At 36.0% G+C, this 72089-nt stretch overlaps 1 protein-coding gene across 3 annotated transcripts; it reads left to right on the top strand.

Annotated features, from left to right (window-relative positions):
• Window positions 1-42638: 42638 nt before the first annotated feature.
• LOC107822627 (MADS-box protein 04g005320-like) lies at window positions 42639-59810 on the top strand. 3 transcript variants are annotated; one of them, XM_075247798.1, is made up of 8 exons: window positions 42640-43041; window positions 53012-53090; window positions 53250-53311; window positions 54118-54217; window positions 57938-57979; window positions 58086-58127; window positions 58868-58971; window positions 59492-59810. In XM_075247798.1, exons 1-8 carry the CDS (start codon window positions 42857-42859, stop codon window positions 59583-59585), a joined length of 708 nt encoding a protein of 235 aa, XP_075103899.1. In that variant the 5' UTR covers window positions 42640-42856; the 3' UTR covers window positions 59586-59810. The 3 variants fall into 3 exon arrangements, with proteins under 3 accessions (XP_075103901.1, XP_075103902.1, XP_075103899.1); XM_075247800.1 differs by lacking the exon at window positions 57938-57979 and having other exon boundaries at window positions 42639-43041; XM_075247801.1 differs by lacking the exons at window positions 57938-57979; window positions 58086-58127 and having other exon boundaries at window positions 42639-43041.
• Window positions 59811-72089: the final 12279 nt, after the last annotated feature.

Genomic DNA, 72089 nt, shown 5'->3' with positions numbered 1-72089 from the left:
TCTACGTAGGTGTGTTCCTTATAATGTGAGTGGAGAGTTTCTTATCTACCAGCGAGGTATGTGTTGAGATTTAAATTTGAATCCGGTTGAGAAAGTTGACTTGACTGTCAAGAGAATAAATGCGAGTTTAGCAGATGATTGAGGCATCTTATGGTTGGTGTTGCATGAGCTTAAGAATAATTTTTGTTGAACTGACTGCGGTATTATGGCAGTAATAGAGTATGGGTATTGTAGGTTATGGAACGTTTTGTTCTATGGCTTTGAGCCAAGTGGGGGAGCCTGCTGCGAACGACTTAATTTCATGGTTATATATATTAAATTTTAGTTTTGGTCTGAGGCATATTTGTGGATTAGTTATGACTTGCAGAGGTTGAGATCGAGGATGATTCAAGTACTAAAATTCCTAAATACGGGTTATATTGCGCTTTATGAGTATATAAAAATCATGGGATGCGTGATTTGTTATTTGGAATGATGTAGTGCGCACAGAGTATGAATTTGATCTGTGGTGTTAAGGCAGGGTTACCTATTTAAGTGTTGTTGTGCTAATGAGGCACGTGTCTTTCAGCCCCGTTTGGGTGGTGCAATTTAGATTTGTGCAAAGTGGGTGACTCTCGTGAAGGTGCTAATGGATTCAAAAATGTATAAGTGGTAATTAAAAAATCTTCGGATTCAAATATCGCTAGAATCGATTATTTATATTGGATGGTGTCGGGACTTGCGGTAATTCTGTATGACTATGGATTCTATATTTGAGTATAAGAAAAGTAATAAGAACAATTTTAAATTCACATAAGGTATTTTCAGAGTGGGCGTTTCGGTTGTGGTACTTATGGGGGTGCTTAAGAAGAATACAGTAACTTACGGGTCTTAGGGTAATGCGAGTTTATGTTAGTATGTCTTATAGTGAGCTTTGTGTAAGGATCGTAGTGTTCTGTCAAGGAGAAGTGTCAACTTGAGGGTAATTCAGAAGAAACTCAAAGAAAATATGACAACGGGGTAGTAAGCTAGAGCAGTATAGTATATGTATGTTCGGTTCTTTTGGGTAATTAGATGTGGTTTGTTATGCGGGGTTAAGATATACATGTACAAGATGGCAGTTCAGTCTTGAAGGGAAGGTCGCGAAGTTTGGGCAGAATGGTCAGTTTTTTGTTATTTAGACGAATGTTATAATTGATCGGTAATTCCGGAGAAGGGTGCGCATTTCAGAAGGGGCATTGTGTTTTGACTTACGAATGTTCATCGGTATTGCAGTACTCACATGGTTGATAAACTGCTGATATTCAAATTCTTGCTATGTGGCACGGAAAAATTATGGAAGTATTCCTCGTGGGATGATCGTGCATGAAAGATGTGTTAGTCATTCGAATGCTAGAATTGGGATCAGTTATGATGATCCATGTGTCCTATAAATTTGGAAACTGGGAGTTCTCATATGAATATTGTTTCAGGGTTGCGACTTGTTTGAGGTGAGTATTTTATTTAAACTCAGTGGAGGCACTAGTTGCTTTAATTATTTATGATAGCTACGCGCTATGAGTGTGCATATAGGTGAGGTTTGAGCCCATGTGCGGGCATCGGGGCAAGTATTCATATTCGGAAGAATGCTTAGGCTATGATATACCTAGAGTTGACTGTTAAGCATAAAGTTATTACGTTTCTTGTATTTGTACCATTGTGGAGAACTATCTGGGCTATACTTGAGGTTGTAAAGAGGCTAATTCCCTAAGAAAGCTTGGTAGTTACTATTTCTGCGTCAACTTACCGATTTGAGTTGTGATAGCAGACTTTGCACGTGCCTACACTATGGCGTGTTATTTATACCGGTCCATGAGCATGAGAATAATATTTTATTATCACATACATGTGTACTTGTTTAATTGCTCATGTATGATATGTTGGGACTAGAGGCCTGTGACCTTGTCGTGCGATTGATGTTAATGTGAGCTCTAGAAGAACTGGTTACCGTTGTTAGATTCGTGTGTCTTGGTTCTACTATGCAGTTGTGGTGGTGCTTTTTGAACTTGCAATACGGTTCTCTTCTCTAAGACATTTTCCATTTTTGGGTACCCGAATTTTGTAGTTATGGCTTGAGTTATATTCGTGTGGCGTACCTGTGGGATAGTTGTGTTTAACAATATGTGGTCATTGGACCTAGAATGGGTACTATCAGGTTGATTACGGTATATTTGGGAAGATGACATTCAAAGTCGTCTTAGAAAGTGATTATGGTTCTGATTGGGGCGAGAGAGCTCCATGACTTGTTGATTTTATAAGGGGTTATGCGATTTTGCGTGTTTCTTTAACTATCAGCAGTGTACGAAGGTTTTGGAATGAGGTTTGGCTTGATATGCGGTTTAATACTAGTGTCAGGTTAGTTTTGAGTAGTTACTATGATCGGGAATGGTGCTACGAGCATGTAAGTTGTGTAGTTTGTTATGTGATTATATCTGGGGTTATGGTTATGGCTTGATACAGCTTGTTCAGACTCATATATTGTGTAGATGTAAGATTCATGTCTTGAAAAGATCTGAATGTTGGAAATTGAATTCCAAGATTTATGAGCTAAGGTTAAATTATTGACTTTCAATTATGTTGTGTTGTCGGGCCTATATAGAATAGGGTGGCGTGGGATCACCCGGGGTACGTGAGTGGTAATATGGAATAGTGATTTGATGGCTTTGAAACAATCCTTGGCACGTTCGAGGACGAACGTATGTTTAAGTGGGGGAGAATGTAATGACCCGTAGTTCAATTAGGCTTGAAATGGCTAAAATAGAAATTTAAGCTTGAAAGTTTGACCGAGGAGTTGCCTTTTGATATCGAGGTCGGAATCCAATTCTGGAAATTTGAATAGGTCTGTTATGTCGTTTATGACTTGTGTGCAAAATGTTAGGTCAATCGAACTTGATTTGATAAGTTTCGGCATGGAATGCAGAAGTTGAAAATTCTTAGTTTCATTATTCTTGAATTGGGGTATGATTCGTGGTTTTAGCGTTGTTTGACATGATTTCAGGCCTCGATTAAGTTTGTATAATGTGCTAGGACTTGTTGATATATTTGGTTGAGGTCACGGGAGCCTCGGGTGAGTTTCGGATGATTAAAGGATCAAATTCGGACTTAAGGAATTACTGGAATTTTTCTATTGATGGTGTCTTCGCTCCTGCACGTGAAGGACCGCAGGTGCGAGCTCGCAGAAGTAAGCATGGTTGTGCAGAAGCCGAATTGGCTTGGCTAGGGTAGGGGTCATAGGTGCGCACTCAGGACCGCAGAAGCAGACTCGCACCTGCGACGAGTTGATCCCAGAAGCAGAAGTGAGAGAGGAGGGGCATCATCGCAGAAGCGGCTTGGGATCCGCAAATGCGAGGCCGCAGAAGCGGACCTCTTATCCGTAGAAGCAGCAGCTTCGACGCAAAAGTGACTTAGTGAGTCGCAGATGCGAAAACCCCTGGAAAGAATAAAATCAAAGAGGTTGCGGGATTTTTGTATTTTTGGACATTTCCAACACATGTTGAGGTAATTTTTCAGAGAGAATCCACGGAAAAACTTCAGGTAAGTCACTTGTGATCATTGTTAGTCAATAATATTAGATTATCATTGAGTATTTCGATTAGATTACGTGTTTTTTAGGTAAAATTAGAGGATTTGGGCCTAGGGATTTGAAAATGAGATTTGGGGATTTTTAGGTCGAGTTGTTGTTGGAATTTGGTAAATTTAGTATAGTTGGACTCGTGGTTGAATGAGAGTTCATATTTTGTAATTTTTGTAGATGTGGGCCCTACTAGCAATTTTTGAGTGTACATTCGGATTTTTGCGGGGAAAAAATAGTATTTTGATATGGAATTAATTCCTATAAGTTGTGTAGACTGAATCAAATTAATTGTAACTAGATTTGAGCTGTTCAGAAGTTGATACGCGCAGAATGGAATTTCGGGAGCATTGTTTAGCTTGCTCGACATTGAATTCGACTTTTTCGAGGTAAGTAACTCTTCTAATCTTGGAGTTGAGGGTATGAACCCTAACTATACGTGTTATATGTTTGGTGTTGGGGTGACGCACATGCTAGGTGATACGCGTGTGGGTGTGCACCGTGTTAACTATGACTCCATTATTTCTGTATCACTGTGTAGTTATCTGGACTTATCTGTGATCATGAAATCTCTACGTGCTAGAGTTATCGAGCTGTGATTCATGTTAGAAACCATGTCTAGGCTTCATGCTTATTCTGTTGGGACCCACTGAGGTCATTACTGTTGTTGAGTTATTTGATTACATTGCAATGTCATACTCAATCATATTCATTCATTGCATATCATATCTCAGTCTCTGTTACTATTTATTGATACATCAGATCATCATTTTGGGCTAGTTCGTGTCATTGTGAGCCCGAGATACTGGAGAGGTTGATGACTGAGTGAGGCCGGAGGCCTAATTTGTGAGATATTGATACTATAGCACATGAGTTATCCGTGCTGATTTTAGTGCTTGGGCTGAAGGAGCCCTTCTGGAGTCTGCACACACTCTACTGAGCGCGGTTGATTTATATTGAGGGATGGATCTTCTGTGGACATAGATCTTGTCCGAAGCATTTATACCTGGGGATGGATCTTCCCCATGGGCTGGATTGGCCCTACTCGGTACTGAGTGACAGATGGTAAGTTGATGTATATATTCCAAGATGGATCTTCCCTGAGTAGGATTTGCCATATATAGTACCGAGTGATTGAGCATGATGAGTAAAAAGTGTGAGACAGTGAGATTGAGTACTCTTAGAGTGTGAGTACATGAGTTCATCTCTGATATACATTGCATTGATATGTACACATGATATACATGCATAGAGATGTATTTTTCTCATGCTGTACGATATCACGTCATTCATGACTTCTCACACATGTTGACATATGGGCATAGAGATGTGTTTTACACTTGCTATATGGAAAGAAAAATGGAACATCTTATCTATGGTTGAAATGATTTTTGGGAAAAATTACAGTTTTCAAACTTACTCATATTTTTGGCAACTTCGGTAAATGACTTAGATTTTTACTGATATACTTGAAAGGAAGAACTATTTTTCAGAAATCATGATTAAGCTGAGCATTCTGTCTCTGAGTTACCTCTTTTATTCCTTGCTTTACCTTGTTATGGAGTGTTGTTGGATGTTGGTATTGGACCCGACCCTATGTTCCAGCTCGTCACTACTTTCAACCTAAGGTTAGGTTTGTTACTTATTGAGTACATGGGGTCGGTTGTACTCATACTACACTTCTGCACCTTGTATGCATATACTGGTTGCTGATGTTGCTGTGATTAATAGGAGCTAGAATTGAAGATGTACCTGCATTCCGATGGTAGCTGCCTTTTGTTTGTGGTAGCCTTAGATTCATAAAAATCTATTTATGTACATTTCGAACAGAGGATGAATTTATTTCATACCATCTTTGTAAATTTTAATCTTAGAAGCTCATGATTAAGAATGTATAAGATTTAGATATTTCTTGTTGGCAAAACGAAGCTCATGATTTGTACTACTTAATTGTCTTGTTAAATTTTATTGGAATTGGATAGTTGATAACTGGCTTACCTAGCGGGTTGGGTAAGGTGCCATCACGACTAGTTGGATTTTGGGTCGTGACAGAAATAACAATTTAACCGAAGCTTATTTTTTTCACCAAGGCAATTATTATAATCATATTCAAAACAAGTTATGCATATGGTAATTAAACTGCAGGTTAATTATAAACATAAGAATGTATACCTGAATCGGAAAAAAAATTAACTACCTCTCTTTGGAAGAAGATAAAATTCTAATGAAGCAGATAACCTCAGTTGGTTAGAACATCCTGCTGATAACGTATTATAAAATTATAGCAATATAAGCCAAGAAATATAGATAAAACTTTTCTTCTATCAAGTTGTATTCAAGTCTATCTTATTAATTTATTTTGTAGAATTAGAAATATCGTATATATAGTATACAATTTACTTGAGAGTTACAAGATATTAAATGAATGTAATAAATATATTCATGTATATCCAAAATGGTTCATGGATGAGTTGTTGGACATTCACAAATCCAATGTATTCATAACATACAATTTGTATTCTAGTCCTTTCTTTCCTTCAATTGATTTTTTATTTCTTACTTTTTACAAAGATATTTTAAGCTCCCATTTGGCCATAGATTTTGGATTCATTTGCTAAATTTTTTGTGAAAATATTATCTGCTTATGAAATATAATCATATTTTGCGGAAAACAAAATAAAAAATTCCCAAGTTCCCAAAAACTAATTTATGATAGTTTTTGGGTGAAAGTTTTTCTTTCACTAGCAAAACTTCAGCTTTTCTTCAAATAAAATTGTCACGACCCCAATTTCCTACTTTAGGATATCGTGATGACACCTAGTCTTTAAAAGTAGTTAAGCGTAACACATGCTGATTATAAATGGAATTTAACTAACTTAATTGCAATACATTAAATATTATCTGTAACAGCATAGTTGAACCAACATCAGTTACATAACCCCAAAATCGGTACTATATGTCATAAGCTTTTCTAAGAGTCACTAGAATTAACAACACATCGTTGTCCCGGAATAATAGGAAATAATGGGAATAAGATACAACAGAAGGTGACTTCTGGGCGTGCGAATATCAAGCAGGTATACCTTCAAGTCTTCAGTCACGCATACATAAGTCTCAAACCAGCTCGATCATAAATACCTAGATCTGTACAAAAATATACAGAAGCGTAGCATGAGTACACGACAGCGGTATTCGGTAAGTATGAAGCCTAGCCTCGGTAGAGTAGTAACGAGGCCAGGTCAAGACACTTACGAGACATGTAAAATTGTGCAAGATATAACTTAAAACTAACTATGGAAAGAATGTCAATGTAAGAGCAACAACAGAAGGATCACAAATTTACAGTGAAAATAATAGAAGCACGAATAGCAACAAGGAATAAACGAGTAATAAAGAAACGGGTGATAACTCAATCAATCAAATCATTTCTAATGCACAATTTACAACAAGAATTAACCGAGGTATCACTCCTCATAATCTCGAATCATAAGTCACAACTTCAAATCTTACACGTATGGCACCTCGTGCCCATATCTTTTATAAATTACTTTCGCACGGCAAAACCCACGCGCACCATGTACATTGCGTCTGTGTCATATGCTAATTAAAATTTTCAAGAGATTTATTTATATACGATAAATCATAATAACAATCTTGAAATAAAGTAGAGAATCAAACAAGAAAATGAGTTATTTTAAAAATCATTTTGGTAAAGAAAATAGCATTTGCAAATAAAATGAATCATTGGGTAAGTTACAGAATTAAATATAGAAATTGTTAAAATAAAATATAATAACAATTTTTAACTAAAGTAAAAACATAGGATAGGGTAAGGAGTTTAATTTGAGACATCAATTAAAGTAAAATGTGACAACTATTAAGAATAGTAAGGTGCCGAATGAAACGACGAGTTCCAACTTAAGAGTCGCGTAAGGTAAGCATGTTAAAAATTCCTTTACTTAAAACCGTTATGATACTAACAACCCAACAAAGTGTGAGATAATGACTCAACGTAGTAAATTCATCTTGAAAATCAATTCACCAAAATAATAATAATAGAAAAGAAAAACAAGAAATGACGGTAAAACAGTAAACTAATGAAAACAATTCAATCCTCAAAATTAGTAAATCCGAAAATATCAGTCCTCAGAATCTCATATGATACATACCGAAAGCTAACACAATATAACAATGAATACAATACACACAATCTATTGCGGCGCGCAACCCGATCCTACCGTACAAACACAACCCTCCCTTATTTCACCATATCAATATCAAGAATGACATATAAAATCCATTGCGGCACGCAACCCGATCCCACCGTATCAATATCAAATCCTCCCTTATTTTACCATATCACATAATCCTCCCTTATTCCACCCGTTACAGCGTGCAACCCTATCCCACCGTATTATCATTTATCAATATCATAATTCATCTTATTGTAACGAACCGGCCGGTCGTTTTGAGTATTATAATACCGTTTCCCTATTTACTGCTCAATTTATGCCTTACAATTGATTTATGACTTATCGGGTTAGTTGGTTCGGGTCCGGAAGAAATTCGGAGTGAAATGAGACACTTAGTCTTATAATTTAAAATTTTAAGTTAGAAAAGTTGACCGGATGTGGATTTATGTGTCAACAACCTCGGATTTGAATTTTGATAATTCCAATAGCTCCGTATAGTGATTTTGGACTTAGGAGCATGTTCAAAAAAATATTTTGGAGGTCTGCAGTGGAATTTGGCTTGAAATGCCGAAAGTTGAATTTTTGGAAAGTTTGACCGGGGAGTTGACTTTTTGATATCGGGGTCAAAATCTGATTCTGAAAATTTTAATAGGTCTGATATGTAATTTATGACTTGTGTGCAAAATTTTAGGTCAATCGAACGTGATTTGATAGGTTTCGGCGTTGTTTGTAGAAATGGAAAGTTTCAAAGTTCATTAGGCTTGAATCTATGTGTGATTCATATTTTTAGTGTTGTTGGATGTGATTTGAAGACTCGAATAAGTTCGTATGGTGTTTTAAGACTTGTTGGTATATTTGGTTGAGGTCCCGAGGGCCTCAGGTGAGTTTCAGATGGTTAACGGATCCAAAAGTAGACTAAAATAACTGCTGCACTTTCCTTCTGCTGCAAATTCCTTCTCCCAGAATTGAGCCCAGAACCGAGCCCTGAATCTTGCCCAGAATAGGGCCATGATCGAGCCCAGGATCGAAGCCACGATCGAAGGCAGGGTCAAGGACCATGATCGAGCCCAGGATCGAAGCCACGATCGAAAGCAGGATCGAGGACCATGATCGAGGGCCAGGATCGAAACCACGATCGAAGGCAGGATCGAAGGCCAGGGTCGAGGTCCATGATCGAGGTCCAGGATCGAGGCCCAGGATCGAGGAACAAGATCGAAGGACCAGAATCGAGGGTTGTCTGGGCAGAATTATAAAGCAAGGGACTTCGTCCCATTCGCCATTTTTGATAAATTGGAGCTTGAGGAGAGGCGATTTTTGATAGATTTTCAAGGAAAACTTGAAGTAAGACCCTTGTGATCATTTCTACTCCATAATATTAAATTATTATCGAATAATCCGACTAGATTACATGTTTTTGAGGTGTAAATAGGAGATTTGATCTTAGAAATTTGGAAATAAGATTTATAGATTTGAGGGTCGAATTGAGGTCAGATTTCGGTACAATTAGTATGGGTATACTCGTGGTTGAATAGGCTTTCGGATTTTGTAACTTTTGTCGGATTCAGATTTCGAATTTTTATGGAAAATTATATTTTCATATGGAATTAATTCCAATAAACTTTATTGACTAAAAAAATTATTTGTGACTAGATTCGAGGCATTCAGAGGCCGATTTATGCAGCAAAAGCATAGCAGAGTAAAGAATTTCACGTTTTGAGGTAAGTAACAGTTATGAATTTGGTCCTGAGGGTATGAAACCCAGGATTTTTGTGTCATGTGATTATTTTGGAGGTGACGCACATACTAGGTGACGGGCGTGTGGGCGTGCATCGAAAGGATTGTGACTTGGTCCGTCCTGTGAAACTGTAAAGTTGAATAACTTGTTGTTAGCTATAAGCTCTCTTTGTGTTGAAGAAATTTGACTGTTAATCATGTTAAAAATCATGCTTAGGCTATGTGATAGTACTGTTGGGACCCACCAAGGTCACGTACTTGTTGAATTATTTGCTAATTGATGTCTTGTACTCGGTCATGATTTTACTTGTGCATCATACCTTAGCCTTTCTTGATATTTGTTGATTTACTAGGTTATCTTTGTTTGGGCTAATCTTTGTGATTTCTGAGAGCCCGAGAGACTAGAGAGGTTGAGGACTGAGTTAGGCCGAGGGCCTGTCGGTGAGGTAAGGATATATGGCACGTGAGTTGTCCGTGCAGGATATTATAGCACGTGAGTTGTCTGTGCAACACGTAAGTTGTCCGTGCAGATTATGGAGCTTGGGCTGTAGGAGCCCTTCCGGAGTCTGTACACCCCCAGTGAGCGCGGGTACCCATTGAGTGTGAGTGATGCGGGCTCAGAGCCGAGTAGTTGAGCTGTTGTGACGAGTTGAGTGACTGTTGCCTGAGAGGCTGTACTTGCTTTTCATTTGTTGTTGCATTTAGTTGCTATCTGTCATTGTTGTGAAATTCTCTGAATGATTCTATATCCGGATTAAACGAACATGAACTGTATAAAATTGATTTGACTAAAACTACTGAATTTGAAAGCATGTCTATTCTTTGCTGGAATTACTATAAGTGAACTATAAATGTGTAGCTCGTCACTATCTTCAGTTCCTTAGTTATTAGTGTTACTTGCTGAGTTGGTTGTACTCATACTACACCCTGCACTTCGTGTGCAGATCTAGGTGCTTCTGGACATAGCGAGTGTTGATTCTCTCGTACAGTTGATCTTCCGGAGATTTAAGAGCCTGTTTGGATTGACTTTTAAGCTGGTCAAACCAGCTTTTAAGTCATTTTTTAGCTTATTGAGGTGTTTGGCAAACTTAAAATCTGCTTAAAGGTCAAATGCTTTTAATCCAAAAGGTCCAAAATAAGCCAAAAGTGATTTGTTTCGAAACACAATGACGGATTTACCTTAATTGACAACTAGCACATGTTAGCCCACTCATTTAATGCTTTAGTTATGTTTTATTAATATGATTTGAATCGTGTTTTTTATACAAAATTTGGTCATAATTATTTGTTCATTAGCTCATTTTTAAAATATCGATACCCTTTAAGAAACAATTCTGATTATGCCACTGTTAGAAAAAAATATTTTAACGTAAATTTTTATTATACCCTTAATATCATGATTTAGTACCAACATAAATGTCATTATTTATTCAAGATTACAAGTTCCATGAGTTTTGTTTTTCAAATTTCATATTCGGTCAAGTGATAATACATAAACTGAAATATAATGAGTATTAAGCTAGCGATTGGACATAGATTTGATTGAAACTTGAAAAAAAGGTTTTTGAAGTTATGCTGAAAAATAATTTTTGAATGTTGAAGTTGTGTTTGGACATGCATGTTTGTAACGACCCGACTGGTCGTTTTGAGCATTTGCACTTCGCTCGGAGGTTTGGGGGCATTAGTAGTTCCGTGTGATGTATTACGACTTGTGTGTATCATCGGTTTCGATTTTTGGGTAATCCGAAATTAGTTTGGAAGAATGAATTTCATTGTTGAAACTTTAAGTTAGAAGAGTTGACCAAGTTTGACTTTGTGTGTTTGACCCCAGATCAGAGTTTTGATGGTTCCGTTAGGTCCGGATGGTGATTTTGGACTTGGACGCATGCACGGATTTGCATTTGGATATTTCTAGAAGGTTTCAACACTATTTGGCGAAAATTGGAAGGTTGAAAGTTTGGAAGGTTGAGAGGTTTAACCGGGAATTGACTTTATTGATATCAGGTTTGAATTTTGATTTCGGGAGTTGGTATAGCTCTGTTGTGTCATTTGGAACTTGCATGCAAAATTTGACATCATTCCGGGTTGATTTGATACGATTCGGCGCGAGTTGTAGAAGTTGAAAGTTTATTTAGTTCGATTTGAGGCGCGATTCGTAGTTTAGATATTGTTTGATATGATTTTGAGGTCTTGAGCAGGTCCGCATTATGTTATGGATCTTGTTGGTATGTTCAGACGGAGTCTCGGGGGGCTAGGGTGTGTTTCGAATGGGCTACGGGCCATTTTCCTCATGTTTTGGATTGCTGTTTTGTCATATGGTGTCTTCCTATTAGCGTTCGCGTAGAGATTTCTGTAGAGGCCGCATTTTTGTTGCTCGCAGTCGCGAAGAAGCGACCGCGGTTGCGAAGCTTTGGGGACCTTTGTCTTCGCGTACGCATGAAGATTTATGCGATCACATATAAGGGAAACTAGAATGGGCATCCATGATTTGTTCACCGCGCTCGCGATTGCGAGACCGCGATCGCGATGTTGCTAGGTAAGTGGTCAACGCGTTAACGACCGGACTGTCGCGTTTGCAAAGCACGTTTGATAGCTGATGAGTTTTATTCTTCGCGATCGCGATGAAAATTCCGCGATCGCGATGTATTATAATTTATATCTGGGGAATACAAAAGTACTCTATTTAGAGGGTTTTTGATATTTTATCACTTTTTGAGTTAGAGAGCTCGGATTTGGGCAATTTTGGAGGGGATTTTCACGTGTTGGTCTGGGGTAAGTGTTCTTTATCCGGATTTGATTATATTTCATGATTCCATAATTATTTTCATCATTAAATTAGTGAATTGAATGAGAAAAATGGGAATTTTTGTAAAAAGAATCTTTCAAAAATGTAAAATGAGGATTTTAAGGCCGATTTGATATCGGAATTTGATGATTTTGGTATGGTTGCGAATCGTATCAAAATCGGTGTTCGGATTTTGTTAATATTTTCAGGTTCCGAGGGGTTTTTATTTATGATATGATTATGTTGACTAAATTTGAGATATCCGAAGGTTGTTTCACACGAGAAGGTCATTTTAGTGTATCAGTTTAGCTTCTTTGAGGTAAGTATCTTACCTAACTTTGTGTGAGAAAAATACCCCTTAGGATTTGGATTAATTGTGCTATTCTTATTATGTGAAAGTCGTGTACACAAGGTGACGAGTGGGTACACAACCTATATGGGGTATTTGACTGGTATAGATTATCTAGACCCTTTCCATGCCTTTAATTGGATTGTCATAACATGTGATATCTCTCATTGTTAATCTATTTTTACATGCTCTATTTGACGTTGTTAGCACTTGTTCTAGCTCTTACTTGTTATTTTGCTCTTATATGCTTTAGTTTAAATTATTGCCTTCCTTATTGTCTTGTTACCTTTCCTTGTTGAGTATTCCCATTCATTATATTATTGTTGAAATTCTTGTATACATTATGGTTGAGCCACACTATTAGAATTTTGGCAAAAACTGACAGCCGGCCAAAAATCGACCGAAGTCGGTCAGTTTTTTAAAATATTCTTTATTTTAACTTTTTTTTACGAAACCGACCAACTTTGTTCGATTTTTCATTAAAATAAATTAAAATTAATATTAAAAAACTGACCAAAATCGATCAGTTAATTCGGCCGGTCATTTTAAAAAATCGACTGAATTCGGTCTGTAATTTTATTTTTAATAAAACCAACCGACATCGGTCGGTTATTTTCGTGTGAAAATACAAATTAAAGAGTATAAATAAAATAAAAGACAGCCTTAAAATAAAATACACCAACGGTCTAGTGGTAGAATAGTATCCTGCTACAGTACAGACCCCTTACAGACCCCGGTTTGATTCCCATATGGGGCAATTTTTTAATTACATAATTGAAATACTGACCGACTTTGGTCGGTTTTTTCGGAAATTCTTGTTTTGAATTTAATTAACCGACCGAATCGGTCGGTAAAATACCCACCAAAGTCGGTCGTTTAGCTCCTACCGATGTTACGATTACCGACCACCATGAATCGGTCGGTTTTTGCTCGATTCTTTCTAATTACCGACCAACATCGGTCGGTTTTGGCGGTCGATTTTCCTTTTTTTAGTAGCGCCATGAGATATTTGTGGTGGAAATATTGAATTGTTCGTCCCTTCCATGACCCCGTACTTATTTGCTACTTGCTTTAACTGTTGCACTTGCACACCTTAGTTGTCACGTGCTTCACTTGTCCTGTTATTTTGTAATAATTGTTTCATTCCTCTGATTATATCGAGGTTCCTTTATTGTCGTGTACTCATACCCTATGATTGTAGAAATTCTTGTACATTGAGTTATTGGATTGTTGTTGTTAATTTAACTGCTCATGGATCGGGTTGCACGCCGCAACAGGTGGAATAAGTGTCACGACCCAAAATCCCAATATGTTGTGATGGCGCCTATCTCAATACTAGGCAAGCCGATAATATCAATAAACTATAATTTCTTTTAAGTTTGAAAATATAATATTTAAATACAATACAAAATCCCACAAATACTGATACGAACATTTCCCAAAACTTGGTGTCACTGAGTACATGAGCATCTAATATGAATACAAGTCTAGAAAAATATGGTCTATAATAATCTAAAACAAAAATACGGTAAACAAGGAGATAGTAAAGGAGAGACAAGGTTTGTGAAACACGGCAGCTACCTCTAAATCTCCGGAAGATCAACTGTGCGAGAGAATCAACACCCGCTATGTCGAGAAGCACCTGGATCTGCACACGAAGTGCAGGGTGTAGTATAAGTACAACCAACTCAGCAAGTAACAATAATAACTAAGGAACTGAAGATAGTGACGAGCTACACAGTTATAGTTCACTTACAGTAATTCCAGCAAAGAATAGGCATGCTTTCAAATTCAGCGGTTTAAGTCAAATCAATTTTATACAGTTCATGTTCGTGTAATCCGGATATAGAATCTTTCAGAGAATTTCACAACAATGACAGATAGCAACTAAATGCAACAACAAATGAAAAGCAAGTACAACCTCTCAGGCAACAGTCACTCAACTCGTCACAACAACTCAAACACTCAGCTCTGAGCCCTCAGCACTCACACTCAATGGGTACCCGCGCTCACTGGGGGTGTACAGACTCCGGAGGGGCTCCTACAGCCCAAGCGCCATAATCTGCACGGACAACTCACGTGCTATAATATCATGCAGGGATAACTCACGTGCCATATATCCTTACCTCACCGACAGGCCCTCGGCCTAACTTAGTCCTCAACCTCTCTAGTCTCTCGAGCTCTCGGAAATCACAAAGATCAACCCAAACAAAGATAACATAGTAAATCAAGAAATATCAAGAAAGACTGAGGTATGATGCACAAGTAAAATCATGACCGAGTACAAGACATCAATTAGCAAATAATTCAACAAGTACGCGACCTCGGTGGGTCCCAACAGTACTATCACATAGCCTAAGAATGATTTTTAACATGATTAACAATCAAATATTTTCAACACAAAGAGAGCTTATAGCTAATAACAAGTTATTCAACTTTACATTTTCACGGGACGGACCAAGTCACAATCTCTTCAATGCACGCCCACACGCATGTCACCTAACATGTGCGTCACCTCTAAAATAATCACATGTCACAAAAATCCGGGGTTTCATACCCTCATGACCAGATTTATAACTGTTACTTACCTCAAAACATGAAATTCTTTACTCTGCTATGCCTTTGCATCGCAAATCGGCCTCCGAATGCCTAGAATCTAGTCACAAATAATTCATTTCAGTTAATAAAGTTTATTGGAATTAATTCCATATGAAAATATAATTTTTCAATAAAAATCTGAAATTTAGCTCAAAAATCGCACGTCTCGGAATCCGATAAAAGTTACAAAATCCGAAAGCCCATTCAACCATGAGTCTACCCATACCAATTTTTCCAAAATTCGACCTCAACTCGACCCTCAAATATACAAATCTTATTTTCAAATTTCTAAGTTCAAATCTTCGATTTACACCTCAAAAACATGTAATCTAGTCGGATTATTCGATGATAATTCAATATTATGGAGTAGAAATGATCACAAGGGACTTACCTCAAGTTTTCCTTGAAAATCTATCAAAAATCGCCTCTCCTCAAGCTCTAATTTGTCAAAAATGGCGAATGGGACGAAGTCCCCTGCTTTATAATTCTGCCCAGACAGCCCTCGATCCTGCCTCGATTCTGGGCCTTCGATTGTGTGCCTCGATCCTGAGCCTCGATCATGACCCTCGACCTTGGCCTTCGATCCTACCTTCGATCGTGGCTTCGATCCTGGCCCTCAATCATGGCCCTCGATCCTGCCTTCGATCGTGGCTTCGATCCTGGGATCGATCATGGCCCTCGACCTTGCCTTCGATCGTGACTTCGATCTTGGGTTTGATCATGGACCTATTCTGGGCATGATTCAGGGCTCGATTCTGGGAGATTATGGGCTCGCTTCTAGGCTCAATTATGGGCTCGATTCTAGGAGAAGGAATTTGCAGCAGAAGGAAATTGCAGCAGCTATTTTAGTCCACTTTTTGATCCGTTAACCATCCGAAACTCACCCGAGGCCCTCGGAACCTCAACCAAATATACCAACAAGTCCTAAAACATTATACGAACTTAATCGAGTCTTCAAATCACAGCCAACAACACTAAAAACAAGAATCACACATAGATTCAAGCCTAATGAACTTTGAAACTTTCCATTTCTACAAACAACGCCGAAACCTATCAAATCACGTCTGATTGACATCAAATTTTGCACACAAGTCATAAATGACATAACAGACCTATTAAAATTTTCAAAATCGAATTTTGACCCCGATATCAAAAAGTCAACCCCCCCGGTTAAACTTCCCAAAAATTCAACTTTCGGCATTTCAAGCCAAATTCCACTACGGACCTCCAACAAATTTTCCGAACACGCTCGTAAGTCCAATATCACCATACAGAGCTATTGGAATCATCAAATACGAGGTCGTTTACACATAAATCCATATCCGGTCAAGTTTTCTAACTTAAAATTTTAAATTATGAGACTAAGTGTCTCATTTCCCTCCGAATTCCTTCCGGACCCGAACCAACTAACCCGATAAGTCATAAATCAATTGTAAGGCATAAATTGAATAGTAAATGGGGAAACAGGGTTATAATACTCAAAATGACCGGCTCGGTCGTTACATTCTCCCCCTCTTAAACAAACGTTCGTCCTCGAACGGGTTTAGAATAATACCTGGAGTCTCAAATAGGTGTGGATATTTGTTCCGCATCCCCTGCTCAATCTCCCAAGTAGCTTCTCCAGCTGGTTGGCCTCTCCACTGTACCTTCACTGATGCTATGTTCTTTGACCTCAGCTTTCAAACCTGCCGGTCTAAAATAGCCATCGGCTCCACATCATAAGTCAATTTACCGTCCAGCTGTACTGTACTGAAATCCAGAATGTGAGACGGATCCCCGACATACTTTCGGAGCTTGGATACATGGAACACTGGATGAACAACTAATATACTAGGTGGAAAGCCAAGTTCATAAGCCACCTCTCCAATTTTCTTAAGTATCTCAAAAGGCCCAATATACCGAGGGCTCAACTTGCCCTTCTTTCCGAACCTCAACACAACCTTCATGGGTGAAATCTTGAGCAGAACCTTCTCCCTAACTATGTAAGTAACATCACGGACCTTCCTGTCGGCATAACTCTTCTGTCTAGACTGCGTTGTGCGAAGTCGTTCCTGAATCACTTTGACCTTTCTCTAAAGCATCCTGAATCAAGTCAGTACCCAATATTCTAGCCTCATCCGACCCAAACCAACCCACCAGATAACGACACCGTCTCCTACACAAAGCCTCATACGAAGCCATTTGAATACTCGACTGGTAGCTGTTATTGTAAGCAAACTCCGCGAGTGGCAGAAATTGATCCCAAGAACCCCCAAAATCAATGACACAAGTGCGTAGCATATCCTTTAATATATGAATAGTGTGCTCGGACTATCCGTTCGTCTGAGGGTGAAATGTTATACTCAACTGAACCTGGGTGTCCAATTCTCGCTACACTGCTCTCCAAAACTGTGATGTAAACTGCGTGCCCCTATCTGAAATGATGGACACTGGCACACTGTGTAGGTGAACAATCTCGCGAATATAAATCTCAGCCAACCGCTCCGAAGAATAATTAGTACCAACTAGAATAAAATGCGCATATTTGGTCAACCGATCTACTATCACCCAAACAACATCAAACTTTCTCAAAGTCCGTGAGAGCCCAACTACGAAGTCCATGGTAATATGCTCCCACTTCCACTCCGGAATTTCAAGTCTCTATAGTAATCCGCTCGGTCTCTGATGCTCGTAATTTACCTATCGACAATTTAAACACTGAGCTACAAATCCAACTATATCTTTCTTCATTCGCCTCCACCAATAGTGTTGCCTCAAATCCTGATACATCTTCGCGGCGCCTGGATGAATAGAGTATCGCGAACTGTGAGCTTCCTGGAGAATCAGCTCACGCAAACCATCTACATTAGGCACACATAGCCTGCCTTGCATCCGTAATACACTGTCATCTCCAATAGTGACTTCCTTGGCATCACCGTACTGAACCGTGTCCTTAAGGATAAGCATGTATGGATCATCATACTGGCGCTCTCTGATGCGATCAGATAAAGAAGACCGAGAAACCACATAAGCCAAAACTCGATTCAGCTCGGAAACATCCAATCTAACAAACTGGTTGGCCAAGGTATGAACATCCAATGCTAAAGGCCTCTCCGTTACCGGTAAGTATACTAAGCCGCCCAAACTTTTCGCCTTACGACTCAAGGCATCGGCCACTACATTGGCCTTTCCGGGATGATAAAGAATGGTGATATCATAATCCTTAAGCAACTCTAACCATCTCTGCTGCCACAAATTAAGATCTTTCTATTTAAACAGATGTTGTAGACTATGATGATCGGTATATACCTCACACTGGACACCGTACAAGAAATGCCGCCAAATTTTCAAGGCATGAACAATAGCATCTAACTCAAGGTCGGGGACCGGATAATTCTTCTCATGTACCTTTAACTATTTGGATGCATAGGCAATCACCCTACCGTCTTGCATAAGCACTGCGCCGAGACCAATACGCGACGTGTAACAATACACTGTATAAGACTTCGAACTTGTAGGTAACACCAATACTGGAGTTGTAATCAAAGCTGTTTTGAGCTTCTGAAAGCTCTTTTCACATTCATCTGACCACCTGAACGGAGCATCTTTCTGGGTTAATTTAGTCGTAGGCGATGCAATAGACGAGAAACCCTCCACGAAGCGACGATAATAACCGGCCAAGCCGAGAAAACTCCAAATCTCAGTAACTGAAGATAGCTTGGGCCAATTCTGAACTGCCTCTATTTTCTTCGAATCTACCGTAATTCCTTCACTGGACACCATGTGTCCCAAGAATGCCACTGAACTAAGCCATAACTCATACTTAGAGAATTTGGCATAAAGTCTCTCCTCTCTCAACCTCTGTAATACAATATCCAAGTGTTGTGCACGCTCCTCCTGGCTACGTGAGTACACCAGAATATCATCAATAAATACTACAAAAAATAAATCCAGATATGGCTGGAATACACTATTCATCAAATGCATAAATGCTGTTGGGGCATTGGTTAGCCCGAAAGACATCATAAGAAATTCGTAGTGCCCATAACGAGTTCTGAATGCCGTCTTTAGAATATACGAATCCCGAATTTTCAACTGGTGATACCCTGATCTCAAATCAATTTTGGAGAACACCCTCACTCCCTGAAGCTAGTCAAATAAGTCATCAATACGCGGCAAATGATATTTATTCTTGATTGTAACTTTGTTAAACTTCCTATAATCAATGCACATCCGCATAGTACCATCTTTCTTCTTCACAAACAGAACTGGTGCACCCCAAGGTGACACACTAGGCCTAATAAACCCCTTTTTAAGGAGTTCCTGAAGTTGCTCTTTCAATTCTTTTAACTCAACTGGTGCCATACGATACGGAGGAATAGTTTTGGGTAGTGTGCCCTGCACCAAGTCTATACCGAAATCAATAGCCCTGTCGCCTGGCATACCCGGTAGGTCTGCAGGAAATACATCCGAAAAGTCTCGTACGACTGGTACTGAATCAATAATAGGAGTATATCCATCAACATCCCTCACAAAGGCCAAATATGACAAACATCCATTTCCAACCATACGTTGGGCCTTCAAATAAGAAATTACCCTACTAGGAACAAAATCTAGAGAACCTCTCCATTCAACCTTTGGCAACCCCCGGCATCGTCAACATCATAGTTTTTGCGTGATAGTCCAAAATAGCATGACATGGAGACAACCAAACCATACAAAGGATTACATCGAAATCAACCATACCGAGTAATAAGAGATCAACTCTGGTCTCCAGTTTCCCAATAGTTATCACACACGACCGATACACACGTTCCACAGTAATAATACCGCCCACCGGTATAGATACATAAATATGTGAAACTAAGGACTCACAGGGCATATCCAGATAATGAGCAAAATACGATGATACATAGGAATAAGTAGAACCAGGGTTAAATAATATATAAGCCTCTCTGTGGCACACTGAAACAATACATGTGATCACTGCATCGGAGGCAAAAATATCTGGCCTGGCAGGAAAAGCATAGAATCGGGCCTGACCGCCACCTGACCGGCCTCCCCTTCTTGGGCGACCCCTAGCTGCCTGAACCCCACCCCGAGCTGGCTGGGTGGGTGGTGCAACTGCTGGTGCTGAAGCCGTCAGGCGAGAACTCTGTTGTAGAGCCCACTCAACAACCTAGGACAATCTCTCTGGAAATGACCCAATTCTCCGCACTCGAAACAACCCCTCATCTTACGGAACTGTTGCTCCTGATAACCCAAAGAATTACCTGTAGAAGCCTGAGTGGACGAGGCATGATGAGAACTCTGCGCTGGTACTGTACTGAATGAAGACTGGCCTGAGTGATCACTATAAAAACTGTGCTAACTGATGCACCACAATGAGCTGGACGTCCTGTCTGAGCATGTCTGTAAAATCAACCCCTACTGCGGTAAAACTGACCCCTTGAAGGAACACCTCTGAAATCACCTGAATCACGAGGCCTCTTAGCCTCCCTCTCAACCCGTTCCTGACTACGAACCATCTCAATCTGACGAGCAATGTCGACCACCTCGTCGAAAGTAGCACCAGACACTCTCTCTCTAGTCATGAGTAATCGCAGCTGAAAAGTGAGGCCATCTATGAACCTCCTGATCCTTTCCCTGTCTGTGGGAATCAGCCAAATAGCATGACGGGCCTATTCTGAAAATCTCATCTCATACTGTGTAAAGGACATATCACCATGACGAAGCTGCTCGAACTGCTTGTGTAGCTTCTCTCTGCGGGACTGAGGCACGAACTTCTCCAGGAATAGACTGGAGAACTGCTACCATGTAAGGGGTGTTGCGCCGACCGGACTACACCTCTCGTCAGCCTCCCACCATCTGAAGGCAGCCCCAGAAAACTGAAAAGTAGTGAATGAGACCCCACTGGCCTCTAGAATACCCGTTGTCCGAAGCATCCATTGACACTTATCTAGAAAACCCTAAGCATCCTCTGACTCAGCACCAATAAATGGTGGAGGTCTAAGCCTCTCAAATCTCTCAAGTTTCTTCTACTCATCGTCTGCCATAGCAAGAACTACCGGGGCCTAAGCAGCTATAACTGGCTGGGCTGGTAGTGCCCCCGGAATATAAAGTCCCTATACTACCTGGTCTAGAGTACGGGCAATATGGGTATGAGTACCTCCCCCGGCCTGAGAAGTGTCAGGTGTGGCCTGAGCTGAAACCACCTGAGCAAGACCAGTGCAAACTGTCAATATCTGGGCCAAAGTCTCCTGAAGGCCTGGAATCTCAACAGGCACAGCTAATGCCTGAGCTGGTACTGTCGGTTCAGCTATATCTGGAATCTGCTCCTGACCTGGAGCAACTGGTGGTACTACAGGTGCGGGTCCAACTATGATACGAGCTACACCTCGACCTCTACCTCGGCCCCGGCCTCTACCACGACCCCGGCCTCTCGCGGCCCTAACTAGTGGCACTGGTGGCTGACCGTCCGATCCGGTAGTACGTGTCTTCACCATCGGTGAGAGAATAAAATAACAGAAATTTAGTTTTCGGAATCAACAAATTCGCACGACAGAATACAAGAAAGTGAAATTTTTCTAAGGGTTCTGCAGCCTCTCGAAGATATGTACAGATGTCTCTGTACCGATCCACAAGACTCTACTAAACCTACTCATGACTCGTGAGACCTATGCAACCTAGGCTCTAATACCAACTTGTCACGACCCAAAATCCCAATCTGTCGTGATGACGCCTATCTCGATACTAGGCAAGCTGATAATATCAATAAACCATAATTTCTTTTAAGTTTGAAAATATAATATTTAAATAAAATATAAAATCCCACAAATACTGATACAAACATTCCCCAAAACCTGGTATCACTAAGTACATGAGCATCTAATATGAATACAAGTCTGGAAAAATACGGTCTATAATAGTCTAACACAAAAATACGGTAAACATGGAGATAGAGAAAGAGAGACAAGGTCTGCGAAACATGGCAGCTACCTCTAAGAGCCCGTTTGGATTGGCTTAATTTAAGTAGCTTTTAAGCATCAAGTGCTTAAAAGTACTTTTTATGTGCTTGAGCTTAATTTTTAAATAAGCAGTTATGTGTTTGGATAAAGGTGCTGGAGCTGAAAATAAGAAGTTGATGTGTTTGGAAAACATATGCTCATAAGCACTTTTTCTGTTAAAATGAATTAAATGCCATAAAACTATCAAGACTAAATCAATTCGTACTGTCTTTTCTTTCTTTCTTTTTTCATGGGGTCAAAACAAATGAATGGGTGTAGATTCTCAAATCAAGTTGATTGCTAAGCTCTATTTTCTTGAAAGTAAGAGGTATTTATACTTACTGGAAGAAACGCAGGTTATTAACTAAAATTAATTTGAACTTAATTCAACTATAAATTAATTTTTGTCTCAATTAAAAGCTTCATTCTTCCCCACCCAAAGCCACCCACCACGAGAAAGAAAATAGATAACTCTACAAAGAACAAAACGCTATTCATTTTTCACTCTTAGGAATCCAAAACCAAAAGAGTCACTAGAATTAATTTATCTTTTAGACAAAAAATAAGCAACCAAAGACTTGCTTAAAGAAAAACACAAGGCACCAAGGACTTCAGTTCGACAGAGATAGAATTTGGAAGGCAAGGGTTGGAAATGGCGAAGGAAAAGAGAAAAAGAAAAGATTGTGGAATTTGGAAGGCAGAGATTGGAAATGGCAGAGGAAAGGAGAAAAAGAAATGATTGGGGTATTTTGAAAATTATACATAAGTATCAGGGATAGCAATGTAAAACACTTGGTCAAAGAGTGGTGGCTTTTAAGCTAAAAAAAAAGTTGGGATTACCCAAATATTCTTTGTAATACAAAGATATTCCACGTTCATTTCATCTATTGTCTCAACATGATACCCATTTCGGCGGATATCTATAAAACTCAACAAGTTTCTTCGGGACTTGGAGGAGAATAATGCATTGTCTATAATAAGTTTTGTTCCCTTAGACAGAAATACAATAGCTTTTCCGGAGCCTTCAATCAAACTTATATTACCAGAAATTATAGAAATATTTGCTTTTTCCTTATGCAAATAAGAAAAGTATTTCTGATCTTTGAATATGGCATGAGTTGTTCCACTATCAATTATACAAATATCTTCATGATTGGTCTTTGATCCAAACATAATTTGAGGATTATCCATATTCTTCAAAATGACATAAACAAAATAAATATGATAGTAAACATTATTATCAAAGCATAACTTTTATTTATGTACAACAATTACATAACCATACTATCTACTACAAACAACAAAATTTAAAATATTTATATTTCTGCAGATTCACTACCGATCACATGACTTGTTTCTCCTTCTGGGAGTGCAAAATAATCAGCTACATCCAAATGCATGAAGTCTAAATTATCTTCAAATGAAACAGAATACTAAGTAGTAACAAAAGACTTATAGTCAGTTTTAGCTAATTAAAATGCCGCTCATATAAAGTAGCTAAAATGCTTCTGAATTTAATTATATCTTTCCAAGCATAAGTGTTTCTCCTTGCGCCGAGAACTTATCGGAAACAATCTCTCTATTTTCAAAAGATAGAAGTAGGGGTGTACATAGGCCGAGTTGATTCGGATTCTTCAATTATCAAAACAAATCAGTGGTGTCGGATTTTTAAATTTATAAACCAAACCAACAAAGTCGGATTTTTCAATCTCAGTTTTTTTCGGGTTTTCGAGTTTTTTTTCCGGTAAAGTCATCATAGCATAAAATATGTAACTTGTGCTCCAAATATTTCTTAAGTCCTAGAAAATACAATTATATAATGTGTTTTTCAAGAAACTAACACAATAATATGAGGTATTATACTAAAATATTCAATAACAAAGATAAAATAATAAAATTATATAAAATAAATATTGCTAATTAATAAGCCATAATAAAAATTAACATAATCTAAAAATACTATATAGGTCATGCTAAAATAAGTATAGCTAATAAGTACTAATATTAATTACAAAACTAAGCACTAAAGAAAAAAATAAACTAAGTTATGCATTTTCATTATAAACTAATGTAAAACTAAAATAATTATCCAACACTATCGTCATTCCTAGTATTGAATTGAATTTCTTTTATTAGCATTAGTATTGATTTGAACTTTGTTTGAGTTACTACATTTATGGGCTATAAAATTTATTTACCATTCAAGAATGTTAAGTTTAAACTTGAACTAATACGTTAAAAGATAAAACTGTGAAACAATTTAAGAAATATTTATAAATTACATTAAAAGAAATATTTATATATATATAATATTTTTAAAAATTATATAAATATACTATCAGGTTGGTTTGGTTTCGGTTTGACTTTTTTTTAGTTAAAACCAAACCAAACCAGTTATGGTCGGGTTTTATTTTTCAATACCAAATCACATCAGTTTCTTTTATGACTCAAATTATCGGTTTATGCGGTTTATCGGTTTTCTTTATACAACCTAGATAGAAGTAAGGTTTGCATAAGCACTATTCTCCCCAAATTTCACTTTGTAAGATATACCGAGTTTATTATTATTATTGTTATTTCCAAGCATAAATATTTTGAATATTTATCAATTCTTTTAAATAAACTCAAAACTCAAAAGTAAATTCTTCAAATTTTAAAGAAAAAAAGAATCAAACGCCACTATGCTGGACATCCAAAATTTTTGGAACTTGGAACATTGTGTTTACATTCCTAACTACTACTACTACTACTACTACTACTTGCCTTCTTAAAGGGATTTACTGTGCCAACTACAGACAACAACGCCAATCGCTGTCAAAAGTACTAAAATTAAGACATCAAGTACCAAACGTGTCGTTTTTGGGTTTGTTGGAATTTTGCTTTTAGGGTTTCTCAGAGAATTTTCTCTATTTTTCTTTTAAATAGACAGCTAGCTAGTATCTATATTTTCTTAATTAAAATAATAATCTGTATGCAGAGAAGGAGTAGAGTTTCCCATAAATTGAGTAGGTCAGTAGGGCCATTGGCAAGTGCCATCTAGAATCTTTACCATTGCTTTGTCCCGGGATCATTTGGTACGCGGACTAAATTATTTCAGAATTATAATCCTCAATTTAATAGGATAAGATGAAATAAGGTGGAAGATCCACTATTAAATATGGGATAAAATTTAGATCAAGTTAGGTTAACGGTGCAAATTTATTTCAAGATAAATTTATACCATCAACCAAATATGATATAAATTTAACCTCATACCTTATCCCGCATATCAAACGAGCCCTAGGATAATTTCAAATTTAATGAAGGGAAAAGGATCAAATTTGTGATTATACTAATTTAGATTGAACAATTTTATCCACTATTAGAAAAGAAATCTGGATTTTGTCCTTAACTCATGATATGGAGTTCTTAACCGAAGTTAATTTTATACTATAATCAAAATTTGAATATTTCTTGAAAATTTTGAAAAAGTGGAATTCATCCATTTCATATTGGTATCCATTAATGATATACGAGCAAATATAACATAATTTGCTAATGATAGTATGAACGAACAAAAAGTGTTGAAGAAAGGCAAAAATTAATGAACAATTTCTAATAATATATATAGGGGCAAATTTGAACATTTTTCCAACGAAATGAAGGATATTTATATAACTACTTATTGTTTACTTTGTTTGTTTTTTTGTTTAATATATATCACTACTATTAAAGATGAAAATCTTAGTGTATGTATGTTCATTGTAACGTGAGATTGTCTAAGTGAAGTTTCCAAACCGACAGTTCTGTGGTCTCGAAGTGCTCAAAGTACGTACTTTATTCCTTATTAACTATAAGGAGAAGAATAAAGAGTAGTAACCTGATTGTCAATGATTCTAAAATCAGTTTAATTTGAAAAATATATTTTAAAACATATTTTTGGTGAGATTTGATTTATATTTGGTTAATTAATTTAAAAAATATTTTTGAGTAGCAATTAATTTTTGAAAAATGTATTTTAAGGTCATTATGGCTTGGGCATCCTCCTCTAACTGAACAACTTCCAAGTCAATCTTCTTTGCTTAAGTTATTCTCTTCTTTGAACGTATGCCAAACTTTTAAAAAGTGTTTATAAGTGTATTTTTTTTAAAAGTATTTTTTTACTTTTGGGGAAAATTTACTTTTATCGATTTTTCAAAAATTGTTTCTGCTTTTACTCAAAAAAAATTTTTTTTAAAAGTTTCGTCCGAGCATCTTTAACTTTTAAAAAATAAGACTTTTGACCAAAAAGAAACACGGCAAAACATGCTATAAGTAAAGTGGTAAACAGTAATCCTTGGGAGAGGAGGTTGTGCACAATTGAAAAGACTTTAGCTTGGGGAGTAAGAACAAGAAAAAAAGAATACGAACTATGTTGAATTTTTGATAATATTTGAATGATTAAGGTACAAATATACTTTTGACTAAACTCTTAGTTTGCATGCTAAAGTTCTAGAAGTGCAGTATATTATTATCTTGTATTCTTGTTCTGTTCGACTTTTTCTTTCTCTAATTTTCTTCTCTGTGTAACAAGTTTACACACAAGTCACAACTGTGTTCAATAGTAAGCTTAAAATATCCCGGTCAAATATATTTGAGATTCTTTCCCTGCTAAAAGCAAGTACTACTCTTAATTATTTTCCTAAGGCAAGAACATTAAGAAAATTCAATATTCTTAATTAATAAGTTTTGGATTTACAATTTTTTGGTACAATCATTTGGAATGCTGTATTCATTGACCCGACTAATTCAGAATCGCATTATATAAGGCCTATTAAAGAGGAAACCACTTCCTTCTTGAAATTTTTCATCTTCAAGTCGCGTAACTACAGATATGTGACCTCTAATTAAGGATTGAGAAGTCTTGTCCATTTCACGAAAGATAGATTTTTTTTTTTTTGTTTGAATTTATACGTACTAACAACTTAATCATCTTCTTTTCCTATAAAAATGCTGTCCCTAGATTCTTGAGACACGAAGAGTGACAACACAGGATAATGAGAGAATAGAACTATCCATTTCTCATCTTTTATGTCGGCAACTCTATATTCTATCCAACTCCAAAACAATGGATACTTGTACTTAAGAAGATGAACAAAAATTAATTAATGGATGGGGCACCTAATTCATTTGCTTTTTCCAAGATTTAATTTACAAGTTTAGCCCTAAACCAATAAATGAGTATCTATTGTGAGAACTAAAAGATACTAAAATTACATTATGTACAATTGACTAAGAAATATAGTAGTAAAGATATTAACATTAATAATGTTAGCATACGAAAAGTGATTTAATGAAAATTTTGAGTACTAAAAATTTATAATAATGTCATAGTGATTCAATTTTATGGAACTCAAAAACTGAAAGACAGACTGAGAAATCAAAAGTCTAATCATATATGTAACTTGCTAAACTTATTCCATTGCCAAATTTCACTTTGAAAGATTATGTCTTATGTCCCCAAAAGTTGCACTCAAAAAATTGATAGTATGTGGGGAAAAGGAAAGAGTTTGTAGCTGAAATGCATTTCATGTTCACCAAAAATATTACTCCTTCCATTCCAATATGTGGTGTTATTTGATTCAGTATGAAATTTAAGAAATAAAGTAAAACTTATTTAAGTTTTAAACTATAAATATTTGTGTTGCTATAGATCATTTCATTAAGGGTAAAATATGAAATTCACATTTAAATTATTTTTAAATAAGAAAGTGTAACCTTTTTCTCTGAGACAAACTAAAAAAGAAAATATGAGATATTAATTGGAACATACGAATACTATTATTTAACTTTTGACTATGCCAAATTATTCCTCCAAACAGAAGGCTCTAGAAATGACAGCTGCTACTCTAGCTAGGACTCTAGTTGATTTTAAGTTGTCCCTATAAATATATAAAGGTATATGAAACATTGTGGAATACAAATGTCCAACATTTCCCCATAGTTTCCACAAAAATGGAAATTGGAACTTTGCTTGATTGATTGCAACAGCTTCAACATCTTTATGTTTTGGAGATATGGGCAGATGTAAGTTATTGGTTGGCATGGACACACACATACATGTATATTGTTAATGTAAAAGAGTATTTTTCGTTATATATATATTAAGAGAGATTAACATAATATACAATAGAATATAAGAGTGTTTGAAAATAAGAAAGGTTATTGAGGAGGTACCAATAGAGTCGGTTCCTTTTCTCTCAAGTTAGGTTGTCAAGGACGCGTCTGAAAAGGAGTTGACCGTCATTAACTATTAAGTTGTTTTAAGTATTTGATACTTAAAATATATTTGACTAATTTGTGCAGATAAACCCATTAAAGGAGTAAAATGTTTCTATCAAAAAGTTTTTTTAAAATAAGTCTTCTAATTAAGTCAATTTTTTATTCTTGTTTGTAAATTGAATTACATAAAAGGGCGAAATTGTCCAAAAATTCTGAAATCATCGTTTTCTGAGGGGGTACTACATCCTAAGTGCTCGACACGTCTACTGGCGTATTTAAGGTTTGAATTTGATTTGACGTACAATTCTCTGTGTCATAGTACGTAAACTCGTGTTTTAAGGATTTATATTTTTAGAAATATAAATAATAATCTCTCTCTATATATATATATTTTCATTTCAACCATAATTTTGAATGTGCTCATCCATGACAAATTTAAAAGAAAACAAAAAGACCAGTTGGCAAAACATAAATTTTTTAGTTATAACTAAAATAACTAAAAACATTGTCTTCATTTTTTCAATAAAATCTTTTGAAAACATTATTTGTTTATGTAATATGATCATGTTTTGAAAAAAGAAATTCAAAAATTTTTAATTTCCCAAAAATTGGTTTAAGATAGTTTTTGGGTGAAATTGTTTATTCCACTCACAAAACTTCAATGTTTCTTCAAATAAAATGCATGTCCAAATATAACTTCAACTTTAAAAAAATTATTTTTCAATACAACTTCAAAAACTCTTCAAGTTACAATCAAATCAATATCCAAACACTAGCTAAAACTCTCATAGAAAAAAGAAAAGAAGAAAGAAACCAAGTTAATTAGCTAGTAAAATTTTTTAGTATATATACGAAGATAAATATAAATTTAGCTCTTGAAGAAAATGTTAGATCTAGATTTTAATGATGAAAAATAATATATCTTTGTTTGCAGGACCATTCCAGAAGCAAAGGAGAATAAGAGCAAGTCTGTCAACAATGTATGAAAGAAGACAAGAAAGGAAAGAGTAAAGCAAAGAAAGAAAAAGATATGCAAGGAGAATAAGAAAGGAAGGTCCAAGACTAAAGTAGCTCTTGGAAAAAAAAGATATGTAAAGATATGACAACCTAAATGACAAAAAATAAGAAAGGAAAGATCAAGATTAGAGGAGCTCTAGGCTGCTAATATTTCGCCCGCCTAGACTACTGAAGATATGCATCGCAAAGGAAAGATATCATTCTCCTAAATCAAAGGATCAATCTAGGGATGATTTGCTCAAGGAGATTCGCTCTCAGATGGAAAGACCAACGATCAAGATCTAAATCAGAAAGCTCCATACTTATTCTTGGAATGAATCAAAAAACTCATTCAACTCCAAGGATTAATTCCCTTGGGACTGCAATTCTCTCAAAGATCTGCCGCAATCAAAGCAAAGCAATGTTTCAAGTGTATATATTGCAGAACGTCAAGGAAGAGAAGATATACTTTGATCAAACCTACTTCGTGCTCTTTGTTCTACTCTAAACAAGCATTGTAATCTAAGTGTAGTTTACTGGGTAACCAGTAGAGTGAAAAAAGAGAGAAAAATATTGGTGAGGCATTGTATCACAATTACTACGAGTGTACTTGGAACCAAAAAAGAGTTGGTGTTCGAGATAACATCAACATATTTTTACGAAGTTATTCAAGGAGTTTTGAAGAGAAAACACCCTTGCAACCCAAGGGGACTGGAATAAGATTCACCTTGAATCCGAACCAGTATAAAAATTCTGGGTGTCATTTAATTTCAGCACTTTATATTCTGTCTTTAATTTTATTTTGCCTCTGCTTTAAGTAGACTACTTCGTAAACTAGTCAACTACTTAACTATAAAAAGAAAAATTGACAATTCACCCCCTCCCCTCTTATACTTTCAATTAGTATCAGAGCAGGTTTCACATATTTATCCTTTTGCTTAACAGCTAGTGAGAAAATATCATATCAAACCAATTTACTGTTGGGGCACTATTTCAAGAAGGGACATCTCAAGTAAAGCCTCTATATTTCAATGGACAACACTTATCCCATTGGAAAGTCCGCATGAAAATATATGTGAAGCCCTATGACATCAAAGTGTGGCGCATAATAAAAAAGAAAAATTATCCACTTTCAACGGCAAAGTCTGACAAGAAAGTTGAAGGACAATCATCCACTAATCCAGAAGATATAGATAACTACTCTGATGAGCAAATGACAGTAATCCAAGTTAATTCCAAGGCACAAAATCTGTTATATAATGCCATCAGTGGAGAAGAATATGAGAAAATTTCAAGCTACGATACAACCAAAGAAATGTGGGACAAACTGAAAGTTACAATTGAAGGAACAAGAAAAGTGAAAGTAATGAGGATAAGTCTGTTGGTTCATGACTATGAACTCTTGCAGATGAAAGAGGATGAATCTATTGAAGAAATGTTTGTACGATTCAGCAAAATCATTGGGGATTTGAATGCTTTTGGTCGACCATACTACAAAGGTGAATAAGTTCGAAAACTTTTAAGAAGTTTGCCCACTACATGGAAGATAAAAATAGTTTTACTTGAATCTCAAGACCTGGACAAACTGTCATATGATAAACTGCATGGACACCTTATAACCTTTAAGAAAACACATCTAGAAAAACGTGGCCAGGAAGAAAAAAAGAAAACTGTTGCTTTCAAAGCCATGACTGCAGGATCTGAGAATGACAATGACGATGATGCAGAGGCACTAGAAAAAGAAATTGCCATGGTCTTGAGAAATATGAATGGGTTGATGAGAAGATATAGAAACACAAAAAGGATAAGAATGTCATTCAGAAGAACCAAACAATACAATGAACAAGAAAAAAATGATGGCAAATATTTTGAATGTGGAAGATATGGCCATGTTCAAGTTGAATGCTCAGATCTCAAAAGAAAAGTCTATAGAGGTTTCAACAAAAATAAATCCTTCAGAAGCTGGAGCGATTAAGACAGCTCAGAACATGAAGTAATAGCAAATTTGTGTTTCATGACTATTTTAGAAAATGATATGAACTAATATTCTGACTACTGGACCAATGAAGATGTATGAGACGATGACAACAAAGAAGAAACTAAAAATTGCTTCATGGCACACGGTGAAAAGAGTGAGGTAAGACCTTATAATTGTGAAAGTTGTAATGAGTTGCAGTATATTCTTGATCTTACCCTAAAAAAGTCTCATAAAATGTCACGATCCAAAATTCACTATAGGTCATGATGACGCCTAACACCGCCGCCAGGCAAGCCAACATTGATTTATCAATTTAATTTCTCATTTTAGTATGTTGAAATCATAATTTTTATTAATTAAATAGTATAAAATAGAATTTATAGGATAAATGATAATATTTACACGAACTACAATAACGAACAACCCGTAGGAACCCCCAAAACCCGGTGTCACAAGTGTATGAGCATTTTTCTAAGGAGTACAATAATAATACAACGTCTGTCCAAAATGCAAATAAGACAGGATAAAATAAATAATACGATGGAGACTCGGTGGACTGCGATGCATAACCTGAATTGCAGTTCACATAAAGTCTCCTCAACAGATGCACCTACGCGCCAAGATGATCACCAAATGAACCTGTCAAATTTTGCACATTTAGTGCAGAGGTGCAGCATGAGTATATAAATCAACGCGTACCTAATAAGTGTCTAGTCTAACCCCGAAGAAGTAGTGACGAGGGGTCGACATCGACACTTACTAGAGGTCCAATAAAATAATATAATAATTCATAACATATATGAAGTGCACAATAATAGTGGGGTAAATCTGTAAATTTTATAATCTTTCAATTATTTCTTTTTAAGTTTAAATTTATCGATCTTGTATTCTACCTTAGTAGCTCAAATAATGCCAAGTGTCAATATCAAATAAATAAGGAATACCATAAAATGTCGGGAATCAATGAAAGGTTTATCTCGTGAATATTCAGACTACTAGCGATTCTGTCGAGGTCGTTCGGTCCGATCCAGAATAATATGTACACTATCGAGAGTCGAGAGGCACGAACCATAGATGCATCTATTATACTGCCGAGGCGTTCGGCCCGCTCCACAAGAAAGGAAGGAAGTTATCGAATTATGAGACACGTGCTATAATACAGTACACGAGCATAAAGTGAATATAATATTTACCGTTTCTCAAATAAACCGCCCATAACTAAGGCTCGGCCTAGTCTACATATATTTATTCCTAAATCAAATTTTAATTATAACTTTCATTAATTAAACCAGCAGAGTGAGTTCAAATAATTCAAATATTACATGATAAGATCCTAAATCTACCCGGACATAAACATGCTTTAGTTACGTACGGACTCTCGTCACCTCGTGCGTATGTAGCACCCACAACTAGTTGCACATAACAATAAACATCACCTAGGGGATAGTTTCCCCCTCACAAGGTTAGACATGAGACTTACCTCGCTCCAAAGTTCCAAAACCGGCTCCAACGCCTCTCTAACTCTTCAATTCAAGCCAAACGATCCGAAACTAGTCAAACAATGTGCAACTCAATCAAAATATACTCCAATGCTTATAATTAATTAATTCCTAACAATTCCCCAACACCGCTCTAAAAGTCATTAAAGTTAACTCTCGGGCCCACATATTCGCATTCCGAAATTATTCAAAGATAAACATTACCCATAACATTACGAACTCAAATATATAATTTATTCCTAATTCCATGTCCAAATTCGTGGTAAAAATCCAAAAATAATTTCTAGGTTTTCACCAAACCCCCAAATTTCTACAAATTCTCATGCTTAAATCCATATATAAACCATGTATTTAACTCACAATGTGAAGAAATCACTTACCCTATAATAGATGATGAAGATGGCACTCCGAAATTGCTTCAAGGTCGGCTTTCATGTAAGAAAATGAGATAAAAATGAGTCAAATCCCGCTTTTAAAAAAACACCTCTGCCCAGACGACCTTCCGCTTCTGCGGCGAAATTCATGCTTCTGCGAAGTCATGCCCAACAGCCCCTGCCCACTTCTATGCTCCAGGCACCGCATCTGCGATCACGTAGGTGCGGGAATTGCTTCGCACCTGCGGCCTCTACCCCGATCACCTCCAGTCGCTTCTGTGATCCACTTCCTCACTTCTGCGTAAAAATTTTACAGGGTACCCTATTTGGTCACCTCCATTTAACCTATACCCACTTTTTATAAAAGTTTTAACTTGTACCCACTTTTTAAACAACTTCAGGCCTCTTTCTCCTCCTCCTTCGTTTTCTGAATGCTGAAGCTTGAGATATTGTTATGCATTCTAGCCTGATGATTCATATATATCTGCTTGTTTCATTATGTTCAGTTTGGTCTTATTCACAATAATTTAACCTCTTAGATATTTTAGCTTTACAGGCACATTGGTTTTTGATTCTAATTTATCTGTAGTAACTTGTTTTCATGTCGAAAATATTTTTTATTCTTTAATGTTTGAAATGAACAGCATCAATCGCTGTTAATCACGATCTATTAAATTCATTGTTGTTTAGTACTATTTTGTTTATGTACAATATGTTCTTTTGTTGAATTCTTTTTTGAAAGATTATCTTTCTCATTTCCGTGTGCAAACTTCGAACTTTAGCTCTAAGAATGCTGAAGTTCAGCAAATATAAATAAAAACTTCAGCTCCTAGAATGCTGAAGTTCAGCAATTACAAAACAAAAACTTCAGCCAAAATATATTGTAGTTTTATTGAGCTGAAGTTTGCCATTACACTATGAACTGAAATTTGCGTGATTGCCTTTGCAAGTCAGGCCAAACTTCAGGCAAAAATATCTAATATTTTGCTACACTTCAGACAAAACATTATAAAGTTCAAACTTCAGATATAAATTTTTGCTACTTCAGGCCCGTATGTCTGAAATTACCCGAAAAATGGGTACGCTTGTAATTTTTTTGTAAAGCGGGTATAAGTTAAAAGTTGACCCAAAAATTGGGTATAGATGCAAATCCCCCCATTTCTGCGAGGTCGCATCTACGACCCTTTTTCTGCAGGTGCGATTGCACTAGCAATTGGCCAAAACCAGCATTCCTCAACTTCAAATTTCGATCCAATTCCAATTCAAAACTCACCCGAGGCCCCCGGGATCCCGTCCAATCACACCGACAAGTCCCAATACCTCATACAAACTTACCCAAAGGCTCGAAATGCTACAAATAACATCAAAATCATGAATCGGCGATCAAAATCTTCCTTTCAACTTTTGAGCTACCAAACTTCGACGAACGCGTCCGAATCCTATCAAAACACTTCGGAATGACGCCAAACTTTACGCACAAGTCACAAATCAGGATACGAACATATTCAAAGGCTCGGAACTCCAAATGAACATTGATAACATAAAAATCCACTTCAAACCAAATTTATTAAATTTAAAACTTCCAAAAATGCCAACTTTTCATAATAGACGCTGAAATGCTCCCGGACCACCCGATACTCAACCCGAACATACTCCTAAGTCTGAAATCAGCATACAAACCTATTAGAACCTTCAAATCCTGATTCAGAGGTTGTTTACTTAAAAGTCAAACCTTAGTCAATTATCCCAACTTAAAGCTTTCGAAATTAGAAGTTTCATTCTGAATCAACTCCGAACTTCTCGAAATTAAATTCCGACCGCACGTACAAGTCATAAAATATGAAGTGAAGCTATGCAAGGCCCCAAACCGCCGAACGACGCGCTTGATCTCAAAACGACCGATCGGGTCGTTACATAAAATGCTAAATGAATTAAAGAGACTTATTATGGAATAAAAAGTCTAGGAACATAAACTTGAAATCTGTGAAATCAAAAGAGATGTTCTTCAAGAGGAGGTTCAAGAATTGAAATTGAAACTTAATGTCATGCTCAAATCCACCTGTCATAGTTCTGTCAGATCTACTCAAGCGACTTACAAGTGAACTAGAAAAAGACATGTTAAAACTGCATCTACAAGTACTGATACTAGCGATAGATTAAGAATTGAATCCGTCCATGTGTGTCATTATTGTAATAAGACTGGTCATAATTATTCCTTTTGTACGTTTCGTAAATCAAATATTTCAGAATGGATTTGGAAGCCCAAAACAGTCCTGATATTACTAGAACTAACCAACAAGAACCCAACCAAGCCTGGGTACCTAAAAGAAGATAATAATTCTATTTTGCAGGAACACCACAGAAAGAGCCGAAAAGAAAAATGGTAATTAGACTGTATGTGTTCCAGTCACATGACGGGCGATAAAAATCTATTCAAAGAGGTCACAAAAAATGAAGGAAATGACAAATTTAGTGATGATTCAAAATGAAAGATCGTTGGCACCGGTATAGTTCCATTCAATAATAATTGTGATATTATAGAAGTGTATCTTGTGGATGGACTTAACTATAACCTCTTGAGTATAAGCCAACTATGCAATTCTAGATATGAAGTCAAATTCAAGAAAATAGATTGTGCCATTGAAGATGGGACATGTAAAATCATTCTGCCAGGAAAAAGATATGGAAATGTTTATATTCTAGAAGGCATTGAAAATCTAGACTGTTATATTTGTTTAGCATCTATATTTGATGATCTATGACTTTGGCATAAGAAACTTGGCCATGCGATCATGTACCTGATTGAAAAGCTCTCCAAACATGACCTAATTATTGGTCTTCCCAAACTCAACTTCTCTAGAAATCATGTATGTGATGTGTCAGCTTGTCAAACAAGCTAGAAACTCCTTCAAACCCAACGATATTGTATCCATAACCAAGCCCTTACGGTTACTACACATGGATTTATTTGGACCTACTAGAACTGCCAGCATTGGAGGTAAACGATATGCATTTGTTATTGTTGATGAGTATTCACATTTTACATAGGTGATTTTCTTATCTCACAAAGATAAAGCCTTGAAAAACTTTGAGATTTTCTGCAAAATAATTAAAAGAGAAAAGGGATATCTCATTTCAACCATACAAAACAACCATGGAGGTAAATTTGAAAGTAGATCATTTGAAGAATTCTGTAATGATCAAGGATACACTCACAATTTTTCAGCCCCACGATCACTTCAACAAAATAGAGTAGTTGAGCGCAAGAATAGAACCTTGCAAGATATGGCTAGAAAATGATATTAGAACACTCGCTGCCAAACCAATTTTGGGCAGAAGCAGTCAGCACATCATTCCATATCCTCAACAGATGTCTCATACGACCAATTCTAAAGAAAACTCTATATGAGCTGTGAAAAGGTAAAATGCCTAATATAGGTTACTTTCACTTGTTCGGCAATAAATGCTTCATTCATAACAATGGTAAAGACAACCTTGGTAAGTTCAACCCAATGAGCAATGAAGGTATATTTTTTGGTTATTCTATTAATAATAGATCTTTTAGGGTTTACAACAAACGTACGTTATGTGTACAAGAATCAATTCATGTTATCTTTGATGATAATAATGTTATGGCCGAGAAAGAAATCATTGCAAGTGATGAAGATACAAATCAAGGTGTATCGAAGACAACCGAGTCTCAGGAACCACCAAAGTCCACTAACACCAGTAACGAACTTACAGAGTCGACTAATTAATCTATCAGTAACTAGACTAAACCTCAAAAGGAGTCGACTACTCAATCTATTGAAACAAGACCAAATGAATGGAGAAGTGAACCTGAATATCCATAAAAGTTTATTATAGGAAATCCAAACGATGGAATGAAAACCAAAGGAGCCCTCAAGAAAAAGGCCAACATCGCACGTATCTCTCAAATTGTACCAAAGAAGATTGACGAAGCCTTAAAGGACTCCAGTTAGGTACAAGCTATGTAAGATGAACTCGATCAATTTGACAAAAATCAAGTATGAAAGTTAGTGCCTAAGACAACAAATGCTACAATCGATGGAACCAAATGGGTGTTCAGAAATAAGTTGAGTGAGGATGGAAAGGTAATTAGGAACAAAGTCAGATTGGTGGCTCAAGGCTCACAATAAGAAGTAGTCGACTATGATGAAACCTTTGGTCCGGTAGCCCGGTTAGAATCAATTCGTATATTGCTATGCATCTTTTAAAGACTTTAAAAAATTTTCAAATGGATGTTAATAGTGATTTCTTAAATGGTTTTATTGATGGGGAGGTATATGTAAAACAACCTCCTGATTTTAAAAACACACAATTTCCTTATCATGTGCATAAGTTGACTAAAACCCTATATGGACTCAAGCAAGCACATCGAGCTAGGTATGAAACGCTAAGCTCATTCCTAGCTGATCATGGATTCACCAGAAGTAAAGTAGATATTATATTATTTATCAAAAGATCCTCTGAAGGTAATCCTATTATTTAAATTTACGTCGATAATATTATTTTTGGTAGTGCTAACTCCCTTCTGTGCAAAGAATTTTCAAATCTCATGTAGAGTGGGTTCGAAATGAGTATGATGGGAGAACTCATATTTTCTTTTTGGACTCCAAATTTAGCAATCAGAAAAATGGAACATTTATCTATCAGACCGAGTACACAAAGGAGTTGATTTAATTTAGCATGAGTAACACTAAAGCAATTGGTACACCCATGAGCCCTTCAACAAATCTTGAATAAGATGAGAAGGGAAATCCAGTGGATGAAACTAACTACAGTGGGATGATTGGATCTTTGCTTTTTTTAACTACCACTTGACTAGATATTATTTACTCAGTGTATGTAAATATGTCAGATTTCAGTCAGCTCCTAAGGAATCATACCTGACTACAGTAAAGCGAATAATTCATTATCTTATCGGAACTACCTATTATGGACTATGGTATCCACAATCTAACAACTTTAAACTTGATGGTTTTTTAGATGTTGATCTTGTAGGGGGTAGAGAAGACAAGAAAAGCACCAGTGGAACATGTCAATTACTGAAAAAAAGCATTAATTTCTTGGAACAACAAAAACAAGGATTAGTAGCCTTGTCCACAACCGAAGCAGAATATATTTCTATTGGATAATATTGTGCTCAATTACTCCGTATGTCTCATCAATTGGGTGACTATGAACTATCCTTTAAACCTATTCAAATTTTCTATGATAACTCTAGTGCTATATGTCTCTCAAAGATCTATGTGCATCATTCTAAAGCTAAGCATATAGATATTAAATATCATTTCATCAGAGATCATGCTCTTAAAGGAGGTATAGGATTGATGTTTGTCAGCACTATTGATCAATTAGCAGACATTTTCACAAAACCCTTACTTGAAGATAATTTTTTTTAAGGGAATTACTTTGCAATATTTTACTTAGTACCAAATATTAGGACTTATGTGTTACTAATTAATTATAACTATTGTCCTTTTTACTATTTCCTTATGTATGTAGGAAGTCATTAATTGTGCGCCTCCGCTTTCCCTCCTTTTCACGTCTGGCACAACTCTCCAGAAAAAAAAATCAATCATCATGTCCTTTCAATGACGCCTTTTCCTTTGGTGTACTCAACCGTCAAATCTTTTCTTTTTAACCCTCTCAATCACTCCCATTCTTCTTTCATTGGTACTATCGCTCAGAAACCTCTTCCCTAAACTACTCAATGGCAAAAAACTTCAAAAACTCCTCTGCCTCCACTCGGAAAAACACTTATTCTGGGAGTGTTTAGAGTCTCACATTAACTTTTGGGGCTTTCCAAGAGACACCTTCATTATTTTCAAAGACAAGCTAATAGCTCATGGCATAGTGATTGATTATAATGACATGGTAACCCTCAACTACAACGTAAAAGAATTTTTTATTTTTCCAAGGTTGGTCAAACTTTCTTTCACCGCCTTCCCCAAAAGTCAATGAAGCCTTAGTTAAGATGTTTTATGCAAATCTTCGTTCCCCTAATCCTGATAAGCTATAATCTCTAGTTTTAGAGAAGCACATTATTCTAGATTGTGCCCCGTTGACTCAATTATTCAGTGTAAGTGTTCTGGTTTAACTATGTTGTTCAAAACTACCTGGCCCAAAAACTTTGAAATTTCCTTTGATCAAGCAAAGCATTTCATAGTTAAGTCTCCCTCTGATTCTCTTCCAAATCAATTAAGTCCTAGTGATATTAGATTTAAAACACGGGTCCTCGCACATATTGTGGCAAAAACCCTTCTCCCTCGCACTAGTTCGTTCTCTGCCTTTTCACAACGGGATACATTACTTCTTTAATGCCTAGTGACCAAGCATAAAGTCAAATTGTCCTCATGGGTCATAAACTTCATGATTGAAAGTGTTGATGATCCCATAAGTCTTCTCGATGGTATTTTTATCACTCATCTTCTTGAAGCCCTCAACATCTGTATTTCCAAGTACCCTTTTGTCTCTGTCACCAGATCCTACAACTCCAGAACCTTTGCCAATATGGGGTGTGTTTGTGTGAAAGGTACTTCGGTGAACAAACATTAAGAAGAGGTTAAGGCTGTTCAGACTGAATCCAAAGCTAGAGTGTCTGATTCCAATCCTAGTGCGTGTGATCCTAAACTTGTGGAGAAGTTAATTGTTATCAACAATAAGTTGACCATAATCAAGGATCTTCTCTTCTCTACCCAATCAACCACTAGGTATATTCATGTCATATCAAAGGAGACATGGTATGATGTATCAAAAATAAGGGTCAACATTCTCAAGTTAGCAAAGAATGCAGTCAAAGCTTTCAAGGAAGTGCATGGCATGATCGATGAGGTATCTGTTACAGTGAATGCTAGCTTTTATCGTCTGAAGGAGGCCATCTGCAATACTCACTTATTTTCTGCATCATTAATTTGTGAATGGGTGGATGTTTAAGACAATCTTTCTGTTTGTTTTGTTTTGGACTGGTTTTCCAGTATTTGGCTATTTTGTTAGGACCATCACTGCACCAACATGACTATCTTTGTACTCTTGCTTATTTCTGTTAGGAAAATCACTCTTGCTTATTTTTGTTAATTTATTTTTGCCAGTATAATATTTTTTGTTGATGCCAAAGAGGGAGAAATAAGTATAACAGTTATCCAGTACTGCGAGTACACATATTTTTATGGCTTCCCCTATTTGGGAGGGGGGGGGTCGACTGCCATAGATATCAAGAACTACTAGTTCACATAAATTTATGGCTGCCCTATTGAGGGGGAGTCGACTATCACACAGTGTCCAGTCAAGGGAGAGTCAACTAGACAGGGAAGTAAACTTCTTTTATATGTTATTTTGCCATCATTAAAAAGGGGGAGATTGTTAGATCTATATTTCAATGATGAAAATTAACATATCTTTATTTGCAGGACCATTCGAGAAGCAAAGGAGAATGAGAGAAAGTCTGTCAACGATGTACGAAAGAAGACAAGAAAGGAAGGAGTAAAAGCAAAGAAAGAAAAAGATATGTATAGATCTGACAACGGAGAATAAAAAAGGAATGTCCAAGACTTGAGGAGCTCTAGAAAAAAAAAAAGACATGTAAAGATATGACAACCTAGATGACGAAAAATAAGAAAGGAAGGACCAAGATTAGAGGAGCTCTTGGCTGCTAAAATTTCGCCTGCCTAGATTACTGAAGATATGCGTCGCAAAGGAAATATATCAATCTCCTAAATCAAAGGATCAATCTAGGGACGATTTGCTCAAGGAGAATCGCTCTCAAATGGAAAGATAGGCGATCAAGATGCAAATCAGGAAGCTCCACACTTATTCTTGGAATAAATCAAAAAACTGATTCAACTCCAAAGATCAATTCCCTTGGGACTACAAATCTCTCAAAGATCTGCCGCAATAACAGCAAAGCAAAGTTCAAGTGTATATATTGCAGAACGTCAAGGAAGAGAAGATATACATTGATCAAACCAACTTCATGCTCTTTATTCTACTCTAAATAAGCATTGTAATTTAAGTGTAGTTTACTAGGTAACCAGTAGAGAGAAAAAAGAGAGATAAATATCGGTGAGGCATTGTATCACGATTACTACGAGCGTACTTAGAACCAAAAGAGAGTTAGTATTCGAGATAACATCAACATATTTGCACGAAGTTATTCAAAAAGCTTTGATTAAAGAACACCCATGCAACCCAAAGGGATTGGAGTAAGATTCACATTGAATCCGAACCAGTATAAAAATTCTGGGTGTCATTTAATTTCTGCACTTTACATTTTGTCTTTAATTTTATGTTGCCTCTACTTTAAGTCGACTACTTGGTAAACTAGTCAACGACTTAGCTATAAAAAAAAAAATGGACAATTCACTCCTCCATCCCTCTTGTACATTCAGAAAACAGTAACCGCGAAGAACGTAATGCCTTTTTTCCTTCTTTTTTTATCATCAAGGAATACAGTGGAATGTAGAGATCTTGACTTTGCGCTATTGAAATGAAGAAATTTTGGAAGAGAGGTTTCCTACATAACTGGGTCATACGCAGCCCAAGCTTAATTAATCAGGCCAATAAATTTTAAATACCAAATGACTGTAAAAAAGAAAAAACCCTTTTCCTTATCTTCCTATCATTTTTTCTTCTTGGCCAGGAAATTATTAAGTTCAAAAAGACCAGAAGAGGTAACAAAAGCACTTGCTGGATTTAGAACCAATGCATTTTCGAGTTCTAAGAGTAATATATACGCGCGAATTTAAGTTATATATACTAAAATTATAAAAGATTTTATATTATTAGCGTACTTTAATTAGTTATAGAATATAATTATCATTACTTTTTAAGCTAGTAGTTTGACTTATTATGAATAATCCTTCTATTAGAAGTAAAAATAAAAAATAGCCATATTTACCGCCGAACAAAAACACTTTTAAAAATCCAGAAATATTCCAGCACAATATGTTGGAGTTCGAATTTTTTATATATGAATTTCCAGCATAATATGGTGGAGTTCCATCATAATATGCGGGAAATTTATATGTAGGAGCTCCATAATCCAGTATATTATGCTGGAACTTTCCGTGTGCTGGAGTTCCAATATATAGTATGCTGGAAGTCTATATGTAGGAGCTCCATAATCCCGCATATTATGCTGGAACTTTTCGTGCTTTTGCAAAACAATATCTATTGTGGGTCGGTCCATCATTGTAAGACTATTAAATTTTGCATATATTTTTAGAGCTATGCTTATAATGATGTATACGTATATAAAAAAACCTTAGACCTGACCCACAATAAAAACTACAGCCATTATCCTTACCCTAGGAGATAAAAAGAAAGAAAAAGAAGAGGCAAAGGAGAAAAGAAGAAGTGGGAACAACCAAAACCATAAACGTACTGTCGTACATAGGCTTTTATGGCAAAACACACCAGTTTTCCAGATTAAAACAACTGATTTAGAATAGAATCTTGTTACATTTTTATATTATATTTCATTCAGAAAGCCAAAAAAAGAAAGCTAGCTAAAATGGGAAGAGGGAAGGTAGAACTGAAGAGAATTGAGAATAAAATAAATAGACAAGTGACCTTTGCAAAGAGAAGAAATGGACTGCTCAAGAAAGCTTATGAACTTTCTATTCTTTGTGATGCTGAAGTTGCTCTTATCATTTTCTCTAATACTGGCAAACTCTATGAATTCTGCAGCAGCTCAAGGTACGTTCATTAATTTACCCCCAAAACAAATTAGTAGTATATGTTTCTAGTGTCTGTTAGGGCCGCATACCTCGCCAGTGTAGGCCTCATACGCCTTAGTCACGTTTTGGATCCTTCCAAACTAATCTTTCATCAATTTCCGGCTAACCGTGCCAGATATACCCTCATGTAAGCATTCCGCCAGGTCTGTATTAGAACAAACTCGGTCAAGGTCTAAGATGATTCGGTCTTTTTTTATGCTTTTTTATGAAAAACATCGATCTTGATTTTCTCGAAGATTAAAGATGTCACTGGTACTGTATTTCTATTTTTTCGTATTGATTGAGGGGTGCTTCTTATGGTATTTATGGTGGGAGAAAACTGTTATTGTGGACTAAAGTTTTCCATATACTTGCCCTTATTTTGAATGGTATATACTAAGCAAAATTTGGGAACATAAAAGGCTACCTACCCATTTGTAGATGTTGAAACTTTGTCTATTAATTATATGGTTATTCTACTTTCCATTTCTTAGAAATTCTGCTCTTTCTTTTATAGGGCTGATCGTTTATTGATGTGAGATCTGAGTCAGAATTAGATTTATTTCATGTTAGTGTGATATACACACAGGTTAAATTATAAGGTTAAATTATCTGCTTATTCAAGAATGCAAATATTACATGAGATCTAGGTTAATTTTCTTGTAGAGTACAAATAACATAACATATAAAGAATCTTGATGAAATAGATAAAGCACCAATTTCTGAGAATGAGGGGAGTCTATATATGATTTTAACTTTGGTTATGATTTGATGTGCACCTCCATTTTTCTTTCATTTTATGACACTTTATTTTTCTCAAAGTACAGACACATATAAAGACAAGCGTGACAATCTACATATAAAGCTGCAAAATTCTTCATAGTATAAGCAAATAGAATATCTCAGATTTGATAATCATCTCTGGTATTGAAATGGAAAAAGGCTCAAAATTGTCCTCCCGATCTTCGAAATGGCTTATTTGTATCCTCCGTTTTAAAATAAGGTCACGTGTAATCTTGTCGTTAAACAAGTGGTCCACTGATACCCTTCTCAACTAACGACTCCGTTTTGGATTCTTTGTTTTTCCTCGAAAAATTCACATCACGACACGTGTCCTCCAAAACCACCCTCAAATTTTTTTACATGCCCCCTCACTTATTTTACCCACCTTTCCCACCCCCTTTACCCCATTCGCATAAGATCCCAACAATACTTTACCCCAAAAATTACCATCCATTAGTCTTTCATTTTTGTCGAAGCAGAGTTACTTTCAATGGCGGAGCCACATTGAACCAAGGGGTGTCAAGTGATACCCCTTCGTCGGAAAATATACACTATATTGCTAGATAATATTTTTTATTTTATATATATTTACTATACGTTGACTCCCTTTGATTTTTGGATATATCTAATTATTTATATTTTGATACTTCTTGATGAAAATTCGGGCTCCGCCACGGGTTAATTTATCTTGATAATTAATGAGAAATATTTGCAAGTGAAATTGCATGTAATATAATTCAACGAGGCATAATGGACGTAAAGGGGGGGTTTGGGCAGAGAGGGTGACCGTTGGCGGTGTTGGATTTAGCTTTTATAATCAAAGCGTACTATTACACCATTACTCTCCATCTCGAAGAACGTAAGATCGAGAACAACGCAATGATCATTTAGATGTCGATCAGATACTTTTTTATTGGTTTAAATTTTAAACTACGTATTACTTTTTTACTTTCTAAATTCTTCGATTACTAATGAATTTAGACATGGTAATAAATTTTAACAAAGCAATCATCATCTACGTATTACTAATGAATGATAATTTTTGTGGTGAACTATTATTTGGGGTCTGATGTGGATGGGCTAAAGAGGGTGGGAAAGGTGGGTAAAATAAGTTAGGGGCATGTAAAAAAAAGAATTGAGGGTGGTTTTAGAGGACACGTGTTGTGATGTGGATATTTTGAGGAAAAACAAAGGGCCCAAAACGGAGCCATTAGTCAAGAAGGGTATCAGTGGACCACTTGTTTAATGGCAAGGTTACACATGACCTTATTTTCAAATAGAGGGTACAGATAAGTTATTTCGAAGACCATGAGGGCAATTTTCAGTCTTTTTTTTTTTTTAATTATAGTAGTCCACTTTACTTTAAGCATGGCATAGAGTGAGCGTTGATTAGAATTTATGCATATATTTCGAGCATTTATCTAATTAATTAGATTTCCTTTATGTAATAAGTACTGCTTATGTTATATGCAGATATACTAATTCATTCAGAACTCGTTAATTAATGATATCAATAATCATAGTAACTGATGGGATAATTTTAGCCTCTCTAAACCTAAGAAGAAAATTATCATGCATACGAAAGATGCAGGCTTCCTACGAAAAGGAAAAACAATTTACGCTCTACCTTTCGATAAGGGAGGATTATAGATGGGGTTTAAGTTATATTTACACAATCGGATCACTTATTAGGTATTTACAGTAAATAACTTGATAACCATTAATTGATATCAATGCAAGGCTTCCTTTCCTTGTGTCAAAGTTATAGATTCACATCTATAGTTAATTAATCTTCAAATTTTCTGTCTCTTCATTATTTTCTTTTAATTCTTTCAAAAGCTTTATCTATTCATTAGTTGTCAAATTCTTTTTACAGTTGTGAAATGATTCTCAATAAAATACTGCTTTATTTGACATAGCTTCTTGATTAATAAGGTTAGATTTAGACATTTTATAGTGGTATCTTGTAACATCCTCAGTGTTATAGTCAGATCTATCTATAACAGCATTCTTAAATAACAACCATTCACTATAAAAGTCATATTTTTTCGGAACCAATTTTAGTGTTATGTTATATATATCCTCTATAACAACATTTCACTATAACAACAAAAAAATATCAGAATAAATGAGTCTGTTATAAAGAGGTTTGATTGTATATAGGATGGAAAGAAGTAATCAAATTTTTTATTAATTGCAAAACAAGATCATAAGTTCTAATTTCTTCTTAACTTTGGAAAACCTTGGAAGTCACTGTTTATATGTATATATCTAATATTACCTTTCTTTTCATTTCAAGTTAACTATATCTCAGAAATAAATACAGTGAGATGATCTTAGAGTGCTTCTAATCTAGTTAAGAAAACCATAGTATTATTGACTTTCTTAGGTGTTAAGTAAAGTCAATGATCACTGGTCTGTTTAGAGTCATGGTTGGTGAAATAGATAATTTTCAGAAATAGTAAGCAAATAAAAGGGAAACATGAACATTTATCAACATTGGTGATTATTTTCCATAGGATTATTGACTTTCGAATTGATCGTGACTTTTTTAAAAAAAAAAAATAAAAACCCCTCACAAATTAGGAGGATCTATAGTGTTTCCACACTTTCTCTCCAGCGTGACTCGAACCCAGAACCTAACGGTCGTAGGTGGAGGTGCTTTTACCAATTGAGCAAGCCTCACTTGTCATAATTGATCGTGACTAATAGGTCGAAAATTGCTCTAAGTGATATGTAACTCTCTTACAACAATAATAATCTAGTGAGTCTCACAAGTGGAGTCTGAAGAATATAGTGTATATGCAGGCCTTAACCCTACCTTTGGGAAGATAGTCTCACAATAGACCATCGGCTTAAGAAGATGCAAAGCAACACTAGAAATAAGCAATATCAATCATAAAGGCCGAAAATGTAATAATATTAATCTAAGAAGCGAAAAAAAAACGAGAAGAAGCAATAGCAACAAGCAGCAACAACAATAAGATAATATTAATAAACCAATGCGAAAGATAGTAGGAAAGCATCATGAAACACTAGCAATCTAAGAACAAGACACTATAACCCTAAAAATCCCGGTATGGAAGAGAAAAATACTTGACTACCTACTAACCTTCTACCCTAATTCTCGACCTTCACACCATCCTATCAAGGGCAATGTCCTCGTTAATCTGAAAGTGCGTCATATCCTACTTGATCACTTCTCCCCAATGCTTCTTTGGTCGCCATCTACCTCTTCTCACACACGGCAAAACCAACCGCTCACACCTCCTTAATGGGGCACCTAATTAGCTTCTCCCTTTCACATGCCCGAACCATCTGAGTCTGACTTCCCGCATCTTTTTCTTTATGGGGGCCACACCTACCTTTACCCATATATCTTCATTCCTAATCTTATACAACTTAGCATGCTCGCTCATCCATCTCAACATCTTCATTTCTACTACTTTTATTTTTTGGATATGGGATTTCTTGACTGGCCAGCACTCTGTCCCATACAACATAGTTGGTCTAACCAGCACTCTGTAGAACTTATCTTTAAAATTTGGTTGCACATTCTTGGCAACATAAGACGCCGGATGCTAACCTCAATTTCATCCACACCGCCCTACACGATGTGTGAAATCCTCATCAATCTCTCTATTTTCTTGGATAATAGACCCAAGATACTTGCAATTTCTTCTCTTGGGGATGACTTGTAAATCAAGTCTCACGTCCATGTCCGTACCCTCAATTACGTCATTGAACATGCACTCTAAGTATTCTATCTTAGTCTTACTCATTTGAAATCTTTAGACTATATGGCTTGTCCCTAAACCTCCAACTTGTCGTTAACACCATCTTACGTCTCGTTAGTTAATAGTATATCATTTGCAAAAAATATTATCACGACCCGAAATTTCCACCTTCGGGACCGTGATGGCGCCTAACATTTCACTTGCTAGGCAAGCCAACGTTAGAATAATTTTAGATATTTTTAACAATTCAATTTAATTAATAATAAAGAAACCATGTAACTGGAATAAAATCTGAACTAAAGTGAATAAACCAAGATAATAGCAATGTCTAAAATACCATCCCAGGACTGGTGTCACAAGTGCACGCGCTACTAGAATAATACAAATAAAGGTTTGAATAAAAATAAAGTTATCTGAAATAAAATACACAACTAAGATAAAGTAGAAGGGGACTTTAGATCTGCGAACGTTGTGCAGCTATACCTCAAGTCTCCTCTGGTAGCTGAATCCGAACAAGTTTAGGGTATGCCGCTGGACCAACTCTGGTATCTGCACAAGAGGTACAGATTGTAGTATGAGTACAACTAACCCCATGTACTCTGTAAGTGCCGAGCCTAACCTCAACGAAGTAATGACGAAGTTAAGGCAGGTCGCTTACATTAACATGTACGCAATAATAATAATAATAATAATAATAATAATAATAATAATAATAATAATAATAATATAATAATAATTATAATAATAATAATAATAATAATAATAATAATAATAATAATAATAATAATAATAATAATAATAATAATAATAATAATAATAATGGAATGCAACCCGATCCCCAATATATCTTTCAATCAATTCTGTTGCGGCGTACATCCCTCTCTTCAGAATATCAATTAACAACAACACTCATACGTAAGACTACTTCAATAAATGCCACAATTAATATGAAACTATAAGGCAACAAGGTATACAACAATTATGATTTGTGGAGGAAACAATTAGGGACAAGTAACAAATAAGTGTGGAATTAGGGAAGAGATAGGCAATTTAATATATGAAATGCTAAATGACAAGTAGCAATTATGACACAAAAGTCAAATAAGCAGGTAACACTTAAGGCATGAAATCAAGGCATAATAGTAGGCAATGAAAATAAGAGAATCAGTTAATATAATAATTAATTCATGAAATAAGGCAATTAGTAAAATACGTAAAAGCATGGAAACAAGCAATTTGATGATGTATAGACACTCGTCACCCCGTCTATACGCCGCTACACATGAAATTCATGTAATGCATAGTTCAAGGGTTCTATTCCCTCAAGTCAAGATTAATCATGACACTTATCTTGCTTCGTAATTCAAGTGATCACTCGACCACGACCTTTCCTTTCGAATTAGTCTCCAAATCAATCAAACCTTGCAATTTCTTGGCCAACAATTTAATTGGAGCTTTAGAAATTATTCACAATTCGAAAGAGGCTTAATTTAAGTCATTTTTGAAAATGTCAACCAAAAGTCAACGTGGGGCTCACTTTTTGGAACCCAACAAAAATTCACTGAATCCGAATACCCGTTCCGATACGAGTTCAACCATACAAAAATTATCGAATTCCGACATCGGATCGCCTTTCAAATGTTCATTTTACATTTTTGGAAGATTTTATAAAAATCTCATTTTCTTCAATTAAATTCACGGATTCATGATGTAAATAAGTATGGAATCATGAAATATAATCCATTTAGGATAAAGAATACTTACCGAGTTCAAACTCGTAAAAATTCCTATGAAATCGCCCAAATCCGAGACTTAAAACTCAAAAATGAACTAAAAAATCAAACCCCCGAACTTAAGCATTTTGCCTAGGGGTGTTCGCATATGCAGACTGATTTGCGCACCTGCAAGATTGCATTTGCGAGACAAGGCTTGCATTTATGAAACCAAGCAGCATGTCCCATGGACGCACCTGCAACATCGCAGAAGCGACCAATCGACCGCAGAAGCGGTCCTTCCTTCGCAGAGGCGATTGCGCACCTGCGCCAAATTTCTCCGCAGAAGCAAAGCAAAAATCCAGTGCCCAAGTCGCAGAAGCGACACATTTCACGCAGAAGCGGAGCCGCACCCGCGCTCCAACATTCCGTAGGTGCGGTTGCACTAGGTTCTGCCCAGAACCACCTTCATTCAACATGCTCTAAATGATCCGAATCTCATCCGAAACTCACCCAAGTCACTCGGGACCTCGTTCAAATATCCCAACCAGTCCGGTAACATACCGCGGACCTACTCGAGGTCTCAAATCACGTCAAACAACGAAAAAAATGACAAATCGCACGTCGATTCAGACTTATGAGTTTATGAAATTTTAAATTCTATAACTCGCGTCGAAACATGTCAAATCAATCTGGAATCACCTCAAATTTTGCAGGTAAGTCCCATATGACATATGGAATCTCAATCCGAGTCCGATATCGACAAAGTCAAATTTACGATCAAACTTTGGAAATATTTAACCTTTAGGTTTCTAATTTCCGTCAAATGACGATAATTCGAGTTAGGGACTTCCGAATTTGATTCCGGACATACGCCCAAGTCCCACATTACGATACGGACCCATCGGGACTGTCAGAATACTAATCCAAATCTGTTTGCTCAAAATATTGACCGAAATCAACTCAAATGAGTTTTGAAGCACTATTTCACATAAACGTTTTTAAAAAAAATATACTGACTGTGCACGCAAGTCGAAGAATGCTAAATGGTGCTATTCGAGATCTCGAAGCATAAAATTGAATATTAAATTTAAAGATGACCTATCGGGTCATCACAAATATAGACCATGACACCATTCATTGAATATGGTGCCTCAGTGCGTCCATTGCCAAGACAAATAAAAACTATGCAAATCCTTCTTCCTTTCCCTGTACTATTCCACTAACCTCCTGACTAGGTGGATGTCTTCCGTAGTCAAATGTTTTTGCATTAATCCGAACCGGTTCTCGTATATAGACATAGTCCTCCTTTCCCTCACGTTTACCACCCTCTCCCAAACTTTTATAGTATTAGTAAGTAACTTAATTAATACCCTTATATTTGTTATAAATTTCAACATCACTTTTGTTCTTGTAAAACGGGATCGTTGTACTCCACCTTTAGTTTTCGGGCATCTTCTTCATCCTAAAAATAACTTTAAACAACCCAATCAGGCACTCTAAGCTTGCTCTACCTACGTGCCTCTAAAATTTCACCAGAATTTCGTCAGCCCCAATCGCTCTACCCCTGCTCATATTACGCATAGCCCCCATAACTTTCTCAATATTTATGCGCTGACAATACCTAAAATCACGATGATCCTCGGATTACTCCAAATCACCCAGAACGATATTCCTGCCCCCCTTTTCATTCATGAGTTTATGGAAGTAAGTTTGCCATCTTCGTTTAATCTGTGAATCTTCCATTAAAACTCTGCCTTCCTCGTCGTTGATGCACCTCACTTGATCCAATTCATGAGCTTTCCTTTCTCTTACCTTGGCCAGCCTGAATAGCTTCTTGTCCCCACCTCTGTCCCCCAGTTCTTCATACAGACAACCAAATGTTGTAGTCTTGGGCTCCGTGAGTGCTAATTCCGCCTCCTTCTTAGCCTTCTTATACTCTTCTTTGTTCATCCTTTTCTCCTCCTTTTATGTGCTCTCCACTAATTTCAAATATGCCGTTTTCTTTGCTTCCACTTTTCCTTGGACCTCTTCATTCCACCACCAGTTTCTTTTATGACCGCTAGAGTAACCCTTCGAGACCCATAATAGTTCTCTCGCAACCTCCCTAATGCAGTTCGCCGTCAATGCCCACATACCACTCGCGTCCCCGCTACTCTCTCAGGATAGCCAGCAACTTTTCACCCAACTCATGAGCTTTGTCCTTAGGAGTTAAGATGAAAGTAGCAGAAATGAAGATGTTTAGATGTACATAATTCTCTTAATTAATAACAATAACCAAGATGTGATTTATATGTAAGTAATAACCCTAGTTTATCAAAGATCAAGAAAGGCACGTGTAGAAATATCAGGTAACAAACATATGCCTAATATGTCCTAGTTCTCTAGGTCAAAAACATTAACGAAGTAAATAAAACATTAGATGATGAATGTTTAATTAAGTAAATGAAGCATAAACTTTTGTATATGATGACCACACACTTCAGCAATGATAAAGAAACATATAGTTGGAAGTTTCGTGTGCGCATAAATACTGTGACATGTACATGCATACAGATACTATATATAATAGGTGAAGAAGATATATTTAGGACAAAACTTACCACCATCTGAAGTTTACATCAAACTAATGTATCCCGAGCATGTAAAGTTTGGTCGTGGTATACTATAAACCCCATATATAGGGTATCTATCTATCAACCATTGAGTATTTGCCATGTTCATATGTCCATTTTGTGGTATATAATATCTGATTACAGTTTAGGTAATTAAAGTGAGATCAGTGAAGAAGATTGCCAAAGCTTAAAAATACTGATAAGCTCGGGATAGTGCGGAGAGTAGTAACTGGAAGAGAGAATTATAACTGCGTTTGGCACTGAAGAGAACGTGAATATTGAAGAAACAATGGAAGAGAAAAAGACATGTGATTATAAATCATCTTTTTAAGGTTAATATATTTCTAAATAGCTAACTATGACATTCAGTTTGCGGATTGGTGACAATCTTTGAAGTCTAGTATGTAATTTAAGGTGCTCTCATGGTGCCTACTGAAAGGAGGAGCAATCAAGTGGTCAAAAGTGATAGATTACGATCTACGCAGAGCGAATAGGTCCTTATAAGGAACCTTCAAAAGGGGTACACAGAAGTAACGAAGTTGCTTGAACTACAAAATCATGTCTGTCTGTTGTAGCTAACTATAAAATGCAGGCCAAGGACGGCTCCTCTTCCCCTCACTCTCCTTTCCCTAATATCAACCTTGAGTTATCAAAGCATTTCCGACTCGACTTGGCCCAATCACCCCCTAAGTGACTAGCGCATTAAAAGGCAAAACTCGTAATTAATTAATTTGGCAATCTATCTTAGTAGAGATTTTAGTCTTTTGATTATAGTAGGAATCACGAGAGAGCATAGTGTATTGCCTTATAATTGTCACTGAGTCTATTTATAGTTGTGACTGTTGTTATAATCAACATGTGGTATAAAAGAGGGTCTCATCAGTAGAGTTTAGTGTCCAACACTTTTTGGAGCTTTAAATTCTGTTTTCATTACTTAGTAGTTGTTCCATTCTCTTGCTTTAGTACACTTACCTTCAGAAACCTATGGCTCTTGCCTAATCAATGATTAAAAGTACAACAAAACATGTTTATGATAATTCAAAAAATACATCTAATTATCTTAACCAATGTCTTATATATTGTTCTGTAACTTGCCCTTTTAGTATGCCCACGACACTGGAGAGATACCACAGATACAATTATGCTGCAGTGGAAGGAAGCCAACCTTCAACAGATTCACAGGTTCGTTCTTCTTACTCGAGCATCATAATTCCTCAAATTAAAGTTTGTTGAAAATTTTGGAAATAGTTCAGCTTTTCACCTGAAAATAGTTAGTAAAAGTTAATGTTGATTACTAACTTTGAGCAAATTGATTTGCTTGCTATGCTTTTGTGAAAACAGAACACGTACCAGGAGTATTTGAACCTTAAAACAAGAGTGGAAATGTTACAACAATCTCAAAGGTGAGTTAAATACTTATTACACCAAGACTAGATGTAATTTTTAACTCATCGCTGCATTCTCTATTTTATCCTAAAAAGGCAGCCGGTGCACTAAGCTCGTGTTATGTGTGAGGTCCAGGGAAAGGACGGACAAATATTTGGTCTACATAACCTTATCTGGATTTCTACCGGGGCGTAGCCCGAGACGACTCTAATGTTGTAGATAATAAGGCATACGCCTTACGCTCCCAAATTTGAGAGGCCTATTTTTTAGAAATAACAGATTCATAGGTATTTTAAAAAAATATATAATACTTTTAGTACAAAAGTAGATTTTTTTATGTAAAAGGTAAAAAAAAATTTGATATATAAAAATTTAGGCCTCACATTAAATTTTGGCTTTAAGCCATACATATACTTAAGCTGCCCCTGGGCGTAGCTAGAAGCCCGGCAGCGGATTCGGTCGAACCCAGTAACTTTTGCTCAAATAGTGTATTTATGTTAAGAAATTCATTAAATATGTACAAATATAAAATTTAAAACCTAGTTATTAGCACTTTAATAAGTCGTCGTTCTAAAATTCATAACACATAAAATTGAAATTCTGACTCCACCTCAAACTATTTTTCATATAATATTCAAACATTAAATTTAAAACCCAGTTATTAGCACTTTAAGTCGTCGTTCTAAAATACATAGCACATAAAGTTGAAATTCTGACTCCACCTCTGATTTCTGGAAAGATTTTTTCACTGCATTCTCTTTATTTATTATTTTTTTATTTTTCAGATTGTACATGTTCAGAATAACTTTTTCATACTCTTTAGGCATGTGCTAGGAGAAGATTTGGGACAATTGAGCAACAAAGACCTGGAACAGCTTGAACGTCAACTGGATTCATCACTTAGGCAAATAAGGTCAACAAGGGTATGTATTATACTTTAAGATATTTTTCAAATCAATTTTTGTGGTTTATGTCGCAAAACAAGAGTAGTTTCAATTACCTGAAATAATATTCGAGGAAATTTAAGTGGGAGATTCTTAGATTAGTTTTTGAGATAAGGGAGTGTCAATTTTATGAATTTGCAAGATGAGAAATGATTTTCACAAAGGGAAAACATAGCAGAGAGAGACGAGAGATGAGGGAAGAACCTCTATTTTCTGTATATTCCAAAACACTGCACACACCTACATTTATATCAACAATAACCGACTAACTGCAATATTAACACCTAACTATAGTTACTACTAATCTAATCATGGTTAAGTTAAGCCTATACAATATTAATCTGGGTCATGACATATATCACATATCTCATTACCCCCTTCAAGCTATGACTAATGAAGATATTCTTGACACCTAGCTTGGACAGTAAGTGAGTGTGCTGAAGACTACTCAAGCCCTTGGTCAAGATATCAGTTGGTTGTTCAGTAGACCTCAAGTAGGCTGTTTGAACTAAGCCTAAATGAACCTTCTCACGGATGAAGTTGCAATCGATATCAATATGTTTCGTTCGTTCATGGAACACAGGATTGGCAGCAATTTGTATTGCTGATTTACTGTCACAATGAAGGGGAACTGGCAATGTGAGAGTAACCCCCAACTCATCAAATAAACCGACAAGCCACACAATCTCGGCCACTGTGGATGCTAGGCTACGATACTCTGCCTCAGCGGAACTTCTTGAAATGGTACTTTGCTTCTTGGACTTCCATGAAATGAGGGAATCACCAAATTGTACCAAGTAACCAGTGACTGATTTCCTGGTATTAGGACATGCTGCCCAATCAGCATCACAATAAGCCTTCAATTGTGTAGATACAGTAGCTGACATAAGAATCTCAAGATCTGGACTTTGCTTGATGTACCTAACCACCCTAAGAGCAGCTTCCATGTGAGAATGCTTGGGGGCTTGCATGAACTGACTTAGGCACTGCACAGCAAAGGAGATGTCTGGCCTTGTAATTGTCAGATAAAGAAGTCTACCTATCAGTCTTTGATAAGCACCAGGATCTTCAAGTAAACAATCATCCTTAAGAGCCAGATGAGCATCATAAGTCACCGAGGTGAGTTTCTGATTTAGCTCAACAGGAGCATGAACTGGTTTAGATCCTGCCAGGCCAACATCTGAGATGAGCTCAAGAGCATACTTTCTCTGGTATAACAGGATCCCTTCTTTGTTTCTAGCAAATTCAATGCCCAAACAATACCTCAACTCCCCCATGTCTTTGATTTTAAAGTTTTGATGCAGAATTTGTTTAGTAGCAGAAATAAGGTCTGCATCATCCCCAGTGATCAGAAGGTCATCAACATAGACCAAAACAATTACAATATGAGAGTCTTGTCTCTTAGTGAATAGGGAATAGTCAAAATGGCTATGCTTGAATCCTGAATTAAGAAGTGTTGTGGTGAGCTTAATGTTCCATTGCCTCGAAGCTTGCTTAAGTCCATAGAGTGACTTAAGTAACCTACACACCTGTGTTTTTCCTTGTTGATGAGAAAAACCTTGAGGTAAGGTCATGTACACTTCTTCCTCCAAATCTCCTTGCAAAAAGGCATTGTAAACATCCATTTCATAGAGGGTCCAACCTTTGGTTGCTACTATGGATACGACATACCTGACAGTAACCATTTTTACTACATGTGAAAAAGTTTCTTGATAATCCAGTCCCTCCTTTTGACTATACCCTTTAGCCACTAATCGAGCTTTATATCTTTCAACTTCCCCACTGGATGTGTACTTGATTTTGTACACCCATTTGCATCCAATTGCCCTTTTGTTTGGAGGCAATGGCACCAATTCCCATGTTTTATTGTCCTCCAATGCTTGTATCTCTGCTTTCATAGCTTCAATCCACTTCACATCCTTAGCTTCCTCATGGTAAGAACTTGGTTCAATCTCAGAAGACAACTGAGTGATGTAAGCTTGATATGAAGTTGATAATCCTATATACTGAACAAAATCACCAATAGGATATTGACAATGAACTGCAGTGGAAGAATTGGACTTCTGTTGTGGCCCAATGTAATCCTTAAGCCAAATAGGAGGCTTAATGAATTTGCAAAATGAGAAATGATTTTCACAAAGGGAAAACATAGCAGAGAGAGACGAGAGATGGGGGAAGAACCTCTATTTTCTGTATATGCCAAAACACTGCACACACCTACATTTATATCAACAATAACTGACTAACTACATTATTAACACCTAACTATAGTTACTACTAATCTAACCATGGTTAAGTTAAGCCGATACAATATTAACCTGGGTCATGACATATATCACATATTCTCATTATGGTATCAAAGCTTTTAGACGATTGAATCCAGAGGTTTTCACTAAGAATTGTTGAAAACAAGAGATTCATCGTTCATTTCTCAAATTTTTCAGTCGGAATCATCAGTCACTCGCCGGAACCCTAAATAATCATGGCCGGAGACGAAGTCATAGATCGATCTACGATTGTGATAGATCATAATCATCCATTGTATTTGCATCCATCGGACATGCCATGAGGATTATCTCTTGGTTTTCAGCTGCATGGAATGGAAAATTACATGATCTGGAGCCGAGCGATGGAAGTTTCGTTGCTTACATAGAACAAGTTAGGGTTTATAGTTCAATAACACGCAATACCTATGGAAATAATTATGTAAATCTATGGGATCGCTGCAATGCTATTGTGAAATCGTGGATCATGCACAATGCGAGTCGCGATTTGCTGAGTTGAGTATTGTTCCGGTCAAGTGCATATGCAATTTGGTCGGATCTTCGGGAACGCTTTGATACCATGTCAATTTTATGAATTTGCAAGATGAGAAATGATTTTCACAAAGGGAAAACATAGCAGAGAGAGACGAGAGATGAGGGAAGAACCTCTATTTTCTGTATATGCCAAAACACTGCACACACCTATATTTATATCAACAATAACCAACTAACTACAATATTAACACCTAACTATAGTTACTACTAATCTAACCATGGTTAAGTTAAGCCTATACAATATTAACCTGGGTCATGACATATATAACATATCTCATTAGGGAGCTTGTCCCTCATTGGAAAAATAAAGAATGGTAGAGGTGTTTTAAAGCATTTCTTATCTTAATGAGTTTGAATAATTGAAGAGATATTTGGAGGGAAACCAAGTGTGACTACATTAATAGTCACATATTATTTTTATTTAATTAAAACGTTTTAAAATGTTTTATTTTAAATTTAAAAGGTGACTTTTAGTTTTAAAAGGTGTCTGTTGGGAAGAGTCAAGTCTGTTGATTTTAATAGACTTCTAGATGTATTATAAATACATGTTGTCTCTCCAATGACGATATACATAAAAACAACTACAATATTTTTTCTTCTTTTCTCTCTGTTTTTTTTTACAACTCACAAAATTTGTTCCCGTGGGAAATTCGGATTAATTGTTGGTATTCAATTTTATTTGGCTTTGTAAAATCCTAGACGATCTTTACTACCATCTCTGCAACAGTGAAGGCAAAATATTTTTTCTAACATAGATAACTTCTTCCTAAATACAAATTCAACATAAAAAAGTAACATCTTATTACTCTATTCAAAATTAAAGAAAAGTTGTGTAATTATCTAATAAGGTCTAAATCGACTCATTTTAACTTGTTTTCAGACACAACACATGCTTGATCAACTTACTGAACTTCAACAAAAGGTACATACTACATACAGTATACTCATTCCTAAGAAATCAAGATGATATTGCTATTTGCTCAACTGTGTGTAGGGAACATGACATTTCCTATTTGCTTCTTTAACAGGAAGAATCTCTTACTGAAATGAACAAATCTTTGAGGATGAAGGTAACAATATAATACCTTGACTAAACTTTTAGTTTAATATTCAGCTTTTGAGAACAGAAAAAGGTCAAGCTAATAGCACATGATATTATTGCATATGTGGAGACAATGATCCTTATTGTAGATTTGTGCTAGATTGATGGACCTTGGTATATGTGCTGGTAGAGGTAGCGAGTATATATTCTCTAGAATAGTCGAGGTGTACTCAAGCTAACAGCTTGGACATCATAGTTGTAGAAAAAAAAGGTAAAAGGTCCAAATTAAATACACCCGTGACTTTGCAATTTGTCTTATATTTTCCCTCCATTAAGCTTTCGGTCAATGAAAGTCTCATTGTTATCTTTCATCTCAAATATTCCCCCTCACTAACAGTTTGCCACCGTTAAAAAATTGATCTGATTCGATTGATATGGTGCAAGCCACATGGGGGAGGGGGAGGGTTATTATTTAGACTTTTTAAATTATTCATGGGTATATTTGGACCTTTCAATTATTCTAGGGCATGCTTCAAATTATTGCAAAAGGTAATATATAAACCGATTTGATAATTTAGGAGTAAATTTGGATCTTTTATTTGGTTTACGTGATTTTACCATCGAAAATGTCTGAGCCAGACTTGTTAGCCGTTAGTTGGAGGTTCATATTTGAGATGAAAGATAATAGTGGGGACTTTTATGGTTTGTCTACATTGGTTTTTCTTCTTTTTAACTACATTGGTTTGTCTATTGAACTTCTAACTGCAGTTTGAAGAACTTGGTGTTGCCCTTCAGACATCGTGGCAATCTGGACAGCAGCAGCCTGATGGATTCTTTCACCCTGTGGCTTCCAATAATTCAATGCCTATCAGGTATCTTGAAAAGTGACATAAACTTGACATGCGCGTAATTTAAGAAAGAAATAAAAAAATTTAAAATTTGTGATCTTAAACATATCGTAAAATTTAAATAGTTGTCTATGTTATATATATATACAAACATAGAAAATACGCTGTTCTTTTTTTAATAGACCAATAAGAAAATAATATCACATGATAAACTGGAACAGTAGAAATATATATTAGGATGGCAAACAGGGAAGGGCGGTGAAAAGGTGAAATCTTAAACGCAAAAGTTTTAATTTGCCCGGGTTAGAAATATATATTATTGTTCTTAACCCGCCTCAACCAGCCATACTCCGTTTTAGTTCTTTTTTTTAATGTCCGACATTTCAAGAAATGGGTTCAAGAAATTGGTCTAAAAATATTAAAACTTGTAAATTTTCATTTAATCCACCCTATGCTCTACCCTTGATTTTGATTTTTTGGTATGTTTCCTTTTATATATTTTGACATCCCTTAATAAAAATTGTGGTTCCGCCACTGGTTACAGGTACAATACTGTGCTACCAGAAAATGCAGAACCATCAACACAGCATGCTACTGGAGTTGTACCTGGATATCGGTTTGATATTGGAGGGACCTGATTACAGCATAAAGGATTGGGAAACAAAGTTGATGAATGTTAGAGGAAACAAAAACTAATAAAATGATGCATATCTCTCTTACATAGAAATAGAGTTTCACTATTACCGCTTGAATATTTACTTAGCGAACTCTTGATTATATATCTTCTATCTATATTTTATTGTAAAAGCACGAATAATTTATGTTAAATGTTGAATGACTAAAATATTCTTGAGACTTTGATAGACTTTTATGCCCTTAAATATTTGAGTTAAGGTGGATGTGATTGTAATATTTAAAATATTATCCAAGCATAGAATTCTTTCCCGATTTAAACTCCACATAGAACTGCTTGTAAATTCCTACTCTACCAATATCGAGAACTTCTAATTCAACTAAAAATAGTAACATTGGAAATAATTATGAATTTGGACAAACTTCTAACACCAATCAAGTTCCAACTTTTCATCTATTTGCCATATACTATATGTGTTCTACTCAACGTGGAAGTTCCGTTCGACATGGACAGAAGCACTTTGAAACATATATTGACATGGAGAAGGACACTTGGTACAATCTATATATGTTTACTTCAAACAAATTAGATGGTATTTATTGCTTTAGAATATCAATCTTCTATAGCTAATTTATTAATTTCGTTCGTAACATAGTTTCCTCTAAAAAATTAGTTTCATGTGTCTAACTTAACAGGTAATTATGTAAATGAAGCATCAAACTCGCATAGGAAGGGAGCGCATAGTTGCCCGTAGTACCATTTGAGCTTTGGCGGAGTGAGTAATTTACTTCAACAACTTTGTGTGTTAAATTTTGTTAAGATTTTTTTCTCTTTATAATTTCATAACGTGAGTTCCTTCTCGAGATTAAAAATAAAAGAAATTGTAAGTTGTAACGATCAACGGATAATAAACTATGTCAACTTGGCTTTTTATTTCAGTGAATTATTTATCCGTCCTAATATGATGACATTCTTTAATAATACACTTTATCATCTGTTGTTGCACGCAAAGGACACAAGTCTTTCTAGAGGTAATATAATTTCTTAATTTCATTAATTTTCTCTTAAAGATTAACTTAATATATCTATCTAATGGATTCATGAAGTATATTAGCATGCAGTACATTATTGTTATTGTTGTTCCTTCTTTAAAGATATTTTTTTTAAAAAGTTTGATATCTTTTTTGTTTTTGGTGATCTTACGCTTCACTTTAACATACCCAATAAGAATATCAGTATAAATTTTTAGCATAGTTCTGCAAACAGGGGCTTGGATGTCATGACCCGAAATGATGGTGCCTAACATTTCACTTGCTAGGCAAGCCAACATTAGAATAATTTTAATCATTTTAAAATAATTTAAATTAAACAGAAGTTCATTACTGAAATAAAGTGCGAAAGACCATAACAAACGAACCATCACAATACATCCACGAATCTAGTGTCACAAGTGCATGAGCTTGTAAAATAATACAAACAAGGGTCTGAATAAAATAAAGCTGTCTGAAAAAAGCACACAACTAAATTAAAGTAGAAGGGGACTTCAGAACTGCGGACGATGTGCAGTTATACCTCAAGTCTCCTCTGGGTAGCTGAATCCGAGCAAGTTTATGGTACACCGCTGGGACCAACTTCGAAATCTGCACAAGAAGTGCAGAATGTAGTATGAGTATAACCGACCCCATGTACTCTGTAAGTGTCGAGCCTAACCTCGATGAAGTAGTGACGAGGCTAAGGTAGGTCACTTACATTAATCTGTACGCAATAATAGTAATAACAACAATAATAGAAATAAAACAGGTAACTTATTTCAACAGTTGAAGCCAACTCGGCAATCATAACTAACTATTATTTCAATCAATTTTCGTTGCGGCGTGTAACCCGCTCCAACAATATAATTCTTCAATAAATTTCCGTTGAGGCGTGCAACCCGCTCCAACAATATAAACGTAAAATATAATCCGTTGCGGTGTGCAACCCGACCCCCCAATATATTACTTTTCATTTTCGTTGTGGCGTACAACCCGCTCCAATCATATAATTTAACAACTCTTAAATATAATAAAAATACTCTAATAAATACCACATTCAATAAGAAATTATTAGGCAACAATGCATACAATATTTATAAATTATTTAGGAACAAGTAATGACAAGTAGCAATTAATTATGGAAATCAGAGAGAAAATAGGCAATTTAATTTCTAATATACTAAATGTTAAGTAGGAATTAAGCCACATATGTCAAATAAATATGTAACAATTATAGCATGGATTCAAGGCATAATATTGAGCATGGAATATGAGAGAAAAAATTAATATAATAATTAATTCATGTCTTAAAATAATTTATGATTTCAAATAATTATGCAAAAAATTAATTTGTCAACGTATAGATACTCATCACCTCGCCTATATGTCGTTCACATGAATTTCATATAACAAATCATTCAAGGGTTCTATTCCCTCAAGTCAAGGTTAACCATGACACTTACCTCGCTTCGCAACCAAATTCAAGATTCTAATAAACCCTCACCTCTCGAATTAGTGTCCGAAAGCCTCAAATCTAGTCATAAACAATTCAATATACTAAATACAAATTGTAAGAATTTATTCCATATGAATTTACTAATTTTTCGGATTAAAATCCGAAATTTATTTTAAAATTCGACAGTGAGACCCACGTCTCGAATCCCGGAAAAACTCACAAAATATGAACACCTGTTCCGATACAAGTTCAACTATACAAAAATTATCGAATTCCGATATCGGATTGACCTTCAAATCTTCATTTTACATTTTGGAAGATTTTAAAAATCTATTTTTTTCTTCCCTAAATTCATGGATTCATGATATAAATGAGTATGGAATCATGAAATATAATCAATATAGGATAAGGAACACTTACCCCAATATTTTTTCGTGAAAATCGCCCAAATATCGCCTTACCCGAGCTCAAAATCGTGAATAATGAAAAAATGGGGCGAAATCCCATTTTCAGAACATAAGTTCTGTTGCCCAGTCATTTACCATATGCGATCATGGCCAAACTGCAGTGATCGCAAAGCACAAAAATTTTGCAGCATTGTTTTACCTTATGCGATCGCGGCCATTCTCCCGCGATCACGAAGAACAAATTTTTCCAACAGCCATCTCCAACTCTTCCAGACAGCCTTTAGTATAATAGACATAACTTTTTGTACAAAACTCCAAATAATAAATGGTTTATTTTTATGAAAACTAAATACCGAGATCTACAAATTTTATGTTTTGGTCATTGCCTAAGTCCTTATACATTTTGATATATAAGCTGTCAAAATCAACCTTGTGCAACACAAATTTCTTCTTCGCGATTTTCAAATATCTACTCGGACAGTCTGTAGTGTACGAACCATAACTTTTTGTACACAACTCCAAATGCTAAATGATTTGCTTTTATGAAAACTTGACACAAAGAGCTACAACTTTTATTTTTGGATCATCTCCAAATTTCTTACAGATTGCAAGATATAAGCTTCCAAAGTCGGGTCAGTGCAGCAGAAGTTTAATCTACGCGATCACGAAAGGTAATCCGCAATCGCGAAGCACTGGGCAATTTCTCCCATTTTACTAATCGTGATCGCAGAGAATTACCTGCTATCTCATAGCACACTGCTGTAGCCAAAAACCAGCAGCTAAAAATGACCTAGAAATGGTCCGAAACAACCCCGAAACTCACCCGAGCCCCTAGGAACCTCGTCCGAATATTCCAACAAGTCCCGAAACATAATATTGACTTACTCGGGATTTCAAATCACGTCAAACAACATCAAAATTATAATTCACACCTCGATTCGGATTTATGAGTTTCAAACTTTTCAATTTACCAAACTTGTGCCGAAACATGTTAAATGAATCCGGAATGACTTCAAATTTGGCACACAAGTCATAAATTATATAACGGAGCTATTCCAATTTTCGGAATCTCAATCCGAGTCCAATATCAATAAAGTCAACTTCGTGGTCAAACTTTAGAAATCTTTAGCCTTTATATTTTTAGTTTCCGTTAAATAGCGATAATTTGAGCTAGGGACCTCCGAATTCGATTGCGGGCATACATCCAAGTCTCAAATCAAGATACGGGCCTACTGGAACTGTTAAAATACTGATCCGGGTTTATTTGCTCAAAATATTGACCAAAATCAACTCAGTTGAGTTTTAAAGCTCTATTTCATAATTTAATCAATTTTTCATATAAAAACTTTCCGGAAAATTATTCAGATTGCGCACGCAAGTCGAGAAATGATGAATAGTAATTTTCGTTGCGGCGTGCCACCCGCTCCATCAATATAATTCTTCAATAAATTTCCGTTGCGGCGTGCAACCCACTCCAACAATATAATTCTTCAATAAATTTTCGTTGCGGCGTGCAACCCGCTCCAACAATATAAACTTAAAATATAATCCGTTGCGGCGTGCAACTCGATCCTCCAATATATTGCTTTTCATTTCCGTTGCGGCGTGCAACCCGCTCCAACCATATAATTTAACAACTCTTAAATATAATAAAAATACTCCAATAAATATTACATTCAGTAAGAAATTATTAGGCAACAATGCATACAATATTTATAAATTATTTAGGAACAAGTAATGACAAGTAGCAATTAATTATGGAAATCAGGGAGAAAATAGGCAATTTAATTTTTAATATACTAAATGTTAAGTAGGAATTAAGCCACATATGTCAAATAAATATGTAACAATTATAGCATGGATTCAAGGCATAATATTGAGCATGGAATATGAGAGAAACAATTAATATAATAATTAATTCATGTCTTAAAATAATTTATAATTTTAAATAATTAATTTGATGACGTATAGATACTCATCACCTCGCCTATACGTCGTTCACATGAATTTCATATAACAAATCATTCAAGGGTTTTATTCCCTCAAGTCAAGGTTAACCACGACACTTACCTCGCTTCGCAACCAAATTCAAGATTCCAATAAACTCTCGCCTCGTGAATTAATGACTGTAAGACTCAAATCTAGTCATAAATAATTTAATATACTCAATACAAATCGTAGGAATTAATTCCAAATGAATTTACTAATTTTTCGGATTAAAATTCAAAATTCATTTTAAAAATCGGCAGTGGACCCACGTCTCAAATCCCAAAAAGACTCACAAAATCTGAACACCCGTTTCGATACGAGTTCAACCTTATAAAAATTATCGAATTCCGACATCGGATTGACCTTCAAATCTTCATTTTACCTTTTTGCAAGATTTTATAAAAATCTGATTTTTCTTCCATAAGGTAATCCGCGATCGCGAAGCACTGGTCAATTTCTCTCATTTTACTCATCGCGATCGCAGACAATTACCTGCTATCGCATAGCACACTGCTGTAGCCAAAACCAGCAGCTAAAAATAGCCTAGAAATGGTCCGAAACCACCCCAAAACTCACCCGAGCCCCTCGGAACCCCATCCAAATATTTTAACAAGTCCCGAAATATAATACGGACTTACTCGGGGTTTCAAATCACGTCAAACAACATCGGAATTACAATTCATACCTCGATTCGGACTTATGAGTTTCAAACTTTCCAATTTACAAAACTTGTGCCGAAACATGTTAAATGAATCCGGAATAATTTTAAATTTGGCACACAAGTCACAAATGACATAACAGAGCTATTTCAATTTTTGAAATCTCAATCCGAGTCCAATATCAATAAAGTCAACTCTGCGACCAAACTTTGGAAATCTTTAGCCTTTATATTTATAGTTTCCGTTAAATAGCGATAATTTGAGCTAGAGACCTTCGAATTCGATTCCGGGCATACGCCCAAATCTCAAATCACGATACGGACCATCTGAAACTGTCAAAATATTGATCCGGGTTCGTTTGCTCAAAATGTTGATCGAAGTCAACTCAATTGAGTTTTAAAGCTCTATTTCACATTTTAATCAATTTTTCATATAAAAACTTTCCAGAAAATTATTCAGACTGCGCACGCAAGTCGAGAAATGATGAATAGTGCTTTTCGAGATCATAAAATACAGAAATAAATATTTAAATTAAAGATGACATTTGGGTCATCACATTGGAGGATATCAGTTATCCAGTTCTTTTTTCTGCTACAAAAATTATGTTATCACACATTATTTCCTTCTTAAAATACTTGTACAAAAAATCATCTGGAATCAAGACTTTCACTCTTTTAAAGAATTTTAGAATATAAAAACCTAAATCAAGTAGTCCAAAGACCTCATAAATCCCATTTACTACATATGTATACTTGTACTTGTCAATCGATTTTCATCACAAACAATATTAAGTATTGTTGCATCCTTCTACAGATCCACAAATTTATTCTAGCAATTTGTGATTCTGAAATGTTTAGTTCCATTTTGTTATTTAATTTGATTCTCGCAACTTTATTTATGAGTTGGTTTGCATTATATATATACATATAAACTTTTATTTTAAAGAGAGGATTATCTAATTTAAGGGTGGCAAGTGGGCCGGTCTATGACCGAGATCGACCCGGGACCGCGGTTCAAACGGGCTAAGTGGGCCGGGACCGATGTAACCGGTATATGTGGGCCTGGACCGGTCTCGTGGGCCGGTTCTTGGCTTTGGAACTGGTAGGACCGGGACCGTTTGGCCCGCCAGGGACCGGACCGGTCCCTTGGCGGGCCAAACAGTCCCAACGGTCAGTTTTGTTTTAAAAACAAAAACGGCTATTTTAACCCCCCCCCCTCCCCCAACTTTGTTTTAACCCCAAACTTTTTATAATTATACTTTTTCCCTATTTTCAACTATAAATACCCCCTCATTCTTTCATTTTTCTTACAAAATCAATATCAATCTATCACAATCTCTTTTTAATTTTCTCCTATACTTGCTACTATTGCTTATTACTTTATTCCAAAAAATAGTTCAAAAATATTGAGGTTGTTACAATTCATGAAAAAATTATGAAGTTGGTGAATTGAAGTATTCAAGTCTTCAACGATAATCAATTTTCAACAAGTTGTTCGTCAATTCGGTAAATTCGTTCCAACTCTTAAGTCATAATATTATAGTTTTTGTTTGTTTTATTTATTTGTTATTACTTGATTAATTAAGATGGCTTCCTTAAAAAAATAGTTTTTCAAAAATAAGAATAAGGAAAAATCCAAGAGTGGTGAATCTAGTGGTTCTGTTGTTCCTTCTCCCCCGTCCCCAGCTCCCCGAACCAAACCCCATATCCGTCCTACACCTGCTATTCTTGATACCGATAATAGTTTATAACAATTTACCGATAGTCAATTTTACCATAATATTGCACCCGGTGAATAATTAGACCATGAATTAATGAATACTATTTATTCTAATAATTATAATACTATTGATGAAAATGATAATGTGGAAATTGATCTTGATGAAACTCAACCAGATATTTGCAGGATAGTTTATTGCTAGCACAGTTACAAATATTTGCAGATATTTTTGCATTAGTGATAAAACAATGTTAGTTTCAATGGATAATGCTACTAATAACACAAATGCTATAGACTTGCTTACCACTATACTAAATCCTGCATTTAGTAATATTTTTTATTTTAGATATATTTGTCATATTTACCATTTAATTGTAGGTGATGGTATGAGAATTTTAAATATTGAAATTGAAAAGGTTAAAATGGCTCTTAACTGGCTTTCTTATTCAAATCGTAAAAGTAGACTTAGAGAATATTTTAAAAGATGCGATGAATTTGGTCTAAGAGAAAGAAAGGTTCCTAAACCTTGTCCAACTAGATGGAATTACATGTATGAAAATTTGGTTGTTGCATATGAATATAGAAACCCCATAAGCTCAACGTTTAATGCACATGTAAGTGATGATAATGAGCACCTTACGAATGGGGATTGAGCTAATGTTAAAATGCTTGTTGATTTTAAAAAAAAATTATATTGCTACAAATGAATTTTCTGGGCAATATTATATTACTATTTCTAACTGTTTAGTTTATATTGCAGTACTTGCAAATTTGTTTACTCATTTTTCAGAGGGTGAGGAAATTTATAAACTTGCTATTGATTTATGAGAAAAAAGTTTAAAAAATATTTTTTCCCTATTCCCCCTATTTATGGTATTGCTGCTTTGTTAAATCCTTGTATAAAATTAGGAGGTCTTCAATTTTAGTATGAAACTGTTTATAATAGTTTTAGCACTTGAAGATGTTGAGTTGGCTGGACTTCCGAAAGCAATAGCCTCAATTAGAATAAATACTCAAACTATTTATAATGTTTATCAAGTTGCATTAAATCATGTTAGTTCAAATGTTCCAACTTCTTCTTCTTCTTCTTTTGATTCTCAATCATCTAAAAGAACTGTGGGTGTAAGAGCACTCTGTGCTTGGGCGGGGTTAGGGGTTCTCAAGGTTCTAGTAGTAATGATTTTTCACAACTAACTGAGCTTGAAGTTTATTTGTCACAGCAAATTGAGGAAGTGAATCCCGACGGCTTCTTTAATCTTTTGCAATGGTGGAAGGACAAAGAAAAAATACTTTCCAGTTCTTTCAAGGATGGCCCGAGACAGTTTAACCATTCAAACTTTAACAGTGACATCGGAGAGCGCTTTCAGTCAAGCAAGACTTCAACTCGGTGATTATAGAGCGTCTATGAGGGAGAGCTTGGAAAAATCAGTACTTTTCAGAGATTGAATCCGTTCGGAAAGAAGAAATTTTGGACTTGCTGAATCACAACCAGAGGAAGACGAAGCTTACGAAGAACTGCTAGCTGAACTTGCGGAGGATGCTGCTTCGCCCGACACTGGAAGCGGTGATGACCAAGCTACTTTTCCACCACCACCAATGGAAATTCCCCCGAACTTTGAAGGATTTATGAAGTTTGTAAGAGATACCATGTAAATTGGATGAATAAAAATTAGTATGTATTGTGTAACTTGTATTTTGGCACATCTTGATTAGTTTTTTTTCTTCTCAATGGTGGTATTAGCACCTTGTTGTGCTCATTCCATAGGGGGGAGGAAGACCAAGAAAGATATTGCCATATTTTTTAATGCTATAATAAAATTATAATGCATTGCTTTGAATATCTCTTTACAATATTTTTGTCTTTAAATTTTGAATTAAAAAGTTTAGGTCACAATTCTATAATAAAATTTACAAGGCATTGCCTTAGATATTTTTTTTTACATCTTTTTGTCTCTAATTTCAATTTTTTTTTTAAAAATAAATATTTTAGCCGTTGGGTCCACTTAGCCCATTTAGCCCTGGACCATGAGTTCGTGGGCCCGGTCACAGGCCGGTTCCTAGAAAAAAGACCGTTTAGCCTGGGACCGTTTGGCCCATTTAGTTAGGGATCGGTCCGGGATCGGGACCGTTTGGACTGGCCCACTTGGCCTGTTTAGGGCCCGGACCGGCCCACATGCCACCCCTAATCTAATTTTAACAATTATTTTTGGAACACGTTTTACAATATTTGACATAAAATATTCGTGCAACGCATGAACATGAGACTAGTACTATATTAAAGGCACAAAGGCCATTATCGAAATGGCGTTCACATTTTTTATCCTTTAAAAACATATATCACATTGGATATAATTATAATTTAAGTTACTTTCCTAATATTTAAAAATTTAAAATCAACTAAATTTTCGGTATTTATAAATTCTTCTTTATTTAAAAAAGTAATTAACACCAAATAAGGAAAAATAAATGTTGGAAATCATGCGCCTAGAGTTCTTTTTAGGTTTAGAAATCTTCATTCTTTGATGTGATGACCCGATAGGTCATTTTCAGTTTTAGCCCTCGTTTCTATATATTGAAACCTCGATTAGCTCCATTTAGCCTTTCTCGATTTGTGTGTACAATCCATGTCTTTTTCCGGAGGTTTTTATGTGAAAAATTGACGAAAATGTGAAATTGTGCCTTAAAACTCATTTGAGTTGACTTCTGTCAAGTTTTGAGTAAACGAACCCGGATTAGTATTTTGATCTTCTCGGTGGGTCCGTATCATGATTTGGGACTTGGACGTATACTCGGAATCGAATTCGGAAGTCCCTAACTTAATTTTCATAATTTATTAAAAACTAGAAGTTTAAAGGTTTAAAGAAATTTCAAATTTGACCGTAGTTTGACTTTGTTTCTACCGGATCAAGATTTTGGTTCTGCAACTTGGTATAAGTTTATTATAGTATTTATGACTTGTTTGAAAATTTTGGTGCAAAAAGGAATTGATTTAACGTGATTCGGACGTCCGGTTGAGAAATTGCATATTCTTAAGTTTCATTTAAACTTTCATTCGTTTTGGTGTCTAATTCATAGTTCTATGTGTTATTTTGGTATTTTGATCACGTGAGCAAGTTTGTATGATGTTATTACACTTGTGTGAATGTTTGGTTTGGAGCCCGAGGGGATCGGGTGAGTTCCGGATAAGCTACGAAGTGGTTTTGAACTTAGAAGAATAGCTGATGCATTTCTGTTTCTGGTGTTGTCTGCAGATCTCGTAATTGCGAGGTCTGGCTTGCAAATGCGAGCCTCGCTTTTGCGAACAATGTGTCGCATTTGCGAGCCTAGGCTCGGTTGGGGAGAGGTCGCATTTGCGAGAAATACTTCGCATATGCAGACTCAGCATATTCGCAATTGCGAAGATTTTGGTCGCAATTGTGACCACTGTCTACTTGGTGCTTCTTCGCATTTGCGAAGTATAGTTCGCATTTGTAGACTGCTTTGGTTCTTATTTGAGACAAAATTATTGCATTTGCGATGATAACAGGCTTAGGGACTTCTTCGCATTTGCGAGGGGTTGATCAATTTTGCGATCATAGCAATTGCGAACTATGTATCGCAATTGTGATAACTACAGTTGGGTAAAAGAGGGAGAAAATGGGAATTTGCTCATTTTTTTCAAACTCTCAACCCTAAACACCCTAGAGGTGATTTTTCCAAGAGAATTTCATCCTGAATCCATTAGTAAGCAACTTTAATCTACTTCTTTTCAATTACCCATTATATTTCATAAGATATCAATATCAAATCTAGGATTTTCATGGTAGAAACTAGGGATTTGGGTAGAATTAGAAATTTTTGTAAATTTGGGATATAGACCTCGAATTCAGGTCGGATTTCAAAACTAATTACATAATCAGGCTCAGGTGTGATTGGGTGATTGGGTTTTGATCCGAATATCGGGTATTGACCAAGCGGGCTTGGGGTTGACTTTTGTTGACTTTTTCAATTATGATCTAAATTGAACCTCTTTCATTCATGGGTAGTTTCTAAGGCTTATTTTAAATCGTTTGGTTGATAAATTGTTAGATTTGGTTGGTTTGGAGGCTTGTTCGAAAGGCAAGACCGTGGTTGAACTTTGAGTTGATTGCACAGTGAGGTAAGTGTTGGGTCTAACTTTGATTTGAGGGAATAGAAACCCTTGAGCTATGCCCTATGTGAATTGTTTATGAGCGGCGTATATGCGAGGTGACGAGTGTCTATATGCCGTCAATTACTTGTTTCTACGTCTACCCGTATTTCATTAATTATAGCATTCCATGTCTTGATTGTTACATGACTTGATTGTTTCCTATGCCTTAACTTGCTATTTGTCATTTATTATTCTCGCATTATAAATGTTAATTCCTTCCATGCTCTCATGCTTAATTTATGCTTTCCTTAATTGTCTTACATGTACCCTTTAACTGTCATATATTTGACTTGTCTTGTTGCTTAGTATTAATTGTAGCCTTTCGTGATTTGGTACGAGATTCCTTCTTGATTTGTAGCTTTCATATTCGTTAATCTTAGAGATTCTTGTGATTCGAGTTCTTAACTTGATTGCACTTATTGATTTATTTAAGGATCGGGTTATACGCCGCAACAGATGGAATAAGTGAGGATTTATATTAATACTGTGGGATCGAGTTGCGCGCCGCAATAGGTGAAATAAGGGTGGATTAATATGGTAAAATAACCGAGAATTATTTTATTGACTATGATTATATGGTGGGATCGGGTTGCACGCCATAACATATATATATATATATATATATATATATATATATATATATACTTATTATTATTATTAATATTTACACGGTGAAATAAGGGAGGATCGTGTTGTACACACCGATGATCCACCAGCACAGGGAGCTACTGCATTCGGTCCTGCCACCTTGGCCATTCATGAAATGAGGGATGGACATAGTCGGTCCCCTGCCATGGGCACCCGGTAAGGTTCAATTTATATTATTTATGACTAACTATTTTTCTAAATGGATTGAAGCCCAGACATTTGAGAAAGTCAGGGAGAAAGAAGTTATTGATTTTATTTGGGACCACAAAATATGTCAGTTCGGAATGTCGGCCGAGATCGTATGCGACAACGGGAAGCAGTTCATCGGCAGTAAGCAAATTTTTTAGGACCATAAGATCAAAAGGATCCTATCAACACCCTATCACCCTAGTGGGAACGGGCAGGCGAAGTCTACAAATAAGGCCATA

The sequence above is a fragment of the Nicotiana tabacum genome, chromosome 24 (assembly GCF_000715075.1).
Source record: "Nicotiana tabacum cultivar K326 chromosome 24, ASM71507v2, whole genome shotgun sequence".
NCBI lineage: Eukaryota > Viridiplantae > Streptophyta > Magnoliopsida > Solanales > Solanaceae > Nicotiana > Nicotiana tabacum.
Note: the sequence above shows the minus strand (reverse complement) of the source record. Positions and strands in the feature narration are given on the sequence as shown.

Excerpts from the sequence above, each read along its gene's own strand:
- LOC107822627 (XM_075247798.1), top strand. The coding sequence starts at position 42,857 with ATGGGAAGAGGGAAGGTAGAACTGAAGAGAATTGAGAATAAAATAAAT. Across the intron at positions 53,091-53,249 it reads AACCTTCAACAGATTCACAG|AACACGTACCAGGAGTATTT; the intron begins GTTCGTTCTTCT and ends TTGTGAAAACAG. Across the intron at positions 58,128-58,867 it reads ACAAATCTTTGAGGATGAAG|TTTGAAGAACTTGGTGTTGC; the intron begins GTAACAATATAA and ends TTCTAACTGCAG.